We start from the raw sequence: 69364 nt of genomic DNA, 5'->3' as shown, positions 1-69364 counted from the left end.
ATGGGACAGTAGAACCAGGTCCTTGATCCTGAACACAGCGAGAGTCTTGATGGGACAGTAGAACCAGGCCCTTGGTCCCTCTTGTGCTCAGCATCTCTGGGAGATGGTGGGGTAGGAAATGTCCTGCAGCAGCATCTTCATCCAGGTTCTCTGCCTCACTCTAACCTCCTGTCTTCTCTGAGCACTTCTCAACAATGCCCAGGAGAACCCTAGCTAGGACCAAAGGGCTGGAATGCTTGGCTTCGTGTCCCAAACCTGCATGCTTTAGAGAGGGTTCCCGGTGTCCCGTGGGTGTCTGCATGCTGAGAACCTGGCTTCCTTCCAGGACCTGAGCCCTTACTTCCTCCCAGGGGAGAAGGCACACTTAGCACTTTCCTGGGCACAGGAGGGCTGGTGCTTATGGGGAGCTGGCACCTCCTACACACCACTGAAGGATCCTAGCTCCCTATGGGGATGTGACAGCCAACACCATGACTCATATGTATCCCCATGATTCTCAGAGGCCCTCCATATCCCATCCAGAGCCTTGGCTTGTTAAACAGCCCAGATGGTAATTAACTGTACGCTGTAAAAATTTCCTGGTCCTAATTATTTGGGGACAAGGCCAAGGAGCATTAATAAATGATGAAAAATAATCTTTCCAGAAGTTTCTTGGCTGGCCTCTCTGTACTGGCTAGAAGGCTTGGGAGTAGAGGCAACCCATCTCTGTGCAGAGTTCAGAGGTGTGGGTAAGAGACACAGCCCGGGGAAGGGCTGTGAATTTTCTAGGGAACTCTAGACAGTTCTTAAATATTTAGTTCTTAGGGACAAAGTCCTTATCCTCCAGGCAAGCAGAAAACAAACAGTGGTGGTTCCCGGAGTTCACTGATAAATAATTGATTGCAGAATCCAGTCTCTAAACTTGCTTCCAGAATTGCCAGCCAGGCCCCTCTGCACCCCCTATCTGCCTCTCCTCCCCTGTCCTGATCCAAATGGCAAGTAGATACTCCATTTATCCCAAGCAGCTAAGTTTCTTCTGGGTTCCCTGTGGAGGTGGCCCCAAGGCAGCATCCCTGGCGGGGTGGGGGTGGGGAGCACACAGGGATGATAGTGAAATTATAAAGATTTCTCAGAGATCACAGAGACTCAGATCTGCCCTTTGTCTTAGCTCTGAGTTAGGTGTCTTTGCCCAGCAATGCCAGAGAATAAAGCCCAGGAGAGAAGGAAAATAAAAAGGTTCTAATGAATTCTATAACTCATGCAAAGATAGGAATCTCAAATTTTGAATGTCTGAAATGGAACATTGATATACACACACACACACACACACACACACACACACACACACGGACATATTTGTTTAACAAAAGGATTTATAGAAGGTTTTCTTTAATGAATCAAAGTATAGAGAAAATAAAATTTGATCTACTAAAGAAGTGTTTGCTGTAAACTCCCAGCTGCCTGTGCACTGCAGAGGTTTGTTTCTGTGTGTGCCCAGAGGTTCCTAAGAAGTCTTCATGGAGCAGAGGCTTGGGGTCACAGGGGGTGCAGAGTGGCCTGCTTTAGAGCCCTTATGTTGCTGGGCACCTGGTGAGTTCTCCTTGGCTTAAGGTCTTCAAGTTCATGGGAGGCATTTCTGACTTCCCATGCAGGATGGCAGAGCCCAGGCCTGAATTATCAAGCCAGACCAGGGTATGCACAAGACTCCTCGCTAGAAGGTGCCAAGATACCTCACAGCCTTGTCCTCATTGTGGTAGATCTCCTTCCTAGACTCAGGCAATACTCTCTGGACTCCCAAGAAACCAGAAAGCCTCTAATAAAAGTAGATCTGAGCTGAAGCTAAGATATCTCCTGACCAGGACAACAGAAACCATCCTGGCTTGGCTGCCACCCGCCCATGCAGAGCTTGTCTCTAACAAGGGGATACAAGGTGACCCCTTTGGAACACTGCTGTGAGAAGAACAGGAGAAGTAACAGCAAAGCCACCAGCACAGTGTGATGACCAAGGAATGTAGACACCTAAGCTCTGTCTCACTCCTTCTTGGTGAGTCTGAATTTAGTGTCCTTGAGGTGAAAGTATGGTGAGTTAAAAAAATCACATTACGTGTGGGTGTAAGTGTATATGTGTGTGAGTGTGCAATGTGTGAGTGTGTATATGTGTGAGCATGTATCTGTGTGTGTGAGTGTGCTTGTGTGTGTATGTGTATACATGTAATGTGTGAATATGTGTGTTTGAGTGAGTATGTATGTGTGCATGTGTATGTGTGAGTGTGTGTGTGTGTGTGAGTGTGTGTGTGTGTGTGTGTGTGTGTGTGAGTGTGTGTGTGTATAGGACTGAAGTCTTTGAATGTCTTTGTGGATCCTTCTCCACTTATTTGTTGTGCATGGTCTCTCAGTTGACCCCAGAACTCCCTAGTTGGGCTATTCTAACCTGCCAGCTTGCTGTAGCAGAACCCTCTGAGCCTTCTAGGCATGATTACAGGCAGGTAGCCAGCCTGCCTAGTACTTAAGGGTTCTGGGTATCTGAATTCTGGTCATCACACTTGCATAGCAAGCACCTACCCACTGAGCAGACTCCCTGGTCCCAAAGTGTCTTATGATGTAACTGATGTTTTTACACCAGAGCGCAGATCTACCTTCCCCACCCCAGCCTCCTGTAAAATTCTCATTATGTTCTTAAGCAGGTGGGAGGCCTCTTTCCAACAAATGGCATCCCACAAGTACACTGTACATTTTCTTCTCACACTGACTCTTGGTGAGCACTTTGTCTGTCTCCATAGGTCTTGTGGACTAGGCTACAATGCAACCAGGAACATAAACATCTCCTCTAGATCCTGATTTTCCACTGGGGCACCTCATTGTCAAGCTTGTCCCCCCTTGGAAATTTTCTCCAGTTAAGTCCTAACCCATAGTAGTTTCTCTGTCCTGGTAGTGGTGACCACAGCTACTCCTCCACATGTACTCTGGGGTCACAGAGAGTAAGAGAGAGTCAGCAAGAGATTGCCTAGAAGTGGGTGGGCTCATTGAATCCATGGATGAACTCTGAAATTCAACATCTTCAGTATTACTCCTTGGCAAAAGTTATGAATGGTAAATTTAATATCAGAGGAACTGGCCTCTAACATACTTACTGGGTCAGCACCCAACATTATTATTACTGTACTATATTGTTAATACTGTATGACTACACTGTATTGTACTAACACTGTGCCTTAGGTCACACATTGATACAAAGGATACAGTCCACACTTGCATGGCTCTGTCCCTATGTGTTTCATGTGGGAATACTTGATACTTCTCAGTGTGTATACCTATGACCTTCCAAGGCACATTCTTTACCACTGGCATGTATACATTAGGACCTCAAGCCATGGAATAAAACTCCATACTACTCACTCATGAAGAGTCAGGTAGATTTCCTGTTTAGAACCAAGGAAGGAGGCCACTGCTCTCCTCCTCTATGTCAGGAGTCAACATGACTGCATCCATCAAACTCCAGAGCAGGACTTGACTCCCAAAGTCCATCTGCTCCTCAGAAATAGTCAGGTGTCAAAGGTCTCTTCCCCTTGAAGGAAACTCCCTCCTTCATCAAGGCTTTGGTGGGTTTCTATTGCCTTTCCTCCTCCTTCTCCTCCTCCTCCTCTTCCTCCTCCTCCTCCCCCTCTTCCTTTTCCTTCTCTTCCTCCTTCTCCTTCTCCTCCTCCTTCTCCTCTCCCTCCTTCTCCTCCTTCTCTTCCTCCTCCTCCTCTTCCTCCTCCTCCTCCTCCTCCTCCTCTTCCTCCTCCTCCTCCCCCTCTTCCTTTTCCTTCTCCTCCTCCTTCTCCTTCTCCTCCTCCTTCTCCTCTCCCTCCTCCTCCTCCTCCTCTTCCTCCTCCTCCTCTCTTTTTCTCTTCCTCTTCTTCCTCCTCGTTCTCCTCTTTCTTCTCTTCTTCTAACTTTATTTTTTATTCACAAGTGTTATCTATGCCTTGTCTCATTCTGTGCCCTTGGGACATTTTGGAAGGTCTGGGCTCAGTGCTTCCTCTGTTTCTCTCTTTTAAGATGAACCCAAACTAAACTGAAGTCTGTCTTTTAACCTTACTCACTTCAAAGGCAGTATGAATGACACACAAAACATAGCAGCAGGACTGGTGTGTGTGTGTGTGTGTGTGTGTGTGTGTGTGTGTGTGTGTGTGTATAAGACAGAGACAGAGACAGAGAAGACAGAGAGAGACAGAGAACGTGTGCACACATCCACACATACATGTGATTATAGGTGCACTCACTATTCACACACTCAAGGATCCCATAAAAACACCAAAATGGAAGACAATATATGTGCATGTATGTCTACACATATACATGTATGTATGTATGTATGTATGTATGTATTTATGTATGTATGTATGTATGTATGTATGTATGTATGTATGTATGTATAAGTATAGGTATCCAAAGAACATGATACAGACCTGTGTGGGTCCTAGGCATGCTGCCTCAATCTCAGTGAGTTCATGTAAACGTTGATCATATTGATTTAGGGGTGCTTGTTTTCGCAGTGTCCTCCATCTCCTCAGGATCTTAGACTTTTTCTGCCCTCTCTTCACCAGGATTCCCTAATCCTTGAGGGGAGGAATTTGATAGAGACATCCTATTGATTTCTGAGTCTTCACTCTCTGCATGTCAGTCCATAGGTCTCTGTATTTGTTCCTGTGTGCAGGAGAGTGATTGCTGAGCAAGGGATTGATCTCAACAGAATGTCATTAGGACTCATTTTATTGATAAATTATCCTTCCTTCCTCCCTTCCTTTCTACCTCCCTCCCTCCCTCCCTCCTTTCCTTCATACCCCCCTCTCTTTATTCCTTTCTTCTTTTTAGAACAGTAGTCTGTGGTAGTCTAGGAGTCTGGGCTGCTTAACCTCATGCTCTTGGTCACCTAAGGAGGGCTGGGTATAAGTTCCAACTCATGGAATGGGCCTTAAGTCAAATGAGGCATTGGTTGCTCACTCCTATAAACTTTGTGCCACCATTATCCTAACATATCTTACAGGCAGGTCATTTTTATATGTTAAAGTGTTTGTGGCTGGCTTAGTGTTTACTTGTCCTTTTTGATAGTGTACAAAGTACATTTCTATACCAAAAATGCTAGAATGTAGGGGTAAGTGCTCTATGTATGCACTTGATCAGTTTCTCCATGTTCAATGAGTTATGTAAGTGTCGTCTTCCTCAATGGGGTCTTAATGCAAGTTTATGGAGAGGAACCTGTGGCCTTGGCACCAGCCTGGGCTGTTTTGAGGATTCTCATGGAACCCATTTAGTAAAAACTCAATTTGAAGCCATTTATTGAAGACGCTTTTTTTTTTTTCAGTCTATATTTCTGGCTTCTTTATCAGAGATTTGGTGTCTATTTGTGTGTGGATTTATGTTTGGGTCTTCCATTCAATTCCATTGATCATGTCTCTTTTAGTGCCAATACCATGATGTCTTTATTACTATCGCTTTGTAGCACAACTTGAAATTGGGAATGGCGAGCCTTTAGCTGCTCTTTAGGTTCAGGACTGTTTTAGCTATACTGGTGTGTGTGTGTGTGTGTGTGTGTGTGTGTGTGTGTGTGTGTGCGTGTGTCTGTGTGTGTGTGTGTGTCTGTGTGTGTGTGTTTCCATGTGAAGCCAAGAATTGTTCTTTCAAAATCAGTGAAGAATTGTGTTGGGATTTTATGGAGGTCACATTGTATTTATAAATTGTTTTAGGTAGGATGGCCATTTTTTACTATGTTAATCCTATGGATTCATGAGCAAGGGAGTTCATTCCACCTTCTGATATCTTCTTCAATTTGTTTCTTCAGAGACTTAAAGATTTTATCATACAGGTCTTTCACTTGCTTGGTTAGAGTTACTTCAAGACATTTGATATTATCTGAGGCTATTGTGAAAGTATTATTTCCTGATTTCATTCTCAGTCCATTTGTCATTTGTATATAGGAGGGCTATTGATTGTTTTTAGTTAATTCTGTATCCCAACTACTTTGCTGAAAGTCTTTATCAGCTGTAGTAGTGTGCCAATGGAATATTTGAGGTCATTTATGTATACAATCATATTGTCCAGAGATAAAGATTCTTTTACTTCTTCCTTTCCAATTTGTATCCCTTTGATCTCCTTCAGCTGTCTTATTGCTCTAGCTAAGACTTCAAGTAATATATGAATAGATATGCATGGAGAGAGTGGGCAATCTTGACTTATTCCTGATTTTAGTAGCATTTCTTTCTAAGCTGATGTTGGCTATTGTCTTAGTTAGGGTTCTCATTGCTGTGAACAGACACCATGATTAAAGCAACTCTTATAAAGGACAACATTTAATTAGGGCTAGAATACAGGCTCAAAGGTTCAGTCCATTATCATCACAACAGGAGGTATGGCAGTGTCCATGCAGGCATGGCGCTGGAGGAGCTAGGAGTTCTATATCTTGTTCTGAAGGCAAACAGAAGACTATCTTCCAGGCAGCTAGGAGGATTTCAAAGCCCACTTCCATAGTGACACACTTCCTTCCACAAGGCCACACCTACTCCAACAAGGCTATTCCTCCTAACAGTGCCAATCCCTGGACTAAGCATATTTAAACAGCCACATTATGCTCCATGGCCCCCATAGGCTTGTTCAAACACATGAGTCTATGGGGACTAGACCTAGAAAATGCAAAATACATTTAGTCCAACTTTAAAAGTCCCCATAGTATATCACAGTCAAAACAATATTAAAAGTCCAAAGTTCAAAGTCTCTTCTGAGATGTATCCAAACACTTATCTTTAATCTCATATAAAATCAAAATGAAAAAAGCAGATCATATGCCTCTGACATCACAGGATATATATTACCATTCCAAAACTTCATAATGAGGAAATACTGGACAAAACAAAGCAAGACCAAAAACCAGCTTTGCAAACTCCAAACTCTGCATCTTCATTTCTAATTTCCAACTCCTTTCTGCTTTGTTGACTGCAGGACAGTTCTCTTTGGCTGGTTCCACTCCCTGGTAACAGCTTTTCTCAGCAGGTATACCACACCTCTGGCATCTCAAACATCTTTGGGTCCCCAAGGCAACTTCAATCTTACAGCTTCTTGTTCCAGTGTCTGAGATTCACACATGATCTTCTGGGCTCTGCCAAAGGGCTTGGATCACTTCTCCAGCTTTGCCTTCTGTAGCACTCCAGGGTTAAGCTGAGTCCACTCCACTGCTGCTGCTGTTCCTGGTGGTAATCCTGTGGTACTGGCATCTTTAATATGCTGGAGTTTCTCACTGCAATTAGGCTTCCCAAATAGCCTCTCATAGACTCCTTTCATGGTGCCAAGCCTCAACTTCTTGGCATGATCGCTCTAGTCCTGGGCTGTCAACTGCAACTGAGGCTGCACTTTCACCAGTGGCCTTCCCTGGACTCTCACAGTGCCAAGCCTCAGTTATTCTCCATCACCCCTTCATGCCTTCAAAATTATTACCACCTGGGTGACTCTTACACATTACCAAGTCGAGCTGAAAATGAGGTACAACCTTGGCTACTTCTGGAACACGGCTTCTTTGCTCTCTCAGAAAACACTTCCCAGAAGATTTCACCTCAGTGATGACTGGATCTTCTTAATCTTTGCTAATTCCTTAGCTCCAACTAACCAGCATCTCTTGTCCCAGTACTCTCATTCTGCATTCTAAAGCCAGAGCCACGGGGCCAAAGCTGCCAAGTTCTGCTGCTTGCTGGGGCTGGAACATGGCCCCCTTGTTCTATTACATCATCACCAGCTTTCTGTTTTCCAACTCCTTCACTACCTAAGCTTGGCTCTCCTGGAGCTTGCTCTGTTAAACTGACCTTGAACTCAGAAATCTGCTTGATTCTGTCTGCTTGGATTAAAGGTGTTTATCTAAGGTTTTTATGAACACTGCTCCTCAAAATCTGGATCAAAAGCCTGTGTCTTCCTGCCTCAAGATCTGGATCACAGTTGTGCTCTCCATTTCTGGACTGTAGTTCATTTCAGATTAAAAGTACAAGTGAAAACAATAACCAAGTCTCTTGTTCAGCTGCAAAAGCAAAAACAATAAGCATACCAGGGTGGAATCTTGTTTTGAAGTCACGGCTCCCTTAATGTATTTATCTCTTTGAACACTGGATTTAGCTTTATTCTACTTCCTGGTACCCCTTTATTCTTTGAAACATACATTTTGATTTTTTTTTTCCTTTCTAAGCTTGCTACACTTCATCAAAATGCTCTTCATGACAGTAAACCAGAATACAAAGTCTCTTCTGGCCTTTTCTAAGACTTCCTTTGTCAATGTAATTAATTGAAATCTCTTTACTTTAGCTTCAGGTGGACTCTTCAGACAAGGGCAAAAAGTAGCCACATTCTTCACCAAAATATTTCAAGAACAGTCTTTAGGACACATACAATAATTCTATTCCTCCGAATCAGCTTGAGTCAACAGGATTACACAGTTCAAATAACCCTCAGCACCGCCAGCTTCCATATTTCTACTAGGATGGCCTGTTAGATTCCATCTAAAGTATTCCACTGCTTTCCAAATTCACAACTCTACATTCCTCCAAACAAAGCATGGTCAGACCTATCACAGCAACACCCCACTCCTGGTTCCAATTTTTGTCTTAGGATTTCATTGCTGTGAAAAAACACCATGACCAAGGCACTCTTACAAAGGACAACATTTAATTGGGGCTGGTTTAGAGGTTCTGAGGTTTAGTCCATTATTATCATAGCAGAAAACATGGTAATGTCTATGTGGGCATGGTGCTGGAGGAACTGAGAGTTCTACATCTTGTCCCAAAGGCAAACAGAAGATAGGCTTCCAGGCAGCTAAGAGGAAGGCTCAAAGCCCATCCCCAAAGTGACACACTTCCTTCAACAAGGCCATACCTACTCTAACAAGGCCATGCCTCCTAATAGTGTCACTCCCTGGGCAAAGCATTTTCAAACACTACAGCTTTGGTCTTGCTTTAAACTGTCATTATTATGTTGATGTATGTCCCTTGTATCCCCAATCTCTCCAGGACTTTTATTATGAATGGGTGTTGGATTTTTGTCAAAGGCCTTTTCTGCATCTAATGAGGTTATCTGGTGGAGTTTTTCTTTGAGTTTATTTATATGGTGGATTGCATTTACTGAATTTTCTATATTGAAACATCCAGGTATCTCTGGAATGAAGCCTCTTTGAACACATTGCATAATCATTTAATGGGTTCTTGGATTCTATTTTAAGTATTTTATTGAGAATTTTTGCTTCTAAATTCATGAAGGAAATCAGTGTGTAATTCTCTTTGTTGGGTCTTTATGAGGTTTGAGTATCAGTGTAACTGTGGCCATGTACAATGAATTGGGACAATGTTCCTTCTGTTTCTATTTTGTGGAATAATTTGAGGAGTATTGGCATTAGCTCTTCATTGAAAGTCTGGTATAATTCTGCACTAAAACTATTGGTCTATAGGACTTCTTGTGCTTTCTTTGATTGTTTTTTGCTTTTTTGTTTTTCATTTTTATTGTTTTGTTTTTGATTGGGAGACTTTTTAATGACTGCTTCTATTTCACTAGGGGTTACAGATCTGTGTAAAATGTTTAGCTAAGCTTGATTTAAGTTTGGTAAGTGACACACACACACACACACACACACACCACATATCAAACACATGAGTCTCTGGACCTTCTTGGTATTTGTTATGTCGCCATTTTTATTTTTAATTTTGTTAATTTGGATCTTCTCTTCCTGACTTTTAGGTAATTGAATCAATCTTATTGATTTTTCTCAAAAAGCCAACTCTTTATTTCATTTATTCATTTTATTTTTGTTTCTATTTTATTGATTTCAACTATGACTTTGAATATTTTTTCCTATCTCTTTTTTTGGTGTGATTTCTTCTTTTTATGAGAGCTTTCCAAGTGTTTGTTTGCATGTTTTATTAAAGCACTTAGTGCTGTGAACTTACCTCTTAGAATTGCCTTCTCTGTGTCCAATAAGTTTAGATACACTGTGTATTAATTTTCATTCAATTCTAGAGAGTCTTTATTTTTTTCTTAATTTTTGTCTTGACCTATTTTTCATTCAAGAGAGAGTAGCTCAGTTTCTATGGGTTTGTAAGCTTTCAAACCAGCTCTGTTGTTGATATCCAGCTTTAACCTGTGGTGGTCAGACAGGATAGGGAGTGTGGTTTCAATTTTCTTGTAACAGTTGAGGCTCACCTTGTGTCTGAGCATGTGGAAAATTGGAAGAAGTTCCATGAGGTACTGAGAAGAATGTATATTCCTTTGTGTTGTAGTGAAATGTTCTGTGAATATATATCTGTTAGGTCCATTTGATTCATGTCAGTTGGCTGCTTCAGTATTTTTCTGTTTAATTTCCATGTGGATGACTTGTCTATTGTCAAGTGTGGGATATTGACTTCTCCCTTTTTTCAGTGTGTGTGGGTCAATATGTGATTTATGCTGTAGTTATGTTTCTTTTATGAACTTGAGTGTCTTGAGTTTAGTGCATATACAATAAGAATTGTGATGTCCTCTTGGTGCAAATTTCCTTTTATGAGTATGTATGTCCTTCCCTATCTCTCTTCTGATCCGTTTTGCTTTGAAGTCTATTTTGTCAGATATTAAAATGACTACACCAGCTTGTTACTTATGTCCACATGCTTGGAATATTTTTTCCATCCTTTTACTCTGAGATGGTGCCTGTCATTGATATTGAGGTATATTTCTTGGTTGTAGCAGAAAGATGTATCCTGTTTTAGAATCCATTCTTTTACTCTATGTCTTTTTATTGGGAAACTGAGACTACTGATATTGAAAGACATCAAGGAACAGTGTTTGTTGATTCCTGTTATATTGTTGTCATTGTTGTTGTTTTGTGTGTGTGTGCATGTGTGTATGTGTGTGTGTGTGTGTGTGTGTGTATGTGTACACGCGCGCGTGCTGTGTCTTTCTCCTCTTTTGATTCGCTGGTCTGGGATTATTTATTCCTTGTGCGTGTGTGTGTGCGCGCCCGCCCGTGCATGTGCTGTGTGTCTCTCCTCTTGATTTGCTGGTCTGGGATTATTTATTCCTTGTGTTTTCATGGGTTGTGGTTAACCTTGTTAGGTTAAAGTTTTCCTTCTAGTGTTTCCTGTCTTATTTTCTCCATCTATTGTGATTGAAACTGCAAATTTAGTGCTTTAATTATTATGTGTCAGGGCAGTTTCTTTTGTGGCCCAATCTATTTGGTGTTCTGTATGCTTTCTGGGCCCTTGAGTTAGGTTTCTTTTCCTTTGTCTATTTCTATTATTCTTAGATTTCATGTTTTCAGACTCTCCTGAATCTCCTGCTTTGTACCAGGAGTTTTTTAGGTTTAACATTTTCTTTGATCAATGTATCCATTTCTTCTATTGTATATTCAATGCCTGATAGTCTCTCATTCATTTTTTTGCATTCTGTTCTCTTGGTGAAGCTTGCCTCTGTAGTTCCTGTTCTAATTGTTTGAATTCCTAAATTTTTAATTTTCAGAATTCCCTCAGTTTGGGTTTTCTTTATTGAATTGATTTCCACTTTCAAGTCTTGATCTGTTGTATTCATTTCCTTCCATTGTTTGTGTTGTCATATATTTCATTGGGGGATTTATTCATTTCCTCTTTAAGGACCTTGATCGTACTCATAAAGGACATTTTAATGTCTTTTTCTTGTGCTTCAGCTATGTTGCAATACTCAAGGCACCTGCTGTGGCAGGGTTTCTGGGCTCTATTAGAGACAGTGTCCTGGCTACTGACTGTGTTCTCCAGGCTTGCATCCAGGCATCTGGGTTTGCAAGGACTGTATTTCTATGTGCTAGTATCAGGTCTTGTCTTTGTTGGGTGGGTGTTTGGTGGTCAAATGTTGCCAGGTAGGAAATTCTTCTGGGATCCTGATAAGTGTGATCACTTTGTTTCTAGTTATTGGGAGATGACATTGAAGAATCAGGATGGATTGGGAAGGGGGTTGGCTGAGGAATAAAAACCGAGTATTCCACCAGGATCCTGGGAAAGGAAGCAGAGAATGAGGGGAGGTCATAGAAGGTACTCTGCGACAAGGCTGGGGATGAGACTGACAGCTTGAACTTGGAGGAATGAAGGGAGAGGTGAAGACCTGGAATTAGCCTACCTGTTCTGCTCATTTGAATGGCCTGCAGGGTTCCAGGGAATGCCTATTGGAGTTGGGGTCTGGTATTAAGCAATGAATGAGGTAGAGGGCTTAGAGAGGAAGTTCTTTGTGATCCATTGGAGATGAGGGAAGGACGGGTGAGGGATACCTAGAAAGGCGATCTTCTGCAGAGCTAGAGTGAGTATTAGGAGATTGATTTTGGAGATGAGGGATAAGTAGAAATCTGCAGTTAACCTATCTGTTTCCCTGGCCAGTCTTTTCTTTTTTTTAAGCAAACAAACAAAACAAACAAACAGAAAGGACTGTATGTAGCCCTGGCTGTACTGAAACTCACTATATAAACAAGGCTGGCCTCAAACTCACCTTTGCTTACATTTGTCCCTTAAGTGCTAGTATCATTTTTTTTTGACTCAGGGTCTCTATCTTAGGGTTTTACTGCTATGAACAGACACCATGACCAAGGCAACTCTTATAAGGACAACTGGAGCTGGCTTACAGGTTCAGAGTTTCAGTCCATTATCCTCAAGGTGGGAGCATGGCAGCGTCCAAGCAGGCATGGCGCAGGAGGGGCTGAGAGTTTGACATCTTCATCTGAAAGCCAATAGGCTCTCACATGGTTATGAGGAGGGTCCCATTTCCCACCCCCACAGTGACATACTTCCTCCAACAAGGCAACACCTCCTAATAGTGCCAATTACTGGGCCAAGCATATTCAAACCACCACAGTCTCTTAATAAATCTGAAACTCATTGGTTTCCTGACCATTTGGTTCTCAACCTTTCTAATGCTACAATACTTTAAAATAGTTCCTTGTGTTGTAGTGACTCCCAACCATAAAATTATTTCATTGCTACTTCATATCTGTAACTTTGCTACTTTTATAAATTATAATGTAAATATCTGATATTTGGGATATCTGATATGTGATCATCAAAGGGGTCCATGACTCACAGTTTGAGAACTGCTGGCCTAGCCTGTCTGACCAATGAATCCCTGAAACCCTGTCTCAGCCTCCCAGTACTGTTTGTGTGGCCATTACTTTGTGTACTAAGACATCTCCCTCTATTCTTCAGAGCATAATAGAGGAAAGAAGATGACCTAGTTTATTGTTCCATGGCCCTATAATCTCCATAAGAGCATAGTCACTGATTTATTCATCAAATACCTATTTAACAGGTATTTCTCAAGCTTGACATTATAATGAAAAAAAAAGAAGCAGCAAAGCTACTGTCAGACAAAGCAGGCAGAATGTAAACAAATAATTAAGCATCTAATGTGTAGGTGGTAGGTACAACTGAGAAAAATAAAAGTCCAAACAAAGATGAGAATGGGTTTCATCAAGGTGGACAGTCAGGGCCTTGCTGAGTATGTGAGGAGGACATCTGAGAAAAGGAGAATGCCTCGGGTACAAGACAGACAACTGCCATTTGTGATGTTGCATGTCGTCAACTTGCCTCAGTTTAGAATCACCTGGGAAGGCAGCCTCAGTGAAAGCTTGCCTGCATGGATTGGCCTGTGGGCCCATGAGTCCAGGATTATTTCAAGAAAGCAAGCCCAGCACTTGCATGCATTAATCCATTGCTCTGCAGTCTTGACTGTGGCTGTGATTAGACCAGCTCTCTCAAGCTCCTGTTGCTGTGTCCCCTCTGCTATGATAGATCATAACCTGGAACTGTGGGTTACAATGCATCCTTTCTTCCTCAAGTGGCTTTTTCAGGCTGATTAACCACAGCAACGGGAAACAAAACTAAGATAGCCTTAGTGAGAGTAAAGAAAATGTAGCCATGCCTGATCAACAGGGAGTTCAGGGCCAGGAAAATATAGCTGAGAATGGAGAGTATGATTGGCAGAGGTGAGGGCAGGTCATCGTCACCATGGAGACCATGGCTTTGGCCTTGGGCTTTGATATGGAATATCAGAATGGAATTAGAATCAGAATGAGAGGATCTGACTTGCCATTGAACAGGATTGATCTATTATTGACAATAGATTTGGATAGGGGTAGGGAGCAAGCTTGTAGCAGAGAAGTCATTTAGAAGGCTATGGGAGGACTTCAGGAAGCAGAATCAACCTGGCTGTTAGTTCAGAGTGACTCAATAGAAGATGTTAGAAGGGGTTGGACCTTTGATAGAGTTTAACAAGTGTAGCAAGATAGCTTCATGTTGCCATAGAGATAATCTAGCATGCTGTCCATGGACTTTCTTACCCTGCATCGCCTATATTATGGCAACTCTTACTAGCCTTTGCATGGGTACTCCCCCTGGGCAGAGCATCTATTATCTCACACCACAGTTTCCTCTTCCTCATAACCTTCTTTCTAACGCTCACTCATTCCATGCCTCTGTCTTCCTCCCATGGCTTCCTAACTAGAGCAGGGTAAGACTTTACCATCTCCACCAACATGGTCCTCCATTTCCTGACACACATGCCCCCATGATCTCCCTGAGCCACACCTGTCCCATGCCCTGCCTGTGCTCCCTCTCTGTGCTCTCTTCAGTTTCTTTGTTGGGGAATCACTATCTCTGGGCATGATGTGACCATTGCTCTGCCAAACTGCAAGCAGTGATAACTAACCAAAGGCAACTGCACAAGGTCAGACTCATCAATTTCCCCCTGGAGGTCTTGCCTCTCTCCAAGGACTTATAGTTAGAGGCTACTAGAGGAGAGGGCTCACTATATTCTTCCCCCTCCCCAACATTAATATGCATTTAGTGGTTGTTTTAGAGAGCAGCTAGAAGGTCATGCCCCTCCCCAGGGATATATGGACAGTTCAAGCTACTGGGACCGTAGAGAGATTTTCATATCAGTGGAGTAGCTGCCATTGGTTGCATAGTGCTTCTGTGGGTAACCCCAATAAAACCCAATGGTTCGCCAAACTACACTTCCACAGAATCCTATCTGCATCTGATGTTGGGTCCTGTTCTAGTTTCATTTCTGTTGCTATGGAAAAAAAAAATACTCCAAAAAAGCCACACAGGGGAGAAAGTATGGATCTGGCCCACAATTTCAGTCTCACCATAGAGAACTCACCATAGAGGTGAGGAGAGGGCAGGAGCTCAAGCAAGTATCCAGATCACATCTACAGACTAGAACAGAGAGAGCAGCATAGTTCCTGGCTAGCTGGATTTACTTAGTACTCGGCTAGAGTACAGCCCACATTCAAGGAGAAACTTCCCACATCAACCAACAACCAAGACAATCCCGTAGAGATGTGCCCATGGGACAGCCTGACCTAGACAATTCCTTATTAAGACTTCCTTCCCAGATGACTCTAAATTTTAGCAAGCTGACAACTAAAAGCCGACTCAGCACATTACCTGTCTTGGTTTGGGTTTTATTGTGAAGGGACAACATGACCAAGGTAACTCTCATAAAGGACAACGCTGGCTTACAGTTTCTGAGGTTCGTTTCATTCTCACAGCAGGAAGCATGGCTCTGTCCAGGCAGATATGACACTGGAAGAGCCAAGAGTTCTGCATCTTGATCCAAAGGCAGCTAGGGGGAGACTGCCTTCCAGAGGCAGCCAGGAGGAGCCGCTGGATCATACTGGCCAGATCTGAGCATATATATGAGGCCTCAAAGCCCCGTGTCTACAATGACACACTTCCTCTAACAAGGTTACACCTCATCCAATAAGGCCATACCTCCTAATAGTGTCACTTCCCATGGGCAAGCATTCAAACACAGAGGTCTATGGGGCCACGCCTATTCAAGCCACTTATGAGATGAACAGAGATGGTTCTTTACATCTCAGAAAAAAAAAATGTTCTTCAATCCCCTGAGCTGGAGACTCCAAGGGGATGCTGCCCTGGGTCTTGTTTGGTGACCACACCAGACTCAGTACCCTTGAGAAAGTCCTTCAGAAAGTCACCAATAGGCTGGGCAGCGGAGGCACACGCCTTTAATCCCAGCACTTGGGAGGCAGAGGCAAGTGAATTTCTGGGTTCAAGGCCAGCCTGGTCTACAGAGTGAGTTCCAGGACAGCCAGGGCTACACAGAGAAACCCTATCTTGGAAAACAAACAAACAAACAAACAGAACAAAAACAAAAACAAAAAAGTCACTAATCGATTCTACTCACTGTCATGCTCTGACCATAATTCTGAACTTGTCAAATGAACACTGTCTATCTTGTCTTCCACAAGAAAGAAAACAGACGATTAGTTGAGTTAGCTTATCACTGAGGAAAAAAAGCAACTGGCGAGTCCCTCCTAGACCCTCCGCTCCACAGTTCCCGCTGGTCAGCATCCACTCGCACTTACTACTTGGCTGCTTACTGTAGAAGAGGGCAGACACACCTGTAGCCCTGTGTGAGAGCCACTCCTCAACCTGTAGCCCATCATTTCTCCTACAGAGTTAGGAGGCTATGGTTCCTGAACTTCGAGGAAATTGTAGTTAATATACTTTTTAAAATGGATGTGGACTAGAGAGATGGCTCAGCACTCAAGAGAGCTTGCGGCTCTTGCAAGGGACCCAGCTTTGGTTCCCAGTTCACACAGTTATTTGTAATTCTGGCTTCAAGGACCTAAAGTCCTCTTGTGGCCTCTGGGACCACTGAACTCATGGCCCATACCCACACTTATAAACACAATTAAAAGAAATACTTTGTAAAAGTAACACAAGAGCCATTTATAAAAAAATAATAATAAAACCCTACATGAAAATAAGGGCAATGTACCTCAAAAACTGACTGAGACAGATCAACTATGAGATACTGATGATGAAACTATCAGGAGCTAATGAGAAACAATATACAAGTCCCAACCCCAACCGCCCACACCGTCTATAAAGGACAAAAAGGACTTCTGCGTCAGGAGTGCCCCACAGAGCAAAGCGAGAAGGGAGCATTCTTTTCAAATAACCAAAGGAAAACAAATAAATCACAAGCCAAGGACTTCATCTGCAGCAAAGCCATCGTTCTATCATCAAGGCTATGAAAAGACAACTTTCATACCCAAGGAGCGGCAGGGGGAACTTGGTCCATATGATCCCTTCCTGCATAATCCGCTGGAGGTTGACTGAGGAGAGGGAGAAGCTGTGATGCAGAATGGTGTAAATATACAATTTGTTTCTCTGATGCTCTATGATTCAGGGACCAGGAGCCAGGACTGCAAAGAATTTATAAATGTCATATGCCCTGATGAAAGATACAGCTCAAAATCAGAACTGGAAGATCAAAGAAATTCAGAACCATGTTCTCTCAGACTCCAAGAGGGTCTGACTTTCTCTGAGTGTCTTTCTTTAAAGATCTCCACCATTATTTGCATTTTTAAGGGGCTGTATTGGTTTGATGTGTTTAGTCTGCATGGCTGCCTGTGTATCATGTATGTCCCCGGTGCCCACAGAGGCACAAAGAGAGCACTGCGTCCTCTGGAGCTGGCGTTACAAGTGACTATGAGCTGCCATGTGTGTGCTGTGAAGCAAACCTGGGTCCTTTGGAAGAACAACAAGCACTTTTAACCACTGAGCCACCTGCTCTTTATTTAAGACAGTGTCTTTCACTGAATCTGGAGCTTACTATTTCAGCTATGGTAGCAAGCCAGCACTCTTGACTCTTGTTTCCCACCCCAGATGCTGGGTTCCATATGTGCACAAAGGCAAGGATACCCCCCCTACACACACACACACACACACACACACACACACACACACGTACACACAGAAACACAAATACCACACCCCCACACGTTTTTTTGTGCTGAGAAATACAAAAAGAAGAGAACAGATCGGGATAACCACTGCATACAATGCAGGAAGTAAACTGTACTGACTTGGAATTTACAAGCCTGAAACTAAAAATCTAGTAAGAGAGAGAGTGACAAAAGGTATTTTAACAAGCATTAGCACTGAGTAGTGACTAGAGTAAAAATATACACTTTTGCAAATATCAAAGAAAATCTTTTTTAAAAGAGCAAAAAATACATTTCATATAGAATAAGAAACACACCAAGTATAATCTAGAATAGTTACAAGATATATTGACATAGGAGTTGGCAGGCAATATGTTAGTCAGATCAGCAAATATGAATAAGCTTAAGTTGTCTAGCAAAAGAAATTATCCTCAAAATGTCTGATAAAGCAATAGGCTCTACTCTATGGCATACAGACTAGAAACATTAAACATGAGGTTCTGAAAAGTCCTGTATCTAGGACCAGCAGGTGCTCAGTGGGTAAAGGTGCTTGCTGCCAAGCATGATGCCCTGAGTTCAGTTTCCAGGACTCTGGAAGGAGAGACTTGGCTCCCTCAACCTCTCCATCCTCTGACCTGTGGCATCCATGCAAGTGTGGACACACATTAAACAAATATATAATAAAAAGGATTTTCAACTCCTTTCTTTAACAAAAATTAGGACAGAAAAACTTATAACAGCTAAATGCAGACAGCAATAAACTGAGTGGCAGCTCTGGTGTCACTGAATGTGGGTTGTTTAGGGAAGAAGTTTGAGAAGATAAAGGGACACATTACACAACTGTAATGTCCATACACCAGTTACAAATAGTCTCGTGCAGATTCTGCCTGTGTGAAAAGTAGGCTTTACACCCAGGAGAAGAAAGGGACAGAAATTATAATAAGAAGAGAGCTTTACATACTGCTTTGAGAAGAGGGACCATGTGAGCAAAACGTAACCATAAAGAGAGAGGGCTCAGTCAACACTGGTGTTCCACTCTGTATCATTTCATAAAGAATGTAACTTCAGTGGGTCCTGTTCCCCTGGCTGGACCATCTTGTCTGGATGTGCCTAGTCCTGCAGTGACTGATGTGCGGGAGCTGAGGCAGGAGAGTCAGATGGACAACAACAAGGGGGAGAACAGAACGAGGGGGGAGGGGACGAAGACAGGGGACACAATGCTCCCCTTCTCAGAGGAGAATGGGAAGAGGTGGGGGGTGTTATGAGAGGGGTGGGCTGATATTGAGATGTAAGATGAATAAATAAATTGATTAATTTTAAAATAAGAATGTAACTTCTCTTCAATAAGCATGAAGCTTCACTGAACTTGTGTTAGATCAGGAGGGTATAACAGGCAAATTCCCTAGAAGAAATATCACCAACACAATGTTCTGGTCACAACACAGGGAGGATAGCCACAAAAAACAACTTTTAGAGCCTTTCTCCCAGGGCTGGCAAGATGGCTCCTCAGGTAAAGGCAGTTGCTGCCAGGCCTGATGAGCTGAGTTTGATCCCTGGTATTCACATGGTAGAAGGACATCAGCCAGTCCCATACGCTCTGACCTCTATGCATGAACCTTACATGTGCACACAGCCATGTACACAATACACAGACAGAGAGACAGACACTTTTTTCCAAAGATGGAAGAAAGGTAACTAACTCTTACACCTAAAACAGAAACCTCTATTCATAACCTAAGGAAAAGACACCAGGCATAAAATAGGAAGGATAAATAAAGAATTAGGAAACATAATGTCTACAGTTTTGCGAACTTAGTGCCTTGAGAGAATTTCCAGGTCTTAGTGCAGATAAGGGAAACCAGGCAGAAGTCAGTGGCCTCAGACTGAGAATCAGCAGGAATGACTAGAGTTGAAAAAGTACCAGAAGGGTGATGCCAAAGGTTTCTCTTACTAACTATGTGAAGAAGCACTCTAACCTAGAAGGATGGATCAGGTCATAATAGGATCTCCATGCAAGCATGAAGACCAGAGTTCGGATCCCAGTGGTCATGTAAGAAGCTGGGCATAGTGGATCATGTCTGTTGTCTCTAAGGGAATGGAGACAGGTGGATCCCTGGTCTTACTGACCAGCCAGTCTACCATAATTGGTGAGGTCCTAGTGAGAGACTGTGTCTCAGAAATAAGGTAGATAAGGGGCAGGTAGAGAGATATCTCAGGAGTTAAGAGTATTTACTGTTCCTGCAGCACCCACATAGTAACTCCCAACCACCTGTAGCTCCAGGTCCAGAGGCTCTGGTATCACCTTCTCATTTCCATGGGCTATGGCATCTATGTGGTGCACATGTGTTTATTGAACTATTGTATACATGGATGAAAAATGATAGATAGAAAGATGAGGGATAGATAGATAGATGATAGATAGGTAGATAGATAGATAGATAGATAGATAGATAGATAGATAGATAGATAGATATTTAAAGATAAGGTACACAACCTCTAAGGAATTGTATCTGATGTTGACCTCTGGCTTCTACATACATGTACACACATGTGCAAGTGTACTCACATGTACATATGCACCCACAAACACATTAGCATACACAAACACACAAAGAGTTCTTTTGGATTAGGGAAACATTGACACATATTCACAAAAGGCCAAGTATCTGGCCCAAAGGGTTGGACTGGAAAAATCTCAAAACTTGTATAGAACTTATACAGTGTGTTCTGAAGGCTTTTGCTTCAGACTGCCCCGGACTAAATCTCGCCCTGCTTCCATCCAACAAATCTGCATAGCAGGACAAGAAAGGGTTAACTGTCTCCCAGTGACTTGATTTCATTCCAGAATGGAGCTGAAGAGTATTTATATCACGTGTATAAATATCCGACACCCAACATGTTAGGATGCATAGTATCTGGCATCCAATGAAAAATTACCAGGCATGCAAAGAAGTGAGAAAAGACAACCCATAATGAGGAGAAAAATCAATTAACACTAACCAGAACCGGACCCACACATTACAGTCAGCAGGCATGGACAAAAAAGGAATTCTATTTATAACTTCAGCTTAAGAAAGTTGATGCCAAGACATATAAGATTCATATATGATCCAAGTTGAACATCAAGAGGCAAAACCTACAGTGTTTTATGTAAAACTGTACTAGGCTGCAATTAATAGTGGATAGAAAATAATAATGAGCACATTTGAAAGCCATGACAGGATCAGTCTACAACAACACACAGAGGACGTCTCTAATGTCTAACATTATAAAAGATAAATGTGGTTCTAGAAATGTGGCTTAGAAATTAGAGGGACAGTCTGCTCTTCCAGCAGAGTTTCAGGTTTCCAGCAACCATGTGGTGTCACGATTGCCCATAACTCTGGCTCCAGGGGCCCTGACACCCTCTGCTGGACTGTATGGGTACTGTACTCATGTGGACATATACACAGACACATACATAGGCATAATTAAAAAGAAAATAAATTACATAAAAACAAGAGCAGGCAGATAATTACATGTGTTGTAAAAAATGACAAGGAAAATATTTTTGAACAATTTTATGGCACTTAATTTGATTTGTATGTAATGGTTGAAATTCACAAATTCTCAAATCTTATGCAAGAGCAAGTAGATGATGGTAAGCAGTCCGACATCTATGAAAGAACTCTCAATGGTAATGAGAAACTTCGGGCCTACAGTGAAATCGATTCCATATTATTTCAAAAAAGAAATAATGTCAACTGGCACCAACTTTTTCACAAAGTTCAATGAGGAGAGTAGACCTTACCATGTAAGCATGTTTCTGCTCTTAAAAGCAGACAGAGCCCGTAAGACAACCACCCAGGGACTAGGAGCACTTTCCATGTAATCCTGATGCCCTGAATTCCATCACCAGAGCCTACACTAAAAGACCGATATGGTAGTGACATGCTATAATCCCATCTCTTTGTGGAAGAGATGGGAGAATCACCCAGAAACCTGTGGTCCAGCTAGCCCAGAGTATTCATCACAGTGGCAGAAAGAGCAAAAGAGATTCTGTCTCAAAACAAAGTGGGGAAGGAAAACAGACTGTTGAAAGTAGTCCTCCAACCTTTTACATGTGCATCACAGCACACTTGTGCCTGTACACACACACACATACACACACACACACACACACGTGCACACACATGCACACACGCACATACACACACAATTAATTAATTGATTTTAAAAAGATAAAAGCACTACAGGAAGATAAAGATAAACAGCCTCTGTAATTGTTATGCAAAGTTCTTAAAAAAATTTTAATAACTCAAATACAACAAAAACATGAAAAGAAAAAAAACAATATGCACAAGTAGGATTTACCCCTAGAAGTGTAAGGTTGTTAGTTCAGCATTTTACAAATTATCCCAATAGAAGCTGCCATGTTACAAAACAAACCATGTAGCTGGAGCTGGAGAGATGGATGGGCAGTTAGCGGCACTTGGTGATCCTGCAGAAAACATAGGTTTAGTTCCCAGCATCCATACATAACCCACGACCATCTGAAGCTACACTTACAGAGGACTGGAAACCTTTTTCTGGCCTCTATAGATACCAAAAGTACACTAGTACACATATATACATGCAAGCAAGACACTAATACACATACTTTTTTTAAAAAGTAAATACATAAAAATAGAATCATGTGATTGTGTTGAAGCCTATAGCTCAGTTGCTGGAGTACTTGCTTAGCATTCACCATATCCCAGGCTTAATCTCTAGCTCCAAATAAACTGCACGTGGAGGTACATGCCAGTAATCCCAGTTCTTCAGATGTAGGATGAGAAGTCCAAGTTCGTTCTTGGTTATATAGAAAGTTGGAGGTAAGCCTGCAATACATGAAACCTAATCTCAAACAACAAAACAAAATAAAACCCAGGCGATCGTCTCCACAGGCTTGGGAAAAGTGTTTGAAGAATTGATTCAGAACACTAGAAATGGAAGGATACATTCTGACCTAACAGATTATTTTGAAAGCGCTACAAATCACAGCAGGGTATGTACTTTTCCCCCACAAGAAAATGAGACCTGCACTCACCATTTCTATGTAATATCTCCTGCAGTTTCCAGCTGAAGCAATGAAACCAGAAATGAAATGAAAAGCATGCAGACTGGGAGGAAAGAAAGCTGTCTTCTTCTATTGAGGTAATTCACATAGAATGCTCAAGGAAAAAAAATGAGACTTTAACAATTTTGTGTAATAAAACACTGGTTATCGTTACTTTGTTTCTGTCAACTTGACACAGGCCTAAATATACTAGGATGAGAGAATCCCAACTGAGGAATTGCCTCCATCAGACTGACCTGTGGGCCTGTCTAAGGGCACATTTTCTTGATTGCTGACTGATGCAGGAGCACCTGGCCCACTGTGGGCAGTGCTATCCCTAGGCAGCTGGACTGCATAAACAAGACTGCTGAGCAAAGCAGGGGACCCAAGTAGGGTTCCCCTGTGGTTCTTGCCTCTGGTTCTGTTTGAGGTCCTGCCACAACTTCCCTGAGTGATGCTCTGTGATCCATATTTGTAAACCAAACAACTCCTTTCCTTGTCAGGTTGCTGTTAGACAATTTATTACTACAAGAAAAAGAAAAACAGAACACCAAACTGTAGGACTCAACCCTCTTTCTCTATATAATTAACAAAGAGTAGGAAACTGAAATTAGATAAATGTCATTTATGACTTCATCAGAAACATGAGCTACTTGGAATAAATCTAACAATAGATGCAGGAGACCTACACGCAAACCACTAAAGAAAATTAAAATAGACAAAGATAAGTGGAGATGTGCTACATCCATAAATAAGAGTGTATTCAAACTATAATGGCATATCACAGCACACACATACAAACACACATTTTCAGATACATGGATCCATTTTAAGCACTTGGAGACAGTTTGTAGGAAATGTAACTTTTAAAAAAATCTGCTATTGATATAAAATGTAGAATTACTTTAGCAAGCAACTTCTATAGCTTCTTAAACCTAAAAATGTCTCCATCCTATGATACACTCATTCAAATCATAAGTACTTATCCAAAGAATAAAAGCAGGTTTCTATACTGATGTACCTCATATTGCTAGCATCTTTATCTGTATTAGCCATAGACTAGAAACAGTCAGGCCCAGTGGTACATTCCTTAGATTCTTTCAGTTCAGGAGGATTTGTGAGGCTTAGGCCAGCCTGGGCTACAAAACAAGACTGTGCCTTGAAAACAAAAACAAAAGCACTAAACCAAACCAAACCAACAACAAAAACAAACAAACAAAAAAACCCAACCAACTAGCTAACCAACCTACCAACCAACCAACCTACCAACCAACCTATCAACCTATCAACCAACCTACCAACCTACCAACCTACAAACCAACATACCAACCTACCAACCAACCTACCAACCTACCAACCAACCTACCAACCAACCAACCTACCAACCAACCAACCAACCTACCAACCTACTAACCAACCAACCAACCTACCAACCTACCAACCAAGCAACCTACCTACCAACCAACCAATCAACCAAACAACCAAACAACTTACCAACCAACCAACCAACCAACCAACCTACCTACCTACCAACCAACCTACCTACCAACCAACCAATCAACCAACCTACCAACCAACCAACCAACCTACCAACCAACCAACCAACCTACCAACCTACCAACCAACCAACCTACCAACCAACTAACCAACCAACCAACCTACCAACCAACCAACCAACCAACCTACCAACCTACCAACCTACCAATCTACCAATCTACCAACCTACCAACCTACCAACCAACCTACCAACCTACCAACCAACCAACCTACCTACCAACCAACCAATCAACCAATCAACCAACCAACCAACCAACCAACCAACCAACCAACCAACCAACCAACCTACCAACCAACCAACCAACCTACCAACCTACCTACCAACCAGCCAATCAACCAATCTACCAACCTACCAACCAACCAACCTACCTACCAACCTACCAACCTACCAACCTACCAACCTACCATCTAACCAACCTACCAACCAACCAACCTACCAACCGAAAAGCACAAAGCAAACAACTCCACCAAAGAAAAACCTGTAAGTAACAAATGTCATCAGGTGGACAAATCAGCAAGTTGTTGGGCATTCATGTTGTGACAAAATTCCACTCAGAAATAAAAGTAGACAGAGACTAGAACATGTACAAATCTCAAAATAATTACAACTTGTCCAAGAAACTACACAAAAAAGAATGCATACTGTGGGAATCCATTCCTAGTACACTCTAAGGGGTGCAAGCTGACCTGCTATGGCAAAGCAGATGAGCATCCACTTAGAGAGACAAATGAGGGAGATCCTGAATGGACACAGGCTTGTGCTTTGTCATTGTGTTCACTGTCCTGATGTGGTAATGTTTTCTTGGGTGTTCATAAATGTCAACCTTTGTCAAATAGTGCATCTTAAACACATACAGTTTGCTGCATGCTAATTCTATTTCAATAAGGTTATTAAGAAAATACTTTCATATAAAATTTTTTGTAACAGGGTCTTCTATGTTGTCCAGATGCCCCCAATTTACCATCAACCTGCCTCGGCTTTCTGAATCGTAAGAGTACTGTCAAACACCATGGGTATCTGGCTTCAAATCTACCTATGTATATCTTTACACATGCGTGCACACACACACATATACCATGCATACACACACACACACACATACACACACACAGCGCTTTTGAGAAAGGGTCTCTGTGTGTTTAGTGTGGCTGGCCTGAAATCCTATGCAGTCTAGATCTGTCTCAAACTTGGAGCAATCTTCCTGCCTCTGCTTCCTGAGTGGTGGGGTTATACATATCATGCCACCATGCCTGGATTCCAAACTATTTTTAATGATGCTGTTCCAACAGCAACTTAGAGCAACTTATCATTAAATAACTCTGGACAGATAATTAAAATGTAAAGGGAATTAGAGAACTCTGTAAAGCACAAATAATCAAACCACTAACTAGTGCATTTATAAAACATATTTTATATGTTTTTGTACTATTAAAGTACTATTTAGAGAATAATTCATGGCTTGAACATTGTACCTATAAACACTGAAGAATCAAAATAACTTAATTTAAAATATATATATATATATATATATATATATGCTTCTTCAAAAATGCAAGAAAGAAAATAATTAATGTATAGTAGATGAATAGTTGAGATGGAGAGCAAGAAAGTAGTAAGTCCAGCTCCAGGGGATTCCATACCTGGGGATTCTTGTCTCTACAGCCAGTATATACACAAGTATGCACACCTACACACAGGTGCACACATACAAAAGTAAAAAATTAGTAAAATAAAATTGTTTTAAAATACAGGCTTAAAAGCAACATAAATAAAGACATGGGAATATAATACGTATACATACATACAAATGTGTGTGTATGTATGTGTGTTTGAGCCTGTGTGTGTGTGTGTGTGTGTGTGTGTGCGTGTGTGTGTGTGTATTAGCAAGGCATCCACAAATCTAGGGATATCTTTCTTTTAAAATGAAGTAACCTTCCACAGATTTATACAACTATATGAATGAAAATAGCAGGGTGGAAGTTCACTGACTCTGAGTTTGTATATGTTTTGACATTTAGAATCATGTTAGTATTTTACATATTCAAAGAATAAAGTAGAACCAACCTGAGAGAATGAATGTAAATATCATCCTTAAGTACTCTCCAAGAAAGTACCAGATAATTACAAAAGAAAAAAAAAAATAACAGGGAATGGTAGCTCAAAATATCACAATAAAAGGATCTAAGAATATCAATAAAGAACAAACAGTATAACCTCCAGGTCTATTCTTCAGTGAGAAAACAGAAATCACTTAGATACCATTTCCACTAAGATTGCATTAAAAGTCCTAGGCAGGAGACTTAGCAGGTCGGAGTGGTTGCTGTGCAAGCCTGAGAAGTTGAGTTCAGATCCCCAGTACCCACCAAAAGCAAGCATGGCCACATGTATGCTGCAACTCTAATGTTGTAGGGGCTAGAGACAGCAGAGTGGCTGAGGACTGTGGGTTGCCAACCTAGTTCACCCTGTCTCAAAGGAATACAGTAGAAAGTGACAGAGCGGGCAAACAGCCTCCCCCTGCGACTTCTAATTACCTACGAAAAGGCTACAAAACCTTAAAGTCCACCACCAGTGACATATTTTCTTCAGCAAGGTTCCATAACCTTCCTAATTGACACCAGCTGACTGGGAACCAAGTATTCTAAAAGGGACATTCCTCATTCAAATCTCAGCAGCTTTAATTCATGGACATCAAGTACATGTGTATGTACACATACACATGCACACACACACACATACACACACACAGGCAAGCATTCATGCACATACTGCACACACAGACAAGCGTGCATGCACATACTGCACACACATAAGTGTGCATGTACATAGTACACACACACATACACACACACAAGCATGCATGCACATATTACACATACAGACAAGCGTGCATGCACATACTGCACACACATAAGTGTGCATGTACATAGTACACAAACACACATACAAATCACACTTGTATTCATGCGCACACAAATATACAATCAATCAATAAACTTTTTCTAAAAGTACATTAATTGATTGTCACCCACAAGAGACACTAGGTCCATCCAGACCGTGGAAGATCATAAAAGATGACAGGTTGGGAGTGTTTTAAAAAGCCAGTGGTGTGCAGAACAGAGGAAGGGGGAGGAGACTGCTCCAGACTTAGGAGGCTCAAAGAAGAAAATGGAATTCTGCACTAGAAACAGTTCTCGTAAAGGACACTAATGGAATAATAGATGAAATTAAAACACAAACAATTGATTAGCTAATAGAATTGCTGCAATGTTTGCTCTCCTGTTTGACAGCTGCCCTGTGCTTATGTGACAGACTGTCTTCAGAAATAATTATGAGGCATAAACAAACATGACATGGTGCATCTCACTATCAGACGAAGCAGGGAGGGTGGCCAACTGAGAACTGATCTGTGTTATACGCAGATCTGACTATAAGCCAATCTGAGCAAGTACAGTTGGAAATTCAAGCATTAGTTTTGCAGCTTTTAAAGAATAATTGGGCAAATATGACAAAGTAAAGCTTAAAAGTTACAATTTTACCACCCAAGATAGTTGTGGGGCCCAATACATATGCATAGGGGTTTCTGTGTGACATGCCCCGCATAGGCTCATTTGTTTGAGCTCTGAGTCCCCAGATGTTGATGCTGCTCTGAAAGGTTATGATGTCTTTACAAGGCACAGCTTTGCTGGAGGAGTGAGCCATTGGGGATAGACATTGAGGTTTGATTACCCAGCTTCACTTCCTGTCCCCCTCTCTGCTCCCTGACTGCTAACAGTTTGAGTAATTGGTTCATTTCCTGCACCACATCTCCACCATAGTGGTGGGGGTTGGGGTGGGGTGAGGTGATAATGTGTTCTTGAACTATGAACCCAAATAATCCTGTCCGTCCTTAAGTTGCTTCTTGTCACAGGTAGATGGCCGCAATGAGGACAGTGGTAGACTGTAGTACCCCAGTAGGCCACAGTGCTTCAGTGCTGACTATTTATTACGTTAATTAGGAATCACTCTGCATAAAAACCTCTGGCTCCCAGGGACACGAATCTTTGCTATTTTGCACAACCAAATAGTCATTAATTTCTGGGCCTAAGGAGGTTAAAAAAATACTCTTTTAAAAATTTATATTGTGAATGTATATATACATGTGAATGTATGTGCTTTTTTTGTGTGGGTATGTTCACTGAGTACAAGTACCCAGGAAGGCAGAGAGGTCTGGTCCTTTGGTGCTGAGATTACAGAGGGCTGTGAGTCAGCTGATATAGATGTTGGGAAACAACCTTGGGTCCTCTGTAAGAGGGGTGCTTGCTCTTAATTATGGAGTCATTTCTTCAGTCCCATAAGTATTCTTGATTGAGTGAGTGAATGAATGAATGAATGAATGAGTGAATAGGCTATAGAGTCAAACTGCCTGAATCTAAGTGCTTGGTCTTCTTTATTTGGATAAATGACGAAAGTTCTGAGGAACTCAGGTCATTAATGTTTATTTCAGGGATTGGAGAGATGGCTCAACAGTTAAGAACACTACTATAACGCCAAACCAAATGGGTATCCCAGAATACTAAACTCTTTACTATGCTTGCCTGCCTTACTAGGGAACTGGTGTGTGTGTGTGTGTGTGTGTGTGTGTGTGTGTGCTTTCCAAATTAGGGCACTATAACATGCAAAACATCCAGTTTTCAACAAAAAAACATTATGAGGTATGGAAAGAAGTAAAAAAGTATGACTCATAAATTGGAGCAAAATAGGAATTGAAAAGAAATCATCCCTAGAGGATCCCAGATACTGAGAATTTAGATTCACTATTTCAAATGTACTCAAAATTATAAACAAAACCTTATATATAGCATTTAAGGAAATCATGAGACCAGAGATACAGTAATAAACACAGACATAGAAATATACATATCCACATGTGTATGCACACAACACACATGCACACAAGGAAGACAGAAATAATTAAAAACCAATTCAAAGTTCTGCAGTTGAAATGTGTCCTTACATAGATGGACATCACTTGAGAAACTGGAGTGGATAAAAAGAACGAATCCACTGTGAAGATAAAGCTAACTGAGACTGCAGAGGCTGAAAAAGATGAAGCAAACCAAGTTTCCAGGACTCAGTCCTGTACGACACTGTCAGGCATGTCCAGACACGTGGACACAGGAAAACCCCAGAAGGAAAGAAGAGTGAGAAAGGGGTGAGAGCCACAAGCCAAGGAGTAGCTCCAAGCTGCCCAGACCTGATGGAAGACATGGATCTGTACTCAAAGGACCAAGAAATAAATAACAAATGCAAACACATCTAAGGCAAGATTTATCACAGTCAAATGGTTGAAGTCCAAAGATAGTCTCAAAAGTAGCAACATAGGAGAGAGTTGTGTACAAGATCTTCCATATGATTGAGAGCTGATTCCTCATTAGGAGTTATGCAAAACAAAGTGCAGTGGGTTCATGTTCAAAGTGCTAAATGGGGTGGGGGGGAAGGTTGTACAACTTATAAAACTGTTTTTAAAATATGAGGGGGAAATTAAGACATCACCAGGTTTAAGATAAAAGGATTAAAGAATTTTTTATAGATAATTCTCTGCAAGCCAGGCTAAAGCAGCCTTCCAATTTGATAGGAAAGCGCATAAAAAGCAAACACATAGGTAAAGTTAACTACAATAACAAAGACAAATACAAATGCCATGGTTTTGTTTGTAACTCCCGTTTCCCCTTAGATGAATTAGAGACATCTTCATCAAGTAATGATTACGAATCCATGTCAATGGGTGCACAATGTATAGAAATGTGTTTTGTGGCACTGTCAGGGGACATGGAGTTGTGTGAGATCATGTTTTATGATACACTGAAGATAAATTGGAGCTGATTATAACTATGTTCTTATAAATTAAGATGCCACTTGTATTCTTTGGGGAAAACAGTAAGAAAATTGCATTGCATTAAAATGCAGTTTTTAAGAAGTAATCAAAATGGCACATTAGAAAGTGTCCATTAAAGCCAAATAAGGCAGACAAAGAGATGAAGAAAAATGTGACCAAAAAGATAGATAGATAGAAGGATAGATAGATAGATAGATAGATAGATAGATAGATAGATAGATGATAGATAGATAGATAGATAGATAGATAGGTAATAGAGACAGATAATACATAGATAGATAGATAATAGTTAGATGATAGATAGATAGATAGATAGATAGATGAGACAGATAGTAGATAAATAATAGAGATAGATAGACAGACAGATGGATAAATGGATGGATAGATAGATAAATAACAGAGATAGATGAGATAGATAGATAGATAGAAGAGACAGATAGTAGATAAATAATAGAGATAGACAGATAGACAGACAGATGGATAAATGGATGGATAGATAGATGAATAATAGAGATGGATGAGATAGATAGATAGATAGATAGATAGATAGATGACGAAAGTTTTTCCTCATTGTAAAGAAACTAAGTCAGGTCGACTCTAGAATATTCAAAATACTCTAAGATTCAATTACAAACTACAATCTACTTTTAATGCACAAAATACACAAGTAGCCATCCCCATGAAGGGGGGGAGGGAGAGGATTATAGGTGTCTCTAATAAACACATGGAAAAAATGTTCAAAGTCTGATGATTAAATCAGAGAAGCACAAATCAAAACCATAACAAGAGACCATTTCGTGCACACTTGGTTAGCTAAAGTTAGAAAGAAAAGAAAGAAGGATCTACGTGGATTTGGGAAGGTTGGGAGTTTTAGGTGGTGCTGGGAGAGATGAAAAGTGGGACAGCCAGTATGGAAAGCATTTATACAGCTCTCCAGTTACAGCTGGGATCACCTATGCCTGAGTCTGTAGTGGTGTGAAGGCGTGAATGAGAACAGCTCACGTAAATTCAGGCATTGGAATGCTTGGTGCTGTTTGTGGAGATTTGCCCTGTATATGTGACCTTGCTGGAGGAAGCTTGCTGGGGGTAGCCTTCAAGAGTTATAACCTCAAATATCTAATAAAAAAGTGCTATAACCTCTAGCAACTTCAGTTTACTCTCTCTGCTTCACGCTTGTGTTGGAAGCTGTGAGCCCTCAGTTCTTCCTCTTGACTTCATGCTTGCTGTCTACTGCCCGCCGCCTGCCACTGCCGCCTGCAGCCATGCTTCCCCCACCGTGACATACTTTATCTCTCTGGAAGAGTAAGTCCAAATAAATCCTTTCCTCTATAAGTTGCCTTGGTCATGGTGTTTTATCACTGAAACAGAAAACTAATTAATACAGCGTGTTCCAAACAACTGAAAATACATCCAAACAAAAATATCTCTACATAAGCCCACAGCAGAGTTATTTGCACATGTCAAAAGAAAAGAAAAGGAAAAAGAAAGAAAAACTCAAGGGCTTATGAAGTGAGATATATATCATATATATATATATATATATATATATATATGATATATATATATATGATATATATACACATGTATATCATATATATATATATATATATGTATATAATTTATCCTTGGGATGAACACTGATGTGTGTTACAGGGGGTGAGTCTTAAGACACATGCTGAGGGAAGAATCCAGTGCAAAGGTTTACCTGGACAAGCCCACAAAAAACGAAACCATTCAAACAGAAAACCACTTAGAAGTTGCTAGATGCTGAATAGAAAGGAGAACTGGGTGCTTGATGCGAATAGGTTTTCATTTGAGGATAATGGAAAATTTTGGAATCAGAGCTGAGGATAGAACAACCTGTGCATGTTGAAGATCCTCATATATATATATATGTATATATAATACAATATATTATATATCTATTTGCCTATTATATATTAAATATATCATACTATCTGCATTTTATGTCAGTTTTTTTTTAAATAAAAATAAAAGTAAAGAGGCCCAAATACAATGGTGAACAATACTTGTTGGCACAACCTTTCCTAAACCAGAAAACAACAGAGCTAACATTAACTTACGAGCACCCTCCAACTACCCTTTCAAACGCATCTCAACGGTCAAAGACACACACCTCTACTCTGCAGCCATCTCCCATTGGCTGGATACATAACACTAAGCCTCTGGGAAAGGGGTCTTCCAGGCACTACAGCAGGGCAGGAGGAAGTAGGGGCAGGCAATGTCTCAAGTTAGAGGGGCTGGTGCACAGGAGATGCTGGAGCTTTCTGAGGCACATCTGTCTAGTGAAAAGCCTATGTTCAGCTTAGGTCAGTGCCAGAAAAGGGCCTGTCTTATAGCAGTGTCCCCACCTTCAGAGTGACCTCGGGGAGACTGCCTTCAGGAATGCACTTTTCCTCGCCAGTAGAATGGAAATGGGACCCCTGGGATCACTAGTGTCCATGACTGAATGGCCTTCAAGCAGTCTGTGCCTTCCGAGGCCAAGAGAGACAGCCCTGAGTTTTAAAAGGCATCTCTGCCTCTTTGGGTCCTACATACCAACTTTCTTGTGGGCACAGAAACGGATAACTCCAAGTCCCTGGAGCATTCCATTAGTCTAGAGTGGGCAAGACCTAGCAGGTCTCTGATTGGAGGAGCTGCTTAGATGGGCGTGGCCAATGATTGGTTAACAGCCAGAGGGGAGCAGTTGGCAGTTATTTTGCAGGAGGCTTTTCTCAGGGATGAAGGCAAACTGGCCTCTAGCTGATCAGCTGGCTGGTGAGGACTCTTCAGGAAGTCAGGGACCATTGTGAAGATGGAAAAATGCCCACAACCTCCAGGTTGAGACCTGCTGGCCCTGAGCGTCCTGCTGGCTCAGCGGTGGTAACCAAGAAGTAGCTCAGGCCCATGTCAGTGGGCCTCACACGCTGGGGCAGGTGCCTGCCAGATGATCTCCACTGTGCTTTTCCTTTGTGTTTCTTCTGTCGTAACCAGAAAGTTACCCTTCTGTTTGTGAAGAGCTTCTACCTAACGGCCTGGACCAGCAGGTGTGTGGCAAAGCTACCCTCTCCAAACCTGCGACCCCTCCAGTGTGGGCCAGTGGCCGGCCTCCTTCCCCTCAGCCCCCTTGACTCTCTGCTCTCTTCCTCCTGGGAGCGTGGGCAGATGAGGCCATCAGAAGAGCTGTTGAGTCAGCCAAAGGCTTCCCTGGAAGCTTAAGGTCAGGAAAACCTCTCCACCTGCCTGAGGAGTGTGAGGGAGAAAGTTGTGGTGTGTGTGTTTGTGGGGACACATACTTCCAGTCACTCGGTGTTCCCCGTTGCTTTTCCATGTGTTGTCTCATGGAGTTTTTTGTTTTTGTTTTTCACAGATATGTCAGCGCTCGTGGTCAGCTGTCAAGCTATAACAAAAGAGTGTGGAGGCAGTCCCTGAAACCACAGTGGCATTTTGTAGGGACTAAGAATCCAATCTCAAGGGATCACTCACCCCAAGACGACTGTGTTCTGAGTTGATGTCTTCCCAGCCAGCTGGGGCCCCAGGTATCCAAAAGAAGAGCTGTTGTCAGGATGACTGGAACCTTGGTTCTTGCAATTCACTCTCTTCCCTCTCTCCAGCCCTCTGCCTTAGATATAAAGAATAAAAGAAACCGCATCAGAGGTGGAGTCCTTCAGAAGGACTGACAGTGGGCTAGCTCTCCTGAGGCTGGAAGCCTGAAGTGGGGGGTGAGTGCCTTTGGCTCCTTGTCCAGAGTTGAGCTTTATCACAGAGGTTTTCCCACTTACCATCAACATTGAAACTTGCCTCTTCGCCTGGCTGTATTGTCCTATTTTGTGCACAGTTTGATTCCTCCAAACTGCTCTCACTGTGAAGAAGGCCTGTGCAATGCAGGGAGCCTGGCCAGCCAGCCAGGCCTTTATAAAGGCCCCCGTACCACAGGATGGAGAAAAACCCAATAAAGACTTTGTAAAATGCTTTGCTGCTTTGAGCTGCTTGGTATATCAACTGAGAAGGATTTTATTTCCATTCCTACACAAACTGGGCCAAGAGGATGTCCTCGGCCCTGCTAAGTCCATTTGAATGAGCCTTGTGTTCAGTCAAGATGTGATCCTAGCTGGCTTACTGGACATCTGGTCTGGTTTTCTCTGCACATTTAATTTGTGGTGGGGAAGACCCGAGGAAAGATTTTTTTTTCCACCAAAATTGTCAGATGGTTGGGGAATGGTGTAGGAGGGTGGAAGCCGTGATTCATGTGGAAGTCCTGTAATTTTGCAAGGTGTGTGTGTAACTTTATTCTTCTAGTCATTGAGAGGGAGATATACTAGGGAAGAGAATCCTAGTGGGAAGGTGGTGGCAGCCCTGTTGAGGATGCTGTGAAGACTGAGCTGGTGTCAAGTCCTCTGAACCTTTACTTGATAGAATGACTCATATTGGGTGGAGAGATGGCTCAGCCCCAACATAGAAACCTGAAGACTTGAGTTCATAGCCCCAGGATCCATGTAAAAAGCTGGGCCTGGGGGCCTTAGGAGATGGTTCAGTGTGTAACACACTTGTCAAACCAGCATGAAGACCAGAGTTCTCACCTTTAGATGTGTGTGGAGCAGGGTGTGTGAGGCTTGTCAGGAATCCCCAGAAGCTCCGGAGCCAGTCAGACTAGGCGTATGTAGCAGCAATGAGACCGTCTCAATGGGGAAGGTAAGGATCACCAAGGGAGGTTGTCCTTTGACTTCCATATGTGTGCAGTGGCATACAAAGCTCACACAGTATATACATGTCATCAGACAACTTTAAAAGATGGGCTTGGTGCCATGCATCTGTAACCCAAGCACTGAAGAGATGGACGATCTCTGGTACTCACTAGCCAGCCAGCCTTGCAGAAATGGTGAGCTATAGGTTCAATGAGACACTCTGCCTCAATAAGGTGGGACTTTTTTTTTAAATATATGGAAGAGTGTAAGGCACCTGCTGTTGACTGTGAACTCTACACATGTGTATACAAGCAGGCTAAATTTTTCATCTACATAACACAAGTACACATGGATATTCAAATGTTAAACACAAGGACGTCCCGCATCCACTTCCAGAGCCTCAGAGCTGCCCAGTGACTTTCCTTTCCCCCTTTATGTTATGGAATCTAGAACTGATTCAGAGACCCCCTAGGATTTCAAGGCACCCCTAAGTCTTCTCAGCAGTGACCCTAGTTACTCTTTTCTGCCCCATGCTGACCATGGGAGAGTCTGGAAGCTCACTTCTATATCAACTTTGGGCTTTTCAAGAACATGAGTGGTAGTCTGTAGCCACCATCACCAGACTGCGAACTCACAGAGCACGAAGTATGAGAGACATTCTAATGAGTTCTTTTCCTTTCAGGAGTTGTGAATTAACACTATGAAATCCCATGTAATCAGGATAATGCCAGCTGACAGGGTTATTGATGGGGAGGAGAGCTTTTATTTGAAGACTTCTGATCCTTTCTATCCCAGAGAGCCTGGCCTAATACACATATAATGACCATTAATGTCCTGTGATTTGTAAGTGTTATCATTCACCCATTATATCCATCATCTTAAGTTGGTGACTCCTCAAATCCTTTAGCTTATTTGTGTTCCATGTAGATGTCAGTAATTTACAAAACAGTGATCCTTTGAAATCCCCAGGGGCCATAGCCATTTCTTGTTTGAGGATTCTAGAAGCAGGGGAAAGACTCAAGTTTCTTGAAGGAGTATGTGTGTGGGGCCATTGTCCCTGCTGGAGGGGGAAGCCATTGCAGGATATTTTACCACACTGTGAACCCTGAGATTGTGTTATTTACTGAAAAAAAAAAAACCTATTTCTAGTTGTGGTGTGGCTCAGGCCTTTAATTCCTCTGGCTGGAATATAGACATGCTCTTATACACATCTCTAACCCCAAGCAATGAAGGTACAGTTTAGTTTGTAGAAGGAAGCACACACATTTGAAAGTGATATAAGATTGAGAGGAAGACAAAGTGATGAATCAGAGAAAGATTTGACAGGATATGCCCAGCTTTCATGAAAGCAGAAAGGCAAGAAGAGAATGACTTAAAAGAGAACAGTGCAGAGGAGGCAGTTTAACCAGGGCAGTTGTATGGAGACAGGTTGCAGAGTGACTTGCATATGAAGACAGAATGAGCCAGAGAATGAGGAGGAGCATGAATATTAGAACAGATTGCTAAAGTTAGTATGAGACCAAGCAGAAAATATCAGTAGAAGCAGAGAGAAGCCAGATTGAACTGGTTAGCTTGGAGGGAGTTTAAGCCAGAACAGTTGGATTGAATCAGTCAGCCAGAAATCAGAAAGAACTAGGAAGTGGGGAGGAGCTTATTCAGCTTACTGAGTCTCAGAGGCTGAAAACATTCTAGGCCTAGGAAGATTGTACAGAGGCTGAAAACATTCTAGGCCTAGGAAAGATTATACAGAGGCTGGAAATATTCTAGGCCTAGGAAAGATTGTACAGAGGCTTGAAGCTTCCAGGACTTGGCCTATGTTTGCAGACAGAGGCAGCCTCTGAGACAACAATCAGAGCAGGAGAATAAAAGCTACTTTTACAGGAAACCATGTATCTTATGCAGGTTCTTCCATCTTGTTTTTCTCCTTCATTCAGTCCCCACTTTGTGTGTTGGAGGGGTGGGGGGCTTATGTGTGTAAAGAACTCACAGAGTTTAGATAAGAACATTAGAAGTGGTCCTGAGCTGAGAACCAAACTTTGATCCACTGCTCTTAACTGATGAGCCAGCACAAACACACTTCTAAATCTAGTGACTCAGAAATTTTTTAATGCTTGTCAGGGAAAATTTTGAGGAATTCCCCACTCGTGCTTCCAAGAGTAACTTTCTGAGGCCCTGGGACTGACAGAGAGCTTGTTTGCTCAACAGGTTCTTCATGGCTTCCAGTTTTCACATCAAGTTTACTCTTTAACCTTATACCACCCTCATGACTCAGAAAGATCCACTGAAATCCCTCGTCCTTGGTTACGTTTTCGGTAATCTGTGATCCTTAGGCTCCTTCCCTGACTAGCATGTGATCATCTACAAGCTGCTTAGCTTCTGTTTGTGTGTCTTCTCAGATGTAAAGGGGACCCTCTCTTCCCCATGTCATGAGAAGACGAAGCTTTTGCTGAATAAATAACACATAAAAACAAACAAATAAAAACCATAATGTGGACATCAACTTGACAAGCTTGGGGATCACCCAGGAGAGCACACCTCTGATGTTTGTAAGGGTGTTCCTAGAAAAGTTTAAGGGGGGAGAGAAGACCTACCCTAAGTGTAGGCGGCATCACTGCCTTGGCTGGAGTTCTGAATCTGAATAAAAGGTCAAAGTGTGCTGAGCGCTAATATTCATCTCTCTCTGCTTATGGACTGCAGAGTACAGATTCACTGTGAACAGCTACGTCAATTTCACCACCATAATGGACTGTATTCCTTCAAGCCATGGATAAAAATAAAACTTTAAGCTCCTTTGAATCAGATATTTTTCACAATAATGAGAAAATAAATAGTATGCATGAGGAGACCATGGCGTTTAGTGATCCTCTACCTTTCTTTCCTCCCACCCCATCTTTCTGTATGGCAGCGTTTAGTGATCCTCTACCCTTCTTTCCTCCCACCCCATCCTTCTGTATGGCAGCGTTTAGTGATCCTCTACCCTTCTTTCCTCCCACCCCATCCTTCTGTATGGCAGCCTTCCTCCCCAGAAAACAAGATAGAGCCACTGTGCATTCTGGAGGGATCTGAAGTCCAAGTCTGATCTCTCCCATTTTCTACACACTCAGTCTTCATCTATTCCTTCATGGAGACCTTGAAGTGACAAATGTCTCCCATGAGTGAGACTCTGCCACACAGGATCCAGGATTCATAGCTCTCTCACTCCCCTGGGCCGTAGGCAGATGCCACACAGTTGAGCTTACCCACCATGTCTATATGTGGTGGGGGAGGGTAGTCTTTGCCTTCCAATAAGGAGGAGTCAATAAAGCCTCAAAGCAGACAGGACAACTGCTTAAAGCTCGAGAATGACTCCTGGGTGGCCCATCTTGCTTCCTAGCTTCACTTGGGAGAAAGCCACAGGACCACCTAATGGTCCACAGCCTCTTCCAGCTCTCTGCTCCTTCTCTTGTGCCTGGATGTGGACATCTGTGTTCTAGGCCTGGATTCTGGACCCTCACAGCTCCGTCTTTCTAATCAGATTATTCTGGATATGGTCCACTCCCTTGCTTTCTTCTCCTTATCCTGGACTCTTCCTTTCCTGCTCAGCCAGTAATGGACAGTGGTCTTTGGTATTCACATACAGCCATATTAGCTCTGGAGCATGGAGAGAGCCTTGTGTCTGGGGGGAAATTGGCACACCATCGGGTTCAACCCCATCTCAACTTTTCAGGGTCAAGGGCCCCTTATTTGCTTCTCTTGGGTCCACCCTTCCTATCTATGATGAGATTGTCTTCCCCAGCTCTAGGCTGTCTTCTCAGCCTCACCTTTATCCTCTCCCTGAGAAGTAAACACAGGGAAGAGCTGCAAACACTCATGACAGTAGTGACACCATATCTCCAGCCCCAGCCACTTTAGAAATCAATAACATGAAAACTGGAATTTGGGGACAAGGACTAGCATGCATGGTACAGGAGAATGTTCTAGAGTGTAACAATTACTCTGTTTCTGATTTTTTCATGACTCTACATATCACTGTCTCCAATTGTGTTTATTCCCCACAAGGCAGTGAGGAAATGTGACTGGCCACCCCTGACAATAGGTCATCAATGAGCCCTTCACTATAGTTGAGGTAGAAAGCAAAGATGTTGCCCCTTCTCTTGATCCTTAACATTGTTCCACATTCCTGTTTTCTGTAAGCTCAGGGAGGATGGAAGACCCCATACTTGGAGGTAGGACCGGAAAGGTTCAGCCCCTGTGTCCTTTATAGATAAAGACGTAATAGATCATGGCTGGACTCTATCAGACTCCTCATGGTACCTTAGAAATGAGAATCTCAGTATCAGTCTGAAAAGCATGGAGACCATGGGGTGGGGACAAGGATTGCTGAGTAAAGCACTTGTCTTACAAGTGTGAAGGTTGGAGTTCAGATCCCTAGGACTGGATGCAGTAGGGAGCAGTTTGAATATGAATGAGACTATTGAGATATGGGAGGCAGGGACAGGAGCCTGGGCTGGCTAGCCTGGCATTTGTAGAAGTAAATCAACAAGAACCTGGTTTCAAACAAGGTAGAAGGTAACAACCAGCCCTTGAAGTTGGCCTCTGACTTTCACATGAGCACCATGACACACACAGACACACACAGACACACACAAACACACACACACACACACACAGACACACACAGACACACAGACACACACACACACACACACAGTGAGAGAGACAGAGAGAGAGAGAGAGAGAGAGAGAGAGAGAGTTAGAGAGAGAGTTTTAGGAGGACTCTACTGAAGTTGTCAGTGTTGCTGTTGAGATCTGCTCTACCTCTCTAGACCTTAGGGCTGGAGGAGGCCTTGGGCAGGAAAGGCTGATCAGTGGGCTGAATGGTGATATGTGGACCCCAGCAACACTCCTACTACTTCAAATACGGGCCTGTATGCCACTCTAATGTTTTGGAACAGCGCCAATCTCTCACAGGGAGTACTCCCTGGTTGTTTACTGTGATTGGAGGTATATGCTTGGCCCAGAGAGTGGTACTGTTGGGAGGTGTGGCCTTGTTGAAGTAGGTATGTCACTGTGGGGGTGCACTTTAAGACACTACTCCTAGCTGTTTCAAAGCCAGTATTCTGCTAGCAGCCTTCAGATGAAGATGTAGAACTCTCAGCTCCTCCTGCACCATGACTGCCTGGATGCTGCCATGTTCCTGCCTTGATACTGGACTGAACCTCTGAACCTGTAAGTCAGCCCCAAACAAATGTTGTTCTTTATAAGAGTTGTCTTGGTCTTCAGTGTCTGTTTACAGCAGTAAAACCCTAACTAGGACAGTTACCATCCTAGAAAAGTTGTTAGAGCCTTTTCCTTTTACGAGAAGGAAAGCCAAGGAGAGGCAATGGGCATGTCTTCCTCTTCCAGAGCCCTGGCTGTTCCATACTAGCTGCTACATTGTGCCTGCCTGCATCTGGGATGAGTGAGTAAGAACTGGAGACTTCACAGTGAGGGGAAGAGTTGCTATCCTCATGCCAGCAATGAGGACTATAGTTTCCCTGGTATCTGTAGGTACTCTGGGGACTGTGGACCTCAGAATGTAAAGTGCATGCAGTCTGCAGAAATTATCCCATGCTCTCCACCCCTCCTCTGCCTCCTTTCTTCTCTCAGTGTCATGGAGACCAGTGGTGATTTTGCAAGGGTACAGGGACCTCTGAGAAGTCCCTTGTCAGGCCCTCTCCATGTTTCTCTTTCTCTCCCTACCTCTTTAACTTCTCCTCCTATCTCTCTGTGTCTGTTTCTCTGTCTACCTGCTTGCTTGACTTTCTTCCTTTTTCTCTCTCTCTTTCTTTTTTTCTTTCTTTCTTTCTTTCCTTCTTTCTTTCTTCCTTTCCTCCATTCCTCTATCCCTCCCTCCCTCCTTCCTTCCCTCTCTTTCTGTCTTTCTTTCCTTCCTTCCTTTTTCCTTTTCTTCCTCCCTACCCTTCTTTCTTCTTTCCTTCCTTTCTTCCTTCTTTTTCTTTCTTTCCATCCTTTCTTCCTCCCTTTCTCTCCATTTGTCTTTCTCCTCCTCTCTTCCTTCCTTCCTTTCTTTCTTCCTTCCATCCTTCCTCCCTCCCTTCCTTCCTTCCTTCCTTCCTTTGTTTCCTTGTGTATCTCAGGGTGGCCTTGAACTTACTATGTAGGAAAGGATGCACTAGAACTCCTGATGCTCCTCCCTCTACTTCCCTAGGGTTAGCATTACAGGAATGCCTCGCCATGCCTGGTTTATGCAGGGCTATGAATAAAACCTAGAGCCTGGTACATTCTAGGCAAGGACTCTATTAACTGAGATACATCCCCAATCCTATCTACCAGAGTTGTTTAGATGTCACTGGAAGCTGCTTTCTGACTGGCCCTGGTTTTCCCTCAGGTAGGAATGCAGGCTCTACCTGGAGGGCTCAGCAAGAATGTGGAGTCAAGGCCCCTCTTTGCCTTGTAGGGCTGAAATTCATCCTACATGACTTTGATGTTAAAAAAGACTAATAAAACTACTCATGGATATTGAGCAGGGAACTCCAATACTTAGAGAGGGAGGTTGGGGAGGCTGACTTCTTTTGCCAACCCTGAGATGCTGACATACTTGAAATGACTATGCTATAATTATAATAATGATTTCAATCTTGCCTGTCATTAATATTAACAGTTCCCATCACTCCACCCTTCCTCCTTGATGAGAGTTTTGTGAGAACATGGTACTCCACAGGAGGACTTACTGAAGTCAATACTGATAGTTGCCAAAAAAGGAAACTGAATCCAAGAAATAGGATGGCAACCTGGGTTCTCCCACTGAACAGACCCTTTCCAAAAGAGCAACTGTCCCTTTTTGGGGTTCCTCAACACCCTCCAACTTGCAGCTGTCCTTCCAGCAAGTGGGCCTTGTTTCTTCTCCACACTTCCACATCTGGAGCGTCCAGAACTGCCTCTTTCAGCCTGTTTGTCCTAGTCCAAGGGAATAACCATGACAGGGACCCTGCTCGACTCAAAGCCAACCATTTCCTCATCACAGGTCTTAATTCTCCTTCTCTAAGGTGTGTCAAGATTTTAGAACTTAAAATATGATGGTGGGGGCTGGAGAGTCCAGTTTGACTCCAAGAACCCACACAGGGTGGTGGCTGACTACCTCCTGTAACAGCAGCTCCAGGAAATCTGAAGCTCACCTATGGTCTCCAATCGTACCCACATACACACAGCATGCACACATAAATAAGAATATCAGGCATCTTTTTAAAACTCATTCCTCCAGCCATAGGGACCATCTTGGGTTGTGGGGCTCTGACTACATCTTTCCTTGGGTAATCTTTCTGTAGCTTTAGGTTGTCTCAAGGCATGTGAAGCACATTTATAAGAAGCAGCCTGTGCCACTGCCTCTCAGAGAAGCATGACTTGCCCTTTAGGGGGCAAATGATATCCTTTTCTTTCTGATTTTCCTTAATACTGGGCTTGGTGCTGGTACTTAGCTCATCAGGAGCAGGTTGAATGACTCCCTGTGGATTTCTGCATTTCTCTCTTCCTCTGGGGAGTTCAGTCTCCTGAGAAGCAAGGTTCCCACACATGTGGTATGAGACACAGGTGACATTGTGTTTCTGATCCTCCCTAGGTTCTGTTGGTGACTTCAGAACAAATCCAACCATCCAGTGTTTATTTCTGTTGCTTGCCAGGAGGTTGAGCCAAGGCAAGTTTAGCTCTTCCCTGCCTTCTCCTGAAGGTTGTGATAAACTGAGGTGACTCATCTTGAGCTCTTAGGAACCATGTGGTCTACAGGAAGGTCTTGATAAATGTTAGCTATGATTATCAGTTCAAATTTGTGGTTTTATATGAAAATATTAGCTTTTATCTAACTGTAGAAAGTTTAAGAAATTTCCTATAACTGGTCTTGAGTATGTAAACAACTAGGCTATCTTTAACTGAGATGCAAAACCATGTCCTCAAGTTCCTCCCACCATCCCCAGGAACTGATAAGAAAAACATGGCAGAGGACTGTGGTTGGGGTGAGGCTTAATGGGTTAACAGGTAAGACTCTTTCTCTCTCTCTTTCTTTCTTTCTTTCTTTCTTTCTTTCTTTCTTTCTTTCTTTCTTTCTTTCTTTCTCTGTCTCTGTCTGTCTATCTCTTTCTGTCTCTCTCTGTCTCTGTCTGTGTGTGTGTACGTATGTGTTACATGCAGATGTCTACATCTATGTGGATGGATGGAGTATACATGTTTATAGAAGAGCACATGCAGATCAATGGATGACATTGGTGGCCTGCTTTCTCATTCTCCACTGTATTCCTTTGAAACAGATTCTCTCATAGATTCTGGATCTTGGTGCTTTTCAGTTGGAAAAAGCATGTGAATTCTACTAATCCTCTTGTCTCCAAGCAATCTTACCCACTAAGCCATATCTCCATTCTGGTAGTATTCCTTCTCAAGTTAGCAAGATGTATGAAATCCTTGCTAGAGGGAAGGGGGGAAGAGGAGTAGGGCTCTGGGCCTTATATCATAAGAAATTAGTGATGCTCTGAGACATCAACAGGATAGCTAACACAGGTAACCATGGATTGGGATGGACTGGGGGAAAGGAGGGCATCTTGGAAGTTGCCTGGGTCATTCAAAGAAAAGAAAATTAACCATTGTAAACATCAATAAATGTTAAGAGTCACTGTAATGCCACAGATAGACATTACAGAGAAGGTTAAAAAAAAAAAAAAAGGCAGGCCCGGTGTGTTCTCCTTCTGCTCTCCAGATGGACAGTCTGAATGGAGAACCTGAGGGAGCAGGAGGCTGGCCAGTGGGATGAATGGCTAAGGACTGGATGGGCAGAGAGAATCCCATGGAGATGGTTTGAGCTTCCCTCCTATCATCAGAGTGGCTGTGGGATCCTCTGTTGTTTCAAAGGTTAGGTTCTGAGATCCTGCCCCAAGTACAGATGTCACCAGTGTGAGACAATGGAGAAGGATACTGATTCTGATTGTCCAGCTGCACATTGGTTGGTGTTTTGAGAAACTATAACATCAGTAATCTCACCCAAAACAGAAGCGAAATTAAGGAAGAGCCTATAACCTGTTCTACCTCTCCTAGGAATAATCAGAGGAGAGTTGTCAGATTATCACATAAATTGAAGACAGGGACAAGGTCATCTTTGTCAGATGATCAACCATGGCCATGGCAGAGACTCCGAAATACAGTGTTACACCTCTCCTGGGAATGATCAGGAGAGAATTGTCAGACATCACATAAAGTGAAGACAGATGACCGACCACGGCAATGGTGGGGACTCTGAAAGACAGTGTTAACAGCTAAGTTGATCAACTTAATGGGATATATCATCACCTAGGCAACAGGTCTCTGGGTATGTCTGTGAGCTATGTCCAGAGAAGTTTAACTGAGGGAGAAAGACACACCATAAGTGTGGGTGACACTAGCCTATGAACTGGGATCCCAGACTGAGGGAAACGGAGCAAATGAGGTGGAACCCGGCTCTCATCTTCCAGCTTTCTGATTGGATTGTGTGACTAGCTGCCTTCCACTCCCATGATTGCTTATTCACCTGCATGATGGACTGTACTCCCTTAAACCACGAGCTGACAAAAGCCTTGCTTCCTCAAGGTGTTTTTGCCATGTATTTTGTTCCAGTATCAAGAAAATTAACCTACACAGGAGGCAAAGACTAACTTTCCTCTCTGGTTTAGGGGGAAGCACACTTTTTCCTTCAGTTAGAAGTTGCCAGGAAGGAAGCCCAAGAGCTTTGTTGTAGAAGCCACCTGGTGAGGAGACAGTTGTCCCTAAGGCAATAGAAGCTGACACTCTACAGTGTAAAGCACACATAGATATTTTTTAAAGCATAAAGGGGCATCATTCCTACAGATGATGGGAGAACAGCCAGGCAGGGTCTGATTCTGTTAGATAGACTTAGGAAGCTCAAGTGCTTATCTGTGAGAGGCTATTTTGTCACAACAAACTCTTGCCTCTGCCAGTGTGTGGCATAGAACACTTAGGTGTGGGAATCTAGGTGTGATATTTCCAGCATGTTCAGGTTTTGACTGCTGCCTTCCTACTATCTTTTTTTTGAGTGTCTTCATCTTTATGCTATGTCTTCAGCAGAGGCGTGAAGAATTCTCAAGGGTTACAGGAAGAAGGCAGAGAAGGCCCACTCAAGCATACAGATACTCTGAGACCTGGACTGAAGGCACATGTAGATGGGTCTTATTTCCAGTTCTTCTCCACATTAAAAACATGAGGCTGTCATCTTAACCTTTTTTTACTTACTAAAAAATAACATCCCCTGGGGGTGGGGGATGTATATCTCTTGGAATTTCAATAGTTGCATTGAGGAAATAAAAATATTTCATTTGGGGAAATCCAAGGTTGTGTGGATATCAGGACTCTGGAATAGTGAGTTTAGCTTTTTGCCAAAATGTTTGACAATCAGGTGGGATCATACAGTCTCTATCAAAGATGGCTGACAAAAAGTTATCTCTCCTGAGAAGAACAAGAGTTTGGGATGAAAAGGAAAGAGAAGATGGGTGTAGCCAAATGGTTGTGCTCATATATGTTGGAGTGAGGATTTTCATATTCAGGGAAACAATTTATAAGCAGGAGGGACCAGATGAGGCTGACTAGCCAAGGGATTCCATAGAAGTCCCTCAGAGAGGAGAAGTGGGTGACCACACGAAGAACTGGGCAGTATAGTCTGGCTTATAGATATCTCCTGACCCAGGGGAAGAAGACCCAGAAAGCCCAAAGTGACATCAGGGAGAACCTTTAACTATGAGTCTGAGCCCAGAGTCTGTAGAACCAAGACCAAATCAAAAGCTCAGGCTATATGGTCATGCTTCTCATGTGACTTTTGGCAAGTTCCCTAATTCTTATTAAGCATTGAGTGCTTCACTGTACTAATATCTACCATGAGAGAACACAGAGGTGACACAGTAAAAAAAAATCCCAGTGGCACATGAGGAGCTGTACCTGGGAACTGTAGGAACACACAGGAATTCAACAAGCATTTCTTTCACCTCCCAGAAGTTCTGCCTCCAAGGTCCTTCTATGTTTAGAGTCACACTGTCCAATGTGCTGGTCTGAACTAGCCCCAAGTGGTACTCTATCCCTTTAGAGGTAATCAGTCCAAATTGAGATCACAAGTGCAATCTACAAGAACATTCCAAATCAGAGTGGAGCTCTTCTGTTAGGTAGCCATGCAATGTATGAAGTCTGGCTCAGAGGCTGTGTGTTAGAGACTTCCTGGTTTGTAACTTTGTATTTGGTTACCCAACAAGGCAGTGAATAAAATGTGTATGTATGTGTCTGTGTTAGTGTATGCCATGAGTGTATGAGTGACCACAGAGGCCAGAAAATGGTGCTGGTTTCCCCTGGATCTAAAGTCATAGATGGCTGGAGCTGCCGGATATGGGTGCTAGAAACCATATGTAGGTCCTCTGCAAGAGCAGCAATTACTCTTCACTGCTGAGCTGTCTCTCCAGCTCTACCACCATGCTTATTTTGGAGCAGGGTCTCATATAGCTCAGGTTAATTCACAATTCCCTGTGTAGTCAAGGTTCACCTTAAACTCCAGATCCCCTTGCTGCCCCTACAGCAATTGCAGGCAGGCTTTTGAGACATAATCTTATCTGCTGCTTGGCTAAAATGATAGGAAATCACCCATGCTCCTCCAAGGCCCTGAAAGGCAGTAGCCACAATCCAAGAAATTAAGAAAGTTGGGCTTGGCTGGTAGAGTTGGCCCATTAGTGGTCAGAGGCGACGAGAGGAACACTAGGGGTTGCTAAGGACTAACGTCTTCCTTCTTGGAGGTAAGGCTTCACTCGTCCCAGAGAAACAGGCCCACTTCATGTGTCAGAAGACTTCCACAGCTTGTGTGAATGAGGCAGGAACAAGAGTCTCCTAATGTATTCACAGACATAGGTGTGAGGGAAAGTGATTGGTTCAATGTCATCTTTAGAAAACCAAAAGTTTCCAGAGAAATAAATGTCAAACATCCACAGTCACGAGAAGATTCTTTCCTCTCCTCCCAGGCAGTGTGGTGTGGTTGTGTTAGAAAAGTGTACATTTTACCTTACTTTTTTTTAAAACGGAAAAGATGGCCACTTACATTCCCACACTGAGGGCGTCACTTCCTTACCCAGGTCAGGAACATGCTGACCCAAAAGTAGGTCTGTGTTATGCCACCATGGCCCTGACACGCCACTGGAAGAGGCCATGGGTTGGTCTCTCCACTTCTCCTTTTGTCTTTTGAACTACTTGCCCTATGGCTCACTCAGACAGGACAGGTAGGAAATGTCCAGAGTGAATTAAAGGGGATAAAAAGCAGTAGGTAAGGAAGGAAGGGAGGGTTCCTTTTGGTGGTGTTTTGTTTTGTTTTGAAGCAGGGTCTTGCATAGCCTAGGCTGGCCTCAAATTCATTATATAGCAAAGGGTAACCTTAAACTTCGGATCCTCCTACATCCACCTCCCAAGTGTTGGGATTACAGCATGCACTGACACATCCAGTTCAGGTAGGGCTGAGGCTCAAACCCAGGTTTTGTGCATATTGGCCAGGCATTTTACCAGCTGAGCTACATACCTAGCCCTAGAAATGTCCTTCCATTGGGTTGGTATGACAGAGAAGAGACACTTCCTGGTGCCTAGGTTAACATAGAAAATAGATTTGTCGTTTCTAGAGACACTAGTCTGGTCTTCAATTGATTTTGTAAGAACTGAGAAATGAGAGCAGCGGGTAGAAAAAGGAATTGAAAGAGGGGTGAAGGATACAGGTGTGGAATCTGAGGTTGAAGTCACAGGTCATTTGCAGAGACAGTGGCAATTCTACTGGGTGTTCCTGAGTGGGTGAAGCCCAGAATGTTCTCTCCTGCATGTTTTTCAAGCTGTGTGACTGGCATGTAGAAGAAGCCAGTCCAGACTAGACTGAATGAGTCAGGAAGAGAGAAAAGAGGAGAGGGAATGTGCTTGCTGTGAGGAGAGAGCTGGAAGGCAGGAGAGAGACTAGGAAAGACAGAGAGAGGGTGTTGTTCTTTGTCTAAAGCAGCCTTCCCCCAGCTGTGTGGGCACATGTGTTGGATTCATGCCCAGGTGAACATGAGCACAAGAATTTCTTCTGTTCCCATTCCATTACCTCCATGGGCAGATACTCCACAGGGAACCACAAGACGGCATCCCCCCTACAGACACACACTCACACACACCCCAACATGAGCACCCCAAACCATCTTTTGTAAGATATAAATTCTGAAATTAGAATTACCATGGGGTGGGGGAGGATTTGGGGAGAGGGGTCGAGGTCATGGAATCCAAAACAAACTTCGTCAGGGTGTAAATAGCCTTGACCCCCATTGTGCTTGGTCACATTAGACAAAGTCATGCTCTGGGGAGAAGGAGGCCATCTGAGGATGGGCTGATCACAGATACCTCCCAAACTCAGGAAGAACAGTTTTAAGAAGGTTTAGCTTCTATTTCAGACTTCTAACATATTCCAATTGTGCCAAGAGATGGTTGGGACTGTTCTAGAGGCTTGTGTCCCTGGCTCCACTCCAGTATACATCTAGAGTTGGGAAGACCTAGTTCATGTTTGGAAGCCTTCTAGAACCTTCCAAGGGTTCTAGGTGGGAAACCGAGGTTAGAAATGAGAAAGGGCCATTTTATCATTTTATTTCCCATGCCATTTGGTAGCCTGTTTTCATGGCTCCAGAAACCAGACTTAGGGTCTAAAGTGCCCTCTAGAGCCTCATCTACTTTCCAAAAGTGCTTCTGATCAGCAGAGACTCTTGCAGATTCCCAGGGAGAGGGGCAGCCTCCTCAGAATAAGATCTACTCTGCCTTACACCATGAAACCCTTTCTCAATCCCAACCTGCAGCCCTGGGTTAACATTCTAAGTTTGTCTGTTGTTCTGAGCTGGGTGTCATGTCTGAGAAGAAAAGGAAACTAGGTCATTCACACATCTCAGAGAAGGCTGTAGGTTTGGACAGAGGTTATAGGGTCTCTACGCAGGTGGATCCACAATATACCCAGAGTTTTGTTGACTTGCAATAATTACCCCGTTCCATACAAACACACACTCTCACATCTCATCCTCCGTCCTGCTGGGCACACAATTTCACAAGTGGAGGACACTCTCAATTACCCAGAAGAATGAAGAGGAGTCTGGGAAATGGAAAAATAAATTAAGAAATCAAAACAACACTGGATCCATAAGCAATCCGAAGCCGCTTGCTTGTCGCTACATTTGTGAATAGAAAGGCAGTTGTTCGCCTCTCCAAACACTCAGGGCTCAGTCTGACACATGAGCGAGTCCCATTCCCTGAGCACACCCCGCTGGGTGGTGGGGACAGGCTTGGGAAGGTGACATGGGGAAGGGGGTGTAGCTGGGCAGAAGGACATGAGGCTGTTGACAGGGAGACAAGACTGTCCCTGGATGTAAACATCACCATGGAAACTCCACAAATACTTGCCAGTGCCAACTCTGGCTCCTTCCTCTCCCACTTTGAGGGTGGGAGGGAGAGTACACTTCCCTGGCTACACAGTACTTTCCATTACCCACTCTGAGCTGCCAAATGTCCCCCGGGCTCCCACCAGGTCACTCTCCTCAAAGGGCAAGAGCATGCCATTGACAGACAGGCTGCGCTTCGTCCAGATGTTTGAGACCCGCCTAGGGGGACTATAGCCACCAGGATCAGCTGCAGTTGCAGCTGCAAAGTCCCCCATGTCAAAAGAGTGGCTTCGTTTGGCCTTGCCCTCCAGAGGCAAAGGGAGAAGGCTCCTGGCACGGGTGGCAGGGGGTCCCAGCAGTGGCTCTCTGTCTGAGTGGTGCCCCCTGGTTGATGTCCCTGCCCCTCTGCCTGCTGGAGTCCTGGAGTCTAGAAGTTCTTCTTTCCTTTGACTCTTGAGGTCCAGGGAGGCAAAGGCTCCCATCAAGCGGTCAAGACTGGGCTTGGGACGAGGAGCTGGGGGTGGGAGCCTCCAGGGAACCCGGCCCAGCCCTGCAGCTTCCCCACTGCCCAGGGAGCTGGAAGAAGAAGAGTCACAGGCCCTGGCCAGGCTGGTACTGAAGTCCATCAATTCATTCCGCACCACAACCTTGGGTGGTGCCTGAGGAAGCTGGCCAACAGGTATTCCACCCAGAGGTGGGGGCTGAGACCCATTGGTCTGCGAGTACACATTGCTGACAGTGGCAGCTGCCATTTTGCCTGGGGTGTCGTGGTTGCAGACCTTGTACCGCACCATGAGGATTACGATGAAGACCAGCAGTGTGGCCACAATGATACCTCCGATGACCAGAATCATAGTGCCCCCCAGGATCTGACTGTGCATAGACTGGCATTGTGGGTAGTCAGCCTTGGTGAAGAACTGGGCGCAGCCCACAATGTTGGTGGCTGTGAGTGTCGTGGCTGTGTCGTCCCACATAGCCAGTACGCACAAGTCGTAGCCCGTTCCGGACACCAGGTTGTTGACCACGAAGGCCTTGTTAGAGGCTGGGATCATCCTGGGGAGAGAGGCAGACACAGAGAATAAGAGAGGGTAGGGTGATGGGGAGAAACCCCAGGCAGATATAGAAAAATAGAGAATACAGGCCTGCTGAGAGGACGGCAGAGACTGGAAAAGAGACCAACAGTGAAGAGAGGGAGGAGAGAGGAAAGGAGAAAGGAGAGGGAAGAGGAGGGAAGGAGGCATCAAGAGTTATGAATGTGGCATAGAAAACAGTGAAGTAAAGATAGATATGTGATCTGGAAGATCCAGGAGACTGTTGGGGTGAAAGAAAAGACAAGAGAGAAATATTCTGGGATGGCATGTCAGAGGCAGGAGGAATATGGAGAGCATCCTTTCCAGGTCTGGTTAAGTAAGTGCCCAAAAGTTTCCGAAATTAAGGCAATGAATGCAAAGGTGGGGGAGGGGTGTAAAATGATGGTTGAGAGTATGAATGGTGGGAGGTCTCTAGACATAGGGCAGAGGCAGAGGCAGAGGCGGTGGGAGTGGGGGTGGGGTGGGCCCTAGAAGGGAACAAAAGCACCTGGGAAGGACAGAGAGGTTAGAGGCAGGAAGACTCAGGAATTAGTGGGGTGGCTGCCCTTCCCCCACATCTGTTGCTAACATCCCTCCACATATCCCCTAATACCAGAGGACATCAGAGATCCTGGAGACATCTCTGAGCCTTTGCTGTAAAAATCAGAGCCCAGCTGCTACCCTGAGCCTGCTACCTCTCACCTACAAGGATCCTTCTGCTGAGGAGGGAGCAGTTTCTGCTTCCAGGTTCTCGGGTGTTAATACAAGAAAGCACATGCTGCACAGAGGTGGAGATAGTGACCCACTGAAGCTTGGGAAGCCACCCTGAAACCCAATAGGACAAGGGCTCTGACCCTGATTCAAATCATACCACAGCCAGCTAGCAAGCTGGCTCATCCTTGAGACTATAGCAGAGATCCTGGGCTAAAACATCCTTGCCTGGTCTGTCCTCCTTAGAGGAAGGATTGGTAGGTAGCAGTGATCCCACATGGGAGCTTGTCTTTGGTAGCCTGAGAGCTCCTGAGCAAACCTTTCAGAAGCCTGGGAACAAGCTCTAAGACCTTTGCCATAGCATTTGGTTTCTGCTGTGCCCAGAGATGAATTCTGGGCTGCTCCATAGGCAATCCTGTAGAGAGGTGAGCCTAAGCATAAGAGCACCCACTCCAACTTTCCTGTACTCTCTTCTCCACCTCTGAAGCCTCTCACTCCCTGGTCTCTTGTGAACAGAATGTCTTCTTAGCCTCCCCCAGCTCCTCAAGTTCAGAGCCAAGCAACATAATTAAGATATCAAATATAAAATACCAATGCCTGAAGACTTCCACCTGAGAACTTGTGGGGACAATGGAGCTGACAGTTATAGACAACCCATAAGAGTACAGCCCTTGGGGCTTCCATTCTCATCCTTGCTGGCCAATGAGGTCCCACCAATCAGCACCTTAGGTCTTTTTGGGCTTTGCAATATTCTCTTTATCCAGACTTCATGACCATCTAAAGAGACAATAACTGCATTCTTAATTCGCAGAGTAGAGAGAAATGACTGAGGTTCAGAGAAGGTAGATGGTTTGCCAAAGGTTACATAAATAGGACTATCCCTCACTCCTTGACAGATATGGGATTATGTTTTCTCCTTTTAGTGAAAAAAATCTTTATTGGTAGGGGGATGGCAAGATGGCTCAGTGGGTAAAAGAGTTTGCCTCATAACCCTGGAGTCTTCATAATGGAAAATCCACTTTCCAAAGTTTGCTTCCTACTTTCATACATGTGTCATTTCATATGTGCATGCACACACATGCACACACTAACAAACCAGTGATTTTAAAAGAAATTCTTCTTTTTATTATACTTTATTTATTTTCTGTGCAGATAGGGTGATGCATGCATTCATGTCTTGAAACGTGTGTGGAGGCCAGAGTGTTCTCTCCTTCTACCATGTGGGACCCAAAAATTGAACTTAGGTTGTCAGGCTTTGAGGCAAGTATCTTTACCCACCAAACCATCTTGCCAGACTATAAAGTTTTGTGCTTTGTTGTTGTTTTGTTTTGTTCCAAGTGCTCACTAGCCTCGAGCTGATTAGCCACCTATTTCTCAGGAGCACTGCTCAGAGTCCTCTGGTTCATAACCACCTTCAAGATTCCAAGATTGTTAGGTTCTCTGCTTGGAAGGATCCAAGATGGGTCGTGGTATGACCAAGAAGACACTGAGATCCACCAGCTCCTTCTTCTGGGGTCCAGGGGTACCAGTTGGAGCAGATGCTAATTAATCTCAGTAAGAACAGAGCTCACTGGTTACTGAAAGCAAGGCAACCTGACATGCTCCTTGTTTGTCCTCTAAGTTCTTCAGGGCTGGCTTGCATGATCTTCATTTGCAAATGGGGAGGCAGAGCCAGATGAGTACACCCCTGAGGGGGAGGATCCTGTCCCTGTGCCTGAGACACTTGCTATAAAGCACAACATTCCACACTTAATGTGTCTAATCTTAGTAGCTCTGGGACATAGGATCATGAGCCTAGAAGTCAGTTTGAGCTTTACTATATTTTCTTGGGGAACAGAAGTGCCTATGTTATCAGTACAAACAACTGTAGTGGCAGAGTGGGGAAGAGTGTTGACTCAGTAGTAAAGAGAGCTTGCTGCTCCTATAGAGGACCTAAGTTCAGTTCCCAGCACTCATATCAGATAGCTCATAACAGCCTGCAACTTCTGCTCCAGGGCATATGACACTCAGCATACATGTGCACATACCGATACACACACATACACACACACACACACACACACACACACACACACACACACACACACAAAAACAGGAGAGAGAGAGAGAGAGAGAGAGAGAGAGAGAGAGAGCCCAGCTGGCAGAATCAAGATTGCCTTTACCAGTAGCAGCCTCAGTGTGAACTAGCAATAGTTCTCACTGGGCCTCTCTGTGTGCTTGGAGATTATACACATTGATTCATTCAATTTATTGTCACCTCAAAGGAAGTTATTACTTGTCCCCCATTTTTATTACTCCCACTTAGAGAGGGAGGAAGCTGCTCACTTGTCACTTTCCTTTTGGAGAAATAACAGAGCTAGGACCAGGATGTACAGATATATATACATGTGTGTGTGTGTGTGTGTGTGTGTGTGTGTGTGTGCAGGCTAGAAGAAAGCCATTGTTTCTAAGGTGTCTTGTCTGCCTTGACTTTTTGAAATAGCATCTCTCACTAGCTTGGAATGTACTAGTTAGGCTAGGCTGGCTACTCAGCAATCCCCAAGCATTCTGGTCTTATCTCCACTGAGGTTTTCATGTAGTTTCTGTGGCCTGAACTCAGGACTTCAGTTCACAATAAGAGCTTTAATGACTGAGGAATCTTCTTAGCCCCAGGAATGACATTCTTCTTAAGCCAAAGCAAGACCATAACTGTCTTCAAGCATCCTGTAGTTCAACGGCACAAGAGAGCCCATGTGAAGTGGGTGCTAGTCAAAACTTAGAGCTTTAAATGGAGCTCATCTCCTAGCCATGACTTTTTTTCATACTCCATCAGAAAAGCTATTCAGTCATCCTTGAAGCAATTCAGAATCCTGGGTTTCTCATGCATTCCTGCCTATACCTCAACAATCAAGTATCTCTATAAGCTTTCCAGCTCCACACGTGGGCCTCTTCAACTTGGGACCTGGATGTAAAATAATTTAGCTCCTGAGATACTTGACAAGGGACAAGAACTACCTGTGATTCACAAATGACTATCAAGCTCCTCATCAGAGATTGCAACCTAGGCTACCTCTTATATAACCCATTAACTTTTCTTGCTCAGGTAAGAACATCCCAAGTCAGTCAGAAACTGTAGTGGCAGAAGGCACATCTAGAGCTCAGCAGTTGAGAGTATATACTACTTTTGTAGAAGATCTGATTCAATTTACCAACACCCACATGGTGTGCCTCACAGCTGCTTGTAAATCCAACTCCAGTGGGTCCAATGCCATCTTCTAGACTTCACAGGCAACTACACTTATATGTATATAGTAACACATAGACACACATACATACACATAATTAAAAGATATTAGTGATATCTTTAAATTACAGGTCATGGCTACTCTATGGGATCATTTAACATGTAACTAACCATGACTATTATAAACATTTCAGAAACAGTTGAATGTTTTTGCTCATGCAACAGCCTCCCATTAATTCAAGGTCAAATACACAACATATCTAGTGTAGTTCTGGAAGCATGCACCTATGCCATATCACATGACACTGAAGCCTTGATTCTGAACACACAATGTGTACACATTCTACTACCTGTGATGTCACACCAACCAAGGCCAAAAAATTCTGCATGAAACACCTCACACTAGACTATTGTATATTTTAGTGTTTTTTACTGTACATGCAGAGAGTTCTGCTCCTATAGAAATATACTGGTTTAATTATAGAAAGCAAAACTTACTATTTTTTCCCATCCTTGCCTAGCATGTAAGTATCAAATTATGCATCTTTGGATTGTATTGTGTTTGATTTTAAAACCTGCTGTTTGAGTTGCTGGCTTGAGTTTTATAAAAATTCAAATTAAATAAATTTTTGGCTTGGGATTAGGATAGAATTTCTGTCAATATCTTTTGAAATGGCCATAAATATCCTTCTGCCATTTTATATTATGTATTTATGCAAAGTGGCATTCTCAGTATTGTAGATTACAAAATCAAAATATCAATCAACTCTGAAAAATGTTGAAGATACTCCACATCCTTCAGTATCAAATATTCAGCCAAGATTTAATTCTTTATTTAAAAATAAACAAGTGCATCTATCTCATTAGTATGCAAATTTGCATTGCTCTTCATCACATGGTAAAATTATATTTATACCAAGGAGTTGTTAAAAAAATCAATCTCTTGATGGTCTGTTATCAATAAGTCTTTGAATTGTATGTCTATATCACAGACCTACATACCTGGAATCATGTGATTTTCTTCATCAGTAAGGGGTTCCAAGTGGTAATAGTTTAAGAATCTATTACATAGGAAAACAAAAGACTATACAAAAGGACTGATTCATTGAAGAAAGGGCAGTTAAAGCACAGAAGACCAAAATGCAATAGCAATGACCATGGCCAATATCAGGCAAGGTGTCACATTTCACTGCTCCAAGGAGGAGAGAAAATCATGTAAGTACAGTCCACAGATGGATACTGGTCTACCTAATGTCTGTCCCTGCACAATGATCAGACAATACAGAAACTAAGAAAAAGTTCTACATCAATTTAGCACTGGCTGTCACATTCAAGCATGTGATAGGTTTCCTGAGAATTTATTCTGATTATAGTCTCCTAAAATCCTTGGTCTTCAACAAATTATGAAGAAGCAAAATGAATCTACTTAGTGAGTGCCCTGACAGTTGCTAATTTAGAAGATGGCTTCTTAACATCATTCAACATTATGGATCCCCTAGTTCTCCTGTACCTGCCTTGGTAAGTACTAGAATGGGGTGGGTGTATTTCTTTTCACTTTATAAAAGATTTAGCAGCATTTCTTGCCTCTAATCATGAGGTATCAGATATTACATCCTAAGCCCTGACAAACTAAAAAGTTGCTAAACATTACTGAAGATTCCCTAGAAATAAAAAAATCACACCTTGTTGAGATACAAAGGCCTATAGAATTTGAATCTGGGGTAACCTCAGAAGGTGGCAAAAAAAATGAATAGGATACCCAATATCCCAGTGCCACGCCCACAACCATCTGCTGTTATCCACCCTGGTGAACCTGACTGAAATGATTCCATGATCACACTGATCAGCCTTCAAGAAGATAAATCAAGGATTCAGGAAAGAATGGGTCCTGGGTCAAAAGACAGCAGTTAACATTCAGACGGGTCATGTCTCTGTCTGTGAAAAACATATTTTTGAAGTCTGAAATGTTATTACTGTTTTGTTGTTGCTTTTAATGTACAATAGTGTTTTGCCCGCATCCATGTTGTGTGGTGGTGTTGGAGCTCCTGTAACTGGAGTTACAGACAGTTGTGAGCTGCCATGTAGGTGATGAGAAATTTTACCCAGGTCCTTGGAAGAACATCCAGTGTTCTTAACTGCTGAGCCATTTCTATAGCCCATTTTAAAAATCATTCACCCTGGTAGTATCCCCATTAGCTGAAAGTATGAACTGCTATTTTAAATTAAGATACTTCAAAGTGTTATGTTTAATTAAACTCACATGTTTTAAACACAATTTGAAACATAAATCCAGTGCTTTAAAAAAAAAAACAGGCCTAAATGGCAGATTCAGAGCCTCTTTCTCTCTCTCTCTCTCTCTCTCTCTCTCTCTCTCTCTCTCTCTCTCTCTCTTTCTCTCTCTCTCTTTCTGACTACAGATACAACATAACCAGCCACTTTTTTTCTCCTTTATGAGGGCCTACCTAAACTCTCAGACTGAGTCAAAATAAACTCTTGCTTTCTAAAGTCCTTCTAAAATTCTTTTGGGGGTATCATGGCGCCATAACAAGTCAAGTAACTAATATACAAGGTTTCCTATCTCTATTCATATTTTCCAGCATCCCTTGCAGCTAAGTCTACATGTTATGTTTTGGCAAATAGATGGGAGGAAGTCATATGTGGTGGACTTTTAAGAGCAGGGATGCATCCCCAACATGTTCCTTCTGATCTGCACTAGCCTGTGTAGGGATTTACCTTGGCTGTCTAGAGGATAATAAGTCAAAAGCAAGTATCTTTACTAGTGTGACATGCTGGATGTTAGAAAGCTCAAGGTATTAAATAGTGTTGCACTGTTCTGCTGAAATAGTAAGGCTTCCCTACCTCATACAGTTCTCTGGTAAGATGAGGAAATCTGAAAGGTCTGTCATTTGACAGTTAGCAAAACAAGAATAAACATGGGTTTGTGCTAGTGGAAGGGTATATCTGAAGGGTAGCCCTTGCCTCTTTTAAGTTATCAACAAACACACACTCTTTTATCTTCATGGTTCCTTCAGTCTCATCTCCCCCAGCTTCTCAGATCCATCCATTTCAGAAACTTGTCTCCTTTCCCTCCATCAGAGACATACCACTGTTGCCTACTGAGCTGCAATACTCATTTAGTGAGGTCCTGTTAACTACTTGCTTTTTTCCTGTTTTTGCATCCCTATCACCCAACTTCACAGCCCCACATCTACAACCCATTCTGAATAGCCTCTACATTTTGCTCCCATAATAAACAAAATCCCATTAAACAAAGGCAGATAACCTGTCATCACCATCACCTAGGCCCATGAGTCTCAAAGTGGGTTGCTTCTTCCCCAAGTAGACAGGAGCTGGGATTGGTTCAGTGGTACACATGTGCACACTCACAAGTTCTTACCCTATTACAGCTACACACAGCTTGTATCAAACAGCATCTCTACTTTATGCAGTGACAATTATAGATGGAGAAGCTTAGCCCCAAGTAGATAGACTACTTCTCACACTCCAACCAGTCAAAAGTGATGGGGCCAGTGTAACAAGCCATTTGGCCCTCTTTATCTGCATGTGCTAAGTCTCCAAATTCAATACATTATACCCTAGAATTATTTGAACAAAAGTTTGTGAATATATGCATGTGTGTGCTGCCTATATTTGTCTCTGTGTGTAACACATGTGTGTGAACATGTTTGGGTGTGTCTATAGGTATCTTTAAAGTTCATATGGAGGTCAGAGCCATACTTTTAGAGACATAGTTTCTTCATTGAACTTGGAGCCCAATGATTGGCTAGACTAGCCTGGGTATCCAGAAAACTCCAGGGTCTCCTGTCTCTGTTCTGCTAGTGCTGTGGTTACACATATATAAACACTCTCTGGTTTGCTTGATTTTTACATGGATTATTGAATCTAAACATTTCTGCAAGACAAACTCTTTGCCCACTGAGCCACTTTTGCAGATTCAGTACATTTTTTTTTTCTGGTCAATACTCCTGAAACAAACAGCTCTCCAATTATTTAGACAATATTGACATTGTTTTCAGTACTGAAAGAGGTATGTAGGAAGGACCTACAGTGTGCTGAGGCATTGTGCACATTACATGTCTATAAAGCACTTGAATGTAAATTTTGGTGTATTAAAGAGGTGCCCTGTAATCAGTTGTCTTCATACACCAAGGATTAACAGCACTGTATAATCCTGAACATCAGGGTAGAATTAGAGCATCTGCAGAATTAGAACTTGCCAGAAAACACATTTTAGTGTTAAAGCAGACTGTTTTATAACAACTCACAAAGAAAAAATATACAAATAATGGCCCAATGGACATTTATTGATTCTTACTAATGTTGACACTATTCTGAATGTTTTGTACATGTTAATTTAATCCTTTTAGCAACTCTATGTGTAGGGGCAGGGAACTATCAACCATCCCTATGAACTGAAAAAGAAATCAAAGTGCGTTGAAGAGAGGTGACTTGCCCAAAGCCTCACAAGAGTAAGTTTATGTTCAGCCAAGATCTGAAATCCGGATTCAGTTTTCAGAACAGTTCTTTTTTTAAAGCTGTATATGAGGCTTGTTACCCAGCCAGTACAGCCAAAAGGGCAAGTTCCAGATCATCCAGAGACACTTTTTCAGAAATTACAAAAAGAGGAGCCAGAGAGATGCCTGGACATTAAGAGTGCTTTTTGCTCTTACACAGGACCCAGGTTTGGTTCCCAGCACTCTTGCTGGGTTATTGCAACCACCTGCAACTCCAGATCCTAGGTATCCAGTGCCTTCTTCTAGATGCTATGGAGTATCCAGCATACATGTGGCATCCAGACATACACATTCCTACACAGAAATAAAAAAAAAAAGAACAAAGCTCATAAAAAAGATAATTGGATAATTGAATGGTGCTCCTGAGGAAAGACATCTGAAGTTGACCTCTGACCTCCACATGCAGGTATACACAAATGCATGCACATTTGAGCACACATATGCTCTTATACACATAAACCAAAATACATGTGCACACATACCCTAAATAATACACACTGTAAAACAGCCATGATGGACATTATCTGAAGATCAAGTTCAAATCCTATGCCCTGGTCTGCTGGATAAGCTGCCTTCATGGGACATTCTTTTGGGATGGATTGATGGATGGGTGGATGGATGGATGGATAGATAGATGGATGGATAGATGGATGGATGTGTGTTAGCATAGCTTCCTGTCCTCAAGATGCTCTGGGGAGGCTTGCTGATTCCAGCCTCCAAGCACACAGCCCTCATGTGAATACTCTCAAATATGAGCTGTCATTTTATAATGATGATACTAAGTATGGATGAGGGTGGGGCACTGACTGAAGATGCTATAGGGATTACCAAGCTCCTGTGGTATCCTGCTTTCTGTCTTGCTCTGTGAAGAGATATCTTTCCTGCTAGTAGACAAGAGAAACCCACTCAAAATGTGTCCCTGTTGTGCTTCTACTGATCCTCCCAGACACCCCTGACTCTAAGAAACAGGCTGGCAGGGACAGAGCAAGGCTGTAGAGAAAAAAAGAAATTAGGAGAAGACATCTCTGTCCCACCTTGGGGTGGAAGGGTGGTCACTAAGAGTTTATAAGAGGAAGCTGGAAGATGAACATCCTCTGTTCCCACCCACTAAACATCCCATATTCAGACTCAGACAATGAGCCTCTGATTCATTGACTCCTGTGTGAGCTGGGGCAAATTACCTTCACACTCTGTGCTTCAGCCACTTCTGATGTTCTAGAATGCTGCAAGTATATTGCCAGAATGAGCTGGTTAGCAGGGTATTGCTGCCAGAGAACTTTGCCAGTAGGTCCTCAACTATAAATATACACAAGGTTTAGCACACAAGCTCCCTGGACTCTGGGCTCAAATCCTCTACAACTCACTGGCTGTGTGTTTGTTACTTCATTTCTCAGACCTTTGGTCTTACAGTTTGTAAAATAGCTTACAATCTTGCTTACAATTATATGAGGATGATGTGTGAGTATGTGTACCCTGGCCCATGTGCGTGCGGGTTGGGGGGGCATGCAAGTGTGCACATGCACACATTCATTGGCCATAGGGATCACTAGGCAAGAGAAAGCAAATGAGGCTGTTGTCAGCCATGAGTCTATACTAAGAAGTGAGCACTTGAAACCATGTCCTTAAGGGGAGCTGTCCAGAGTGGCTAGGCTCATAACTTGTCTACCCATCTACTTTACCCTGTCCTTCACCACCTCTGATCCTTCCTGACCTCTTAGTAGATTCCTACTCATAGGCAGGTTGACCAGATGTACAAAAAGCAGTATGGCATGGAGACATAGAGGTTCCTGGGGCTCACTGGCCAGTCAGTCTAGACAATTGGAGAGCTCCAGGTTTAATGAGAGACTGTCTCAAAAATCAGGTGGAGAAGAATAGAGGAAGCTGCCAGTGTCAACCTCTGGGTAGGGCTATGTCTCTGTGAGGTGGATGGAGCTGACAGTGATACCTCCTAGACCTCTCTACAGCTCAAAGGCTTTCAACACAACTGAAGCCCAGAGCTAGTTTTATTTGGAGTCCCCAGAGACCATTACCTTCTTTCCCTACCCTTCTACCCACAGGATACCCACCACAGGCTGGAAGAAGAGCAGTCGCTCCTTGCAGTGGGTGATTTACTGATGTCTTTATCCATACTCTGATATTTCATGGCTCCCAGGGCTTTGCTGGAGTAAATATGACCTTTTATCCTTCGCTTTGTTTAAGACTCAAGGTCAACAGCCCAGCTGTGATCTACCAGTTACTTTGTCTGCCAGACATCCTTGCATCAGAAGCTCACACCAGATATTCACGCTCCACTCTCAGCCCTTCTTGCCTGCCTGGCTGGTGGTGCCAGGGGTAGAAAAGCTGTGACCATGTGGCTCTGGGGAAAAGATGGCTCTTGGAGGGATGAAACCAGGCCATTATTCTCTGCTGTCTGCCCCAAGTCTGCTTGTTGTTAGGGTCAAGGCATGGCCTGTTTTTTTCAGTCTGCTCAGAGGTGGGGATAGCAGCCAGTGTAGCCGTGACTCAAACAGTAAGTTATAAATTAGAACAGCTGAGGGCTAGCTCAGCCATCAGCTCTGTCTGCATGGAGAAGACCTGCATCTACCTGATTTGGATGGACTCTTCAGTTCCTCTAAGCCATGCCCTGTCCTCAATTCAAAGCTTTCTTCCTCAGATATCATTAGCACTGCCTGGAAACTTCTTGCACTTGTGTAAGTGCGACTCATCTGAAGTGCCCGCCTACTTTCTACTTATATGTGGGTGGATGGCAGGAGAGTCAGCTGGGATCATACATTCTGTTTTCTCACAGCATCTTCACTGACAGTGGATGATAATTCTGGGGGTGTCAGCAAGGAAGAGAGTAGGGAACAGGAGAGTGTGAAAGTGAATGGAGTCACTGGCCTTGACTTAAACATGTCATTTATAACCTTCACCCCCAGATTCACCTCATGCCTCAAATTCTCTCTTGCCCTGAGAGAAGTGTAGAGACACTCTTTGTAGAGTATGGCAGGCCAGGGTTCAAACTTTCTTTCTTAGGAAGCCAGATATGAAGAGATGAGCTTAGGGCACATGCCAGGTCCTTTTGTTCCATCTGGGAACTTATTCACTGCTGAGCCTTCTGGGGGATGTCCCTTCTCAATACACACACACACACACACACACACAGAGAGAGAGAGAGAGAGAGAGAGAGAGAGAGAGAGAGAGAGAGAGAGAGAGAGAGAGAGAGAGAGATGAGGCTTGTCCTTATGGCTGGCTCCAAACTTATCTTTGTATGAGGACCACCACAGCAATGTGGATCGCTGGAGTGAGGGGTGGGTTGATGGGTAAAGGAGAAGGCTGGTATGCATGAGCTTGGACTGTCTTGTTCTTACTCTGGTTGTTTTTTCAGGTTGTGAAATTTGAAAATTAAAAAAAAAAGTGCCATGTTAAAGCCAGAAGAACCAAGTCCAAGATGGTTGTGCTGATCAAGTAGCTGGACAGAAACCAAGGACCTTGGCTTTTCCCTTTTCTCCACACAAAGCTCTCTCAGGCTTTTGGCCATATATCCAGGAAATGCTCTGTGCTTTCTGTAGCTGCTAAGACTTCCACTGTGCCCTTCCTAGCACCAGCTTCCTCTATTGTCCATTCCCCCAAAGGAACCATGCCAGTCCCTCCCAGTTTTCTGCCCACTATAGGCAAAAAAGCAAGCAAACAAACAAATACCTCTAACTGCAGAATTTTGGGTCCTTTGACCTGTGATTGTTTAGGACGGGGTCCTCTGAGCCTTCTCACATGTAAGGTGAGGAGAGCAGAGTATGAGTCTCAGCCACAGCCCACCACCTGGAAGCTTCCCCAGCCCCTGTCCTGAGAGAGAGAGAGAGAGAGAGAGAGAGAGAGAGAGAGAGAGAGAGAGAGAGAGAGAGAGAGAGAACCACTGACTCCCAGCCACACCCACAGGGAGTTTTCCAAGCTTTTTCACTCAGACCTTCTTGGCAGCAGTCAGAGTCGGGGGAGGAGATGAGCACAGGCTGGGAGCAGCCTTGGCATCAGCTCAGCGAGCACGAGGTGGCATTTTGATGGGTGGTAAAAATATCTCCCAAGTGTTCAGGGCCAGCTGCCACCCCACCAGCATTGTAACTTCTTAGATTCTGTCCCCATGCCCAGAACCTAAAAAACCCACTCTGTCCACATGCCCTAGGGAATAGAGCACAGGTCATCAAGCCCCTGATCTCAGGCCACTCTTATACCTGTAATAGCTGCTTCTGTCATCATGGCCAGATACTAGCACAAAAAAAAGCCTTTAAGCTTCTAGGGAAAGTGAAGGGCTGTCAGAAGTGCTGTGGTCTGCCTCGTGGGCTAATTAAACAGTATTATAAATAATGACTCTCAGGGCTGCTGGGATGTGGCCCAGTGAGTAGAGCAGTTGCTTAGCATGCAAGAGGCTCTGGGGGTCCATCCCCAGCATGGCATAAAGCAGGTGTAATTATACAAGCCCGCAATCCCAGCATTTAGGAGGTAGAATCAGAACCAGAATTTGAAAGTAATCTTTGGTTACATAGAGAGTTAGGCGCCAGCCTGAGCTACATGAGACCCTATAAAATGTCTTGTAATCAGAATGAGAAAAAAAAAGGAGAGAGAGAGGGAGGTGAGGTACATTGGCCGGGGAGCTGGGTCAGCAATGCCGTAGGAGGCCCGGCTACACACTGAGAAGTCAGAATGCCTGCTCCCCACTAGGAGTCTTTGAGGGGCCACAATAAGGTTCCCCAACAGAGAGAAACATAGCCAGGGCTCAGAAGACTCGAGACCACCCTGTCTGGAGACATCTCATTTACTCCCACATCACATCCTAGTGGCCTTTGCATTTATGTGGATGCTAAGAGTCAAGAGGCTCTCTAGACATGGCAGGCCTCTCTTCCATCAAGAACTAACCTATTCTATCCATATTCTCCATCGTCCTTCATCACAGTACACCTCTGCCCTGCTTTCAAATCTTCAGTGGCTCCTCCTCCTGTAAGATAAAACCTAAGCCTATGAGGTCCTTCCTGATGTAGTCCTACCCCACCCCCAACTCACTCCCAGCCACTCTGCCCCAGAAGCCCCAGAATCCTTGCTGCCTCTCTAACAGGACAGCAGCGGGACTGGCACATTACTACCCAAGGACATTTGTGTGCACAGACCCCTCTGCCCAGCTGTTTCCACCACTTCCGGTCTCTGCCCCCATTCTACTCCTGAGATGCCATCTCTGAGGATGGCACAATAAACGATAGCCCGAGGCTGTCTCTTTGCTTTGTTTTTCCCAGTACACATTTAAAGTACAATTTTAGAGCTAGGCGTGGTAGCACACCCCTTTAATCCCAGCACTTGGGAGGCAGATGCAAGCAGATCTCTCAGTTCCACGACAGCCAGGGCTACACAGACAAACCCTATCTAGAAAAGCAAAAATTTATATTAAATCTAATTCATTAATTAAAATAACTATATAAAAATTTAAAGATTTATTATATACACACACTACATATGTAGTGTGTGTGTGTGGGGCGGGGAATATGTGTATCAGAGTGCAGGTGCCATTGGAAGCCAAAAGAAGAAACAGATCCTTAGCAGCTGGAGTTACTGACTATTGTGATCTGCCCAGTGAGGGTGTCAGGAACCAAACCCAAGCCCTCTGCCAGTCCTCTGCCAAGGTAGTACATGCTTTTAACCTGAGGCTCTCGCCAGCCCCTAAAAAATTGTTTTGTGTTTTAAGGCAAGATTTTCTGTAGCTCGGGATAATTGGACTCAAGAGTTTAGGATGACCTTGAATGTCCAATCCTCCTGCCTCCACCTCCTGGGCCCTGGGATGAGAGGCACCCACCACCATATCCAGTTTTTGTGATGCTGAGAATTGGACCCTGGGCTTTTGTGCATGCTAGGCTACACTAATGGGCTACATCCATCACCCCATATTTTAAATTCTTCCCCTCCTCTCCCTCTCCCTCATAAGTGTGAAAGCTTCTTCAAAACCAAGCCTTTGGCTATATTGTTGCAAGCCAGGAGTCTTGTCCAGAAACTCAGTAACTATTTTCTGCCTTGCCTTCGCAGCAAAGAGAGACCACATACTGCAACTCTAAGCAGAATAAACTTCTTCTCCCTTGTAGCTGCTCTTATTGGATTGTTTTATACCAGAAACTAAAGTGAAACCAGGGCAACCAGGAAAGAGAGGAGAGCAGAGCCTTGCCTGCTCCCAATCCTTGTGTTGGTTGCTCACACTCAGCAGAGAGGTAAGTAAGATAAGGGCCTCCCAGGCTGCTCTGTGTGGGGTCTTCCCACAGGCTCTGCAAATTGTCTCTTTGGAGAGTTCAGAGCTCTAGTCTCAGAGCTAGAGATGAGGAGCATGTGGTACAGTGAGGCTGAACCAGGAGCTCTGGGTTTCTCTCTCTCCATATAGGGACCTACCCAAGCACTGGATTGCAAATGCTCTGTAGGCCAATGCCATCCATGAGGCTGTGGCCCCAGCAGTGCCTGGGGATGTCTTAGAGTCTAAACCATCAGATGCCCAGCCTGAGCCAACTCAGTAGATGGTGGTGGATGACACAGCAACCAAGGGGTCCTAAAGTACAGTCTGGGTTGGAGGCACAGCACTACAGAACATCAGGCAGAGGTCAAATGCCTGGACACCATGCTTCCCTGTCTCCTGCTTGCCCCAGCTGTCTCAAAGAAGCTAGGTCCTGTGAACACTCCTAGGAAAGGCTAGCTATCCAGCAGGTATTTGGTATTTGGTACTGCTCTGAGGCCTGTGGCCACCAGCACTGTCTTCAGGTTCCTGATGCTCCCCGAGACTCTGTTACTTCTAGACCACTCAAACACGCATGGATACCACAGGGTTGCTTTATTCTTACTAGGAGGGAAGAGGATGCATTTTGGGGGAGAGAGGGGTACAGAGCTACCCCTAACTTCAGAGATGTCCCCAGCCAAAAATCTCTTCCAGAGCAAGGGGGATGACAAGGAGAAGAATTGGTCACCTCTTAACAGCCCCTATGGCATTTTTTGAATCTGATATGTGTCACCTTTGAGCAAGTAAAAGGGACAGGATAGGAACATGGTGGTGTGATCAGCCAGATCTCTGTCTGACAATGGACCCTTCGAAGTATCTCCCTATGCACAAGCCTGTTGCCGATTTTGAAAGTCTACTGTTGTCACTCCTATGTGTCCATTGGAACTTCCAATTGAATGACAGATATTTTTGACCAGGTAAACATACTTTCTACCTTGGTCACTCATCAAATCAGTTGTCCCTTTTATAGCTCTCCTGGTGTAGGGAAATGAAGACACACAAGTCAACCTGGCAGATAGACAGGACAAGGTTGTCCAGAAGGGAAAGGACTAGTCCTTCCAGTCCTACTTCTTCTTGGCTTCAGTACGTCCTGGTCCTAGTAGTTCTTCTCAGTCCTACTATTTCCTAGTCTCAGTACTTCTTGGTCTCAGTACTTTCTGGTCCCAATAACTCCTGATTCCAGTACTTCTTGGTCCTGGTACTTCTTGATTCTAGAGCTTCCTAGTTCAGCACTTCTTGAACTCAATACTTCCCGGTTATAGTACTCCTTGGTCTCAATATTCCCTGTTTTAGCACTTCCTGGCCTCAATAATTCTTATTTTCTAGTTTTTCCCTGTCCCAGTACTTCTTGGTTCCAGTATTCCCTAATCTCAGTACTTCTTGGATGACTATGAAGAATACTCATTCAAACTCATTATGTAGTTCCTTCTCCACCCCAGACCATGAAACTTGCAAAACATAATCTTGATCCATTTTACAGATGAACAGAACAAGACTGAAGACAGTGGCATACTTTGCCTTTGGCTGTAGGATTAGTAAATGAGTCTGAGTATAAGTCAAAGGCTTCAAGAGTTCTAGCTGCCCCTTCATCTTCTCTATATTTTGAGCTGTACCAAGCTTTGCAGAAATGTGCTATACAATGGAATGGAAGTCATTTTGGCTCCTCTGATAAATCCCTCACCTTTCCTTCCTGTGTTCCCTCTATATAGAAAGGACTTTGGCAGCTTGGCTCCAGCAGTCATTTGGTACTAGGAGGTGACCTTAAGGGCAAAAACTGAATTGAGGGTGGTAAGGGAGAAAAACAGAAGCGGGCTGGATCCTTGGTCTCAAGCCAACCTAGAAAAGCAGAGCCCAAACTCTCTTTTCCCAGACTCTTCTTTAAAAGATGGTGTACTGGTGAGCCTCCTGTTCTTCCTCTTCCTCTTCCTCTTCTGCTACTGTAAGGCTTCTTTGCTGCCATAACCTCTTGGTATGCTTTGGGTTTCAGAGAGCCACATCTTGCCCATATTTGTTGCTAAGTAGCCCCAGGTGGCTGTTTCTGGGTAGAGCCAGGGTTTGGGTTGGCAACCTTGTTGCTGGCTTATACTGGCACTTGAAATTATGAAGAAGTGATGCTGACCAGAAAAATCCCCCCAAACAGAGGCTGAAGTAGGTGCCTGGCCCATGTCACAGCTTTCCAGGACATTAGGGGGCATTAGTAAAATGACTCACAGGGTGAATCCTAGGATGGGTGGAGCCAGAGCTCATTCTTACCCTTCCTATCCCTTCTACTTGTGGATTCATGATTTCAATAGGAATAAAACTATGCATCCTCCGAAAGGCTGACTTGATGTGACCTCTCACAGCAGCATTGGCCTGTCTCTCCATTCAAATGACACATATTCCTCTTTCTATCTCTGGGTGCTCAGCAGCCCTTCAGGAAAAGCTGGCCTGCCTAGGGACATGGGCAAGTCCTGATTGCAGACAGAGGACCGTGCACCTCGCATGTACCCTTCTCCCTTCAGGAAACAAACATCTTGATTTGTTCCTCACTTGTCTGCAAACTTTCAGGGTGCCAGAGAGCAGGGAACTGAGATGTGACCAGATGGAACTGTGGTTGTGTAGACTCCATCTTTATATCCCTTCCCTTGGGCAAGGTAAAGGAGATGACAACATAGCAATAACAGGCATAAAGATTAGTATTAACTATCAGCTTGTCAAGCTCTAGAACCATCTGAGAGACAAATCTCTGGTTAGTCTGTGAGGAAGTTTTAGGAATGGGCTAGCTGAGGAAGCTGCAGGAAGACCAGTTCACTGAATGTACTAAGTGCCACTCAGTGGATTCCAGTACAGGACTTAGAGAACTGGATGAAGCAAGCTCAGCACCAGTATCCATCTCTCTCGGCTTCCTGACTCCATACAATCTGACCAGCGGCCTCACAATCCTGCCCCAAGCCTTCTCTACCCTGAAAAACTGGACCTTCAAACTGATTTAAGAGTCAACTCCTCCTTAAGTGACTTTGTGAAGTAAGCAATCCACTCCAGTCCCTGAACAGCTCATCTGTATGTTCCATCCTCTAGAGGTGAGGTGTCCCATCAGCCTAGAAACTGATAGAGCAGAAAGAGCTTCTGCGGTTGCTCCCTCAAGGGGGATAACATACCTCAAGGACGCTCTTGTCCCTACATTGAGGTGCTGGACACATCACACACAGGGTGAAGACAAGCCTGTAGCCTAGCTGGTCCCACTGAGCTGTGGGTAGTGAGCTGGTTATGCCTCGGGCCCTCTCTGGGACTGCTTCCAACATCTCATCTGCTGGCAGATGTTCCTGACAGCTCTTAGAGACAAGTGTTTGTGAATGTCACTTGGGCCGATAATGACATGCAGGGCACTTAACTTTCCATGTTACACCAGAGATGAGGCTTAGCTGAGATGGGCTGTCACTCTTTCTGGGCGGGGGAGGGGCTGTTCCTCCCTCCCTCCATGCTCATTGTTCTCTCGTTTGAGGGGTACCCATTAATGCTATTCTTTCCCTAAAAGGTCTGACCCTGATGATGTGAGATGTGACTGTCAATCTTCCCCAGTCATACAGGAAGCAAACCAGATGGTAATCTGAGAACTAAATGACTCCAGAGTGTCCCAGTGCCTTCCTGCAGGGCTTGCCTGTGCATCAGTGGGGAAAAGAAGTACCTGGGTGGGAGGTGGCTATCTAAGGCATCTGATAACGAAAGTTTTCGTGACAAGTTTTCCTTGGTCACCTGAGATTATTCAGGTCTCACCATCTGGAGAGAGGCCAGAACCTAGAATGTTCTGGAATGAGGCCTAGAACCATATACATCAGACATTGCTCTCAGCTCCCCTAGGGTTTGGTAGAACCTTTGGGTATCAGTTAGTGACATGGATCTGGGTTAGGCTATGCCGTCTGAGCCTCTAACATGATCACTATCTCTGACCTCAAACTCTGGGGCTCAGGTGCCTGGGAGGTCCTAACACAGAGTCCTGCACAGTGAATTGCACAGAGACCATGCTGTCCTGCTGAAGAAGAGTCTTGGGCTGAAAGGATTGGTATCACACTAGTTAGACATTACTACTCCTACCTCCCCATCATCACTGGGAGGGACTTAACTGGATTCTCCTGGAGCCCTGGAAGCTCCCAGATCATCATGGTTGATGCTTAGGCTGTCACAGGGCAGCTCTGAGGACTGTTTCCCTTCTGTTTATCAAGTGTGGAATT

The 69364-nt window shown here is 43.6% G+C and overlaps 1 protein-coding gene and 2 long non-coding RNA genes across 3 annotated transcripts in view; 1 reads left to right on the top strand and 2 right to left on the bottom strand.

The window, feature by feature from the left end:
* Nucleotides 1-11486: 11486 nt before the first annotated feature.
* Nucleotides 11487-32843, bottom strand: LOC116075207. The gene is made up of 2 exons (XR_004112465.1): nucleotides 32617-32843; nucleotides 11487-11981 (listed from the first exon to the last, which is right to left on the bottom strand). It is a non-coding gene; the product is annotated as an uncharacterized LOC116075207 (long non-coding RNA).
* Nucleotides 32844-32931: 88 nt separating this feature from the next.
* On the top strand, nucleotides 32932-34217 carry LOC116075206. Its single transcript, XR_004112464.1, has 2 exons — nucleotides 32932-33291; nucleotides 33615-34217. It is a non-coding gene; the product is annotated as an uncharacterized LOC116075206 (long non-coding RNA).
* Nucleotides 34218-49058: 14841 nt separating this feature from the next.
* Nucleotides 49059-69364, bottom strand: part of Lrfn2 (leucine rich repeat and fibronectin type III domain containing 2) — a 166604-nt gene continuing 146298 nt past the window's right edge. The window contains exon 3 of the mRNA XM_031347560.1: nucleotides 49059-50396. Coding sequence (XP_031203420.1) covers nucleotides 49430-50396 — 967 coding nt within the window. The 3' untranslated portion in view covers nucleotides 49059-49429. The remainder of the gene's footprint in view (nucleotides 50397-69364) is intronic.

The sequence above is a fragment of the Mastomys coucha genome, unplaced genomic scaffold, assembly GCF_008632895.1.
Source record: "Mastomys coucha isolate ucsf_1 unplaced genomic scaffold, UCSF_Mcou_1 pScaffold3, whole genome shotgun sequence".
NCBI lineage: Eukaryota > Metazoa > Chordata > Mammalia > Rodentia > Muridae > Mastomys > Mastomys coucha.
This window is presented reverse-complemented; position numbering and strand designations above follow the sequence as displayed.